This window comes from Seriola aureovittata, chromosome 16, assembly GCF_021018895.1.
Source record: "Seriola aureovittata isolate HTS-2021-v1 ecotype China chromosome 16, ASM2101889v1, whole genome shotgun sequence".
Lineage (NCBI taxonomy): Eukaryota > Metazoa > Chordata > Actinopteri > Carangiformes > Carangidae > Seriola > Seriola aureovittata.
In genome coordinates this window covers 4289017-4349316 of record NC_079379.1, presented here as the reverse complement: position 1 = coordinate 4349316, position 60300 = coordinate 4289017, and the positions used below count along the sequence as shown (strand labels likewise).

Genomic DNA, 60300 nt, shown 5'->3' with positions numbered 1-60300 from the left:
ATACTATCCTATTTTTGTTTCCTTTATAATTTCCATTTTTATCATAGCTTTTGTAACTTTTTTTTTTGTCATTTATTTTTTGTCTTTTTTTTGTGATGTGTTAGACTTTGTATATATCAATGCACCAAATAAAAATGATTAGTTACCCCTGAGATAGGAAGCTATATTGCAAAACTCCATTCACCCATATTCTACTGGGAAAATAAAACCACAATTATCTGCATGAGGCTACTTGAGATAAGTTCTTTTTCAATTCATTTGAAGCAACCCAAAAGAATATAAAAGAGAGAGCCATAAAAGGTTGGGTTTGTAGAATCAGTTATTATTTCCTATTCCCACCACTCCCCATTGTATAATCATATATTATGGTAATTTTCTTCACAAGATTAATACCCAGACTAATAAAGGTGTGTGAACTCTCTTCTGTGAATAAATAGGACTTTAATATGAGTTTAGGTGGAGTTGCCTTCCCCTTGCTCCCTGCTGCCTGATGAATGGGAGGAGAGAGGGAGGATGGAGGATGCAGAAGCGCCAAGTGATAATGCGGTGTCATCAGTTACCTTGACAACCGCAGCCTCTACATCTAACGTGTTAATTATGAATTTTTGCCAGTAAATTAGCAGAGGCTTGTTCCCTGTTCTTGGCCCAGCCTCTATAGCTCAGGCCGTTTGCCTTCATTACTCACTGCTGACTTCAACAACAAGACAGAAAATATAATATGCAAATCTCTACAGTGCTCTGCCTCAAGCCCTGGCTTATATTCCTCAGCAATGAATAGGTAGTCCTGATGCAGAACCTCTGCAGAAGCAACATTATCTACAATATAATTTAGTGTAATTTATTGGACAAGATGTTAAACATAAATAAAACCAGCAAGTACTATTTTAAACATTTGCTCATTTTTGGCCCAAATGATGGAAAATGACATGATCTGATATATATTTTTACAACAGTCGTTGAAAAAAAATGTTCGCGATTCAGCTGCAGCGGACATGTTGGTTTTGTAACATGCACACTGGCATGTCAGTGGAAAATAACAGATCAAATAAGTGACCTCACAGGTCAGCAGGCAGTAAATAAAGTGGAGTGTTTCATGGTGACGCCATGTGTCAGTGTTTCAGCCTCTGGGTTTTGCAGGTTTGTTGTGAATGGGATACACTAACAAGCATTCATCCTTTACCTCTCATGTGCACCAAGTAAGGTATTTTAAAGCAAGTCATAAATATTTTAGTCTTTATTTTTCTTTATTTATGTTTATCCTTTGATATTTTCATGGATATGTGTTGGTCTTGAGGAGCCGAGTTAGTGCTAAATTAAAACACAATAAAACAAGCCTAACAGCCTTTAATATAAATTAAATTAGTTATATCTGCATTTATAACTATATTTTCATTTGAATATCATCATATGGTTTTCTTTTTCATTACATTTTGGCTGATATCAGTCAGCATTGACTCTGCCATCAAATATGTTGTCCTCTAATGTGAGAAAGATTCCTCACTGGCTTACATGAAAATGGATTCACTTTAAGCATTTTATTTATTCATGTTTATGCAAATGAATACTTTATTTAAAGGCATAATGCGTCCCAGAGTTTCTCTTACATTTGAATAAGTACAACCAGGGAAGAAGCCTGGAGTTTCACAAATATAACAGTAGGATCATGTTTCCATGATCCTACTGCAAAAAAGCATGTGAAGTGACCAATGAGTAAATTTGAAATTTCTTTAAGAAATAACTAAACTAACACTTATTTTTTAATGTACATGTTACAAAAAAAAAAAAATGTGTGCATGAAAGCAAACAATTTATTCACGGTTACCTTGACATCCCCCAAAATACTAGGACATGACCTCAGTGTCCTCAGTGGTTATTGAGTGAATGTTAACCTACCCAAACAGTGTCATCATGGTGGTCGGTTTCTCTGTTTTACAGGGTCTTTGCTATGAATACTTCTTATTTCTTTGGCATGAAAATGTAGATTTTACACGTGCTTTTAAAAATATGTTTATACTATACGTTTAAATGCTAAAGACCCATAGTGATGGACAATCTACACTACGTGAGCGTATAAAAATGCTCATATGAACTCAGGTTGCACAGGTTAAATCTCCACTGCATCCTCCACTAGATAAAGTCATGCTCCTCAGATCTGCTGTTTTGTATTCAATCTCTCCAGTCAGACTCTTGCCAGCTGCCTTCGAGTTACTGTCCTTTTTCACGCAGATGAATATTTTATTCCATGTCTGTAGGTTTCGAGTGGAAAGAGTGGTGCTGACCTGAGTTCAGCAGAAACACTGTGGCAGGAACCGCAGATGGAGATGGAGCTACATGTTGGTCTCCGCAGAAATAGCCAGAGGAGTTGGCACACATCTCACTCAACCATTTGCCAGCTGTTCCCTTCACCAAACACCAAACACACTCCTTTAATATGTATTTCACAATAACGGACACATATCACTGCTCACAGAGGGAAACACGAGAGAGATTATGAGCACAGCAGATGAATAATATGAGTAATGTCACATATGTATTATAACAGTATTACAGTGATTTATCGGTTTAGCCTGTCTGCAGGGAAATTTCATAGCAAGAGCTTAAAGTGTCAATAGATCAATACCTTCACTAAACTTGCAATCAATACACTGCTGGAGATCAATTCTGTGCAGCACACTGAATTAAAAACATGTTTTGTTTTTGTTGTGTGTGTGTGTGTGTGTGCGTGTGTAACCCTACTATTAAATGCACATTAGGAGATTTTGATTTCAAACAATTGTTTATAATCAGTGCTGACAGACCTGGTTTCAGTTGTCATCGTCAATAATTTAGAGCATTCCTAAATAATTAACAAGGAGGTGTCCACCGGTCACATTCACTAAAGGGAATCTGTTTTCAACAGCTGATTGTATTGAAGCAAAGCTGTCACCAGGCAATCACACCAGTGTGACTTATGATCCCTAAACACTGAGAGTGAGTGTGTGTGTGTGTGTGTGTGTGTGTGTGTGTGTGTGTGTGTGTGTGTGTGTGTGTGTGTCAGTTTACTCCCACAGAGTCTACATGTTAAAAAGGGTGCTAAGATTACACATAACACAAATCCTTAGAGGAGTGTTTTTCAAAATAAAATCAGTAATTCAACAAATCAAGTCATGAAAACAGGCTGCAACATGTTTTCTGCTGTGAAACACAAACCAAAAGAAAATTATTATTTAGGTTATTTAATGGAAAAAGACTTTTGCTAACAAACTGACAACATTAAGCAACATATTTCCTAATTGATATTTTATGTTGTTGCATCATTCATACATTTATTATCGTTTTTTTAGGTCTTATCTGCGGGTGATCGCCCTCAGTAACTGCTGAGTATTATTGTTGAGATGTATGTTCAGTTCAGGTTTGTTTATTTGACATTATGAGAAGGTTTACACACACATGCTTGTCTGTCTTTTTTTTCCTATGCACCAATTAAGGAGCAGTTTTGTCATGCTTATTATCATTACAGTCCAGTTTCCAAACAATCAGGTTTAATTACAATCCATCAGTTGATGTTGGAACTTGATACCACAGTCTTTCCTTAACCTTACAATGACTTTAAAGTTAGTGTGTATATTGTAAAAAGAAAGATGTTTGAAGATGCTTGAATTGAATTTCTGTCTTCAGGGGGAAACAATGGGCTCAGGGCTGAGAGGCACAGACAGGGGCGGGGAAATCAGAGAGTATTGAGAGACGGATTTATACATGATTGTTCTTGACCTTTTCATGAGATTCACTGACGATAACAAAAATAGCTGGTTCACTCTTCTGAATGCCATAGAAACAAGTAGTCAAAAAAATATTTTAAATCTCTTACACTTTAGAGTAAAAAAAGGAAAACATCATCATAAATATGTGAAAAACCGCAGAGATGATCTTTCTTTATGAACTCTATGAAAATAATGTATAATTAAAAACATATCTTTTCTTAACACCTATGGTTTTCACTGAGCTGTTGGAGCTCTGATCTCCAGGTATTCCCACCAGAAACTGCTCCATTTTCAAGCAGGTATAAGTGTGAAGTACAGGTATCTGTTTATCTTGTCACAGAGCATCTTATAGAAAACAGCAGAGTGAGCTTGATCCCCATCAGCGCAGAAGAGAGGCTGATGTTTCCGTGAGCAAAGTAACAACAGAAAAGGAGATAAAGCTCAACGGAGAGAGAATTTTTTGAGAGCAAAATTAGAGCATGTGGAGGAGGAAGATATGGCCAAGCAGATATGATTCAGAGGGGGCAGCGTGATGTGAGGTGCTTCTTGAAGAAATGAACCTTTAATGATCCCCTCGGGGATTCAGGCCGACCGACAGCAGAGGATGAGGAGGGACTCCACTGTTCTGATTAGACGAGAAGAGTCAAACTCTCATGCGGCCGACAGCGCGGCGTTAGTGGACACCTGATTTGTTTTCTCTGGCCTCTCTCAACCCCCACCGCCTCCCCCACCTCCCCCACTCCCTCCTCTGGACAGGAAATCAGTAAAATTCCCCAGAGGGTTTCTGCACTCAGTGTGGCTGCTGTTGGTGAGAATGGAAGAAAGAGCCCTGTCATCTCTATGGTAAGTTTAAAGACACAAAGATGTGATGTAGACTGGTTTATCAGGCCTGCATTTGATAATGGGGTTGATATCCATCAACACAAAACACAAAAACCTTAGATGTCATTAGATTTTTAGGCATTTTATCTTTCAAGTTTGTTTGTTTTAATCATGGCTGTGTGGAGACCTTTAGAGGGGCACGTGCTCAAAGTTAAAAGGGACACATGGAACAATATTTTAAAACACCATACACTAATATAACTTAGAGCATAACCTGTTGAATTATAGAGTCACACAGAGCCGAGTCCTAAAACATGGAGATGAGTTAGCATTTTAGCATCCGAGGTTCCCTCATCCCGAAGTCTAGGGGTTTTAGGTTAGATGACTGAAATAAGGTCTCAAGACATTTTTCCATGTTTTATCCTGCGACATAGAATATGTCAGTAATTACCCCTGTCCTGATTTCTTTAATCATTTACTGTTTGTTAAAAAAAAAAAAAAAGCTCATTGCTAAATCTAAGTGTCTAAATGAGACCACAGAGGTTGTCGGTGACATTCAACGTCATCACGTTGAACATGAAAACCGATCTACTCACCGGTCAACCTTTACTGCCTCGTTGTGTTTATATTCGCGCTCTTATAAACTATCACTAACTTTGTAGGAGGAAAGGCTTTTGAAGAGGAGGTAAGAGATAAACCAACAACGGAAAAATCACATCAGCATTTTGTTGAGGAAACCAGGGTGACGCTAACTTGAAAGTAACATTATGCGTTCTCTAAAACAGGAATAAAGCTCGCCCACGACAAAAGGAAGTAGGCTCACCAAGACAAACAGGAACAAGGTGCCAGTCGAAACCTACGTTTTTCTCAAGCAGCACACAACTAGCTGTCGTTAGCTGGTGGCTAACGGCTAACTTGTACTGTGAAAAGAGAAAAAAAACACAAAAGGTACATGTGTGCTTGCTTCATCTTGTAAAACACACAAGAAAGAAAAAGTGCACGTGATACCCATGCAACCCTGGAAATATAGAGGGAACAAAAATGAATTCAAAAACACAAAACAATCAAAACAAAACAGCATTGTCAGCCAAGGACTGTCAGATGAGTCATAACTTCAAAACGACGTTCCACAATGTTCTTTACTTTCAGTTTGTCAGAGCAGGTGTCTTTGTATTAAAGAAACAAGTTTGGTGTGTCGCTGATGTTGAACACTTTCAAAGTTTGAGAGGCCACTGCCGGCTCGGTTTGTACAAGTAATTACATCTTACAGACATTTCCTGCTCCTACACCTCGAACTGTTCACCCTGAAATGACCTAAGAAAAAAATATGAGTCATGTTTGGTGTAATTCCAGCATCAGGAGACTGTTGATCATGGGAGAGCTTGTTGCTCCCTTTCTCAGGACGAGTCTGCAGAGTCTGCGTCAGCACCGCCTCCAACCCTCATCCCTATAGTAACATGAACACTCGTACTCAATGGAAAAGTCTATTGGAAATGGCTTGCACACAAAACTTATAGTTTAGTACAGTAACATGTAACATGACCCTTGTCTGACTGGAAATTCAAGCCAGTTTAACAGATTTTTTTTTGTTTGTTAATCAAACAATAAAAAAGTTTTTGGAAAATTTGATTCTAGATCAGATTAAGAGGTTAAATATATCTTATATGACATGAAATTACCAGGATGCTGAATGTTTATTTTTAAGTTTATTAAACACGAACAAAATCATTTGTCATAACCCATAAAATGATATATTCGAATTTTCAAGTCAAATTAACATAAAACCTTTCATCATTCGTCTGAATCGCATTTTACTCAAAGATGTATTGGAAATGACTTGCACAGCGCAGTCACATGAAAGCTGAGAACACCTGACAAAATAAATGTGTCATATTAAATGTGAATATGGAGTATTCTTTCAGTCCTGAAGGTTTGAGTGGATTTTACAGTAAAAGTTAGTGTCACGGATGGATCGGGGTTTACGGTGTGTGAATGGATGAGCATCAAGAAGACAGAATGTAGGTCAATGCCGAGATGCCATCTGCTTGAACGCCAGCACAGTTGCAAGGTGTGCAAGCTCAAGAGCCTGAGAGGAGTGTTCTCGGAAATAAGGAGTGAAAAAGATTTTGTAGGGGGACATTTTCAGGATTTGTGCATCATTTCTAGGAACGACGGATACTGTATCTGTGTGTGTCAGAATTGAGGTTCAGCTCATCTTCAAGCACTAATAAGCACTAAGTGAATATTTATACAGATATCGGAACAAATTCCTTCATATCTTGTTATTGAAATAAAGGAAGTTGTAGATTCTGTTTCAGAAGCAGCAGAATGACGACAAACCTGAGGTCTTTGTTTGCGTTCCTCGTGTCCTCCTTTTTTCTCATCATGTTCAGCCTTTACATCACTTCCTCCAGGGCAGGGGGGGTGGGGGGGTGGGGGGGTGCTTTTGACGCTGCAGCCGGCGCAGCGCTGCTCTCAGTGGTGGACCTGCCAGACCTCAGTACAGTCAACAGACAGGGATGAGTCAAAGTGTCCTCTGGCCAGCACAGAGTGCGTCACTCGTACACATGAGCAAACACATGGAGGCGCACACACACACACATGCAGAGCACATATGCAAAGGTACCATGGCTGTCCTGTGAAAGCCCTCAATCCCCAAAACATCAGTGTGTTGGAGACCGAAAAGAAGCTTTGTGTTCGGTCTGTTTTTATCCTGCGGCTCGACGCGTTTCATAGAACAACAGTGAATCTGCAAAGGTCCTGAATATTTTCTCTCACCTGCTGTAGACGTATATAAACTAAATTAGAGACTGTGCATGCAGGAGTTATCTATTATTATTTACAGTCTCCCTCAAACTGCTGCATTAAAAATGACCCAATTTGGGTTACTTTGGTAACAAGGGAACCCAGCATGTTTGGTTATGTTCTCTACCCAAAAATGGGTAAAAGTGACTATGTTGTTAAATTTAAGCTGCCAGAAAGTCGTTTGAAAAAAACAACAACCCAAATTGTGGGCTATCACCATCACTGGGATTTAAATTACTTTAATGTCAGTCAACTTCTGCTGTTACTCTTAAAAATTAAATTAAAATTGTTATAAAACGATGAAGCAACTCACAAGTCCCGCAACCTTCTTCCTGCGTTTACTTTCCTGCTCCAGCCGGACAATCTGACCAATGAGAGGAGTGAGAGTTGTCACATGGTTTGTATTGATGCATTTTGGTCCACTTGAATTTTACTGTGTGTGAAAGCAAACTGAATCTGCAAGTTTACAAACTCACTCACTGGGAAGGCAACCCTGGAGCTTTCAAACTAAAACAGATCCAGCAGCATCTCCAGCGTAGTGTGGAAAAATGTAGTTAAAGGGATGTGATTTAAAACTAAAACGTATTCATGTGGATGTAGTCTGAGCCTCAGTGTTTGAATGTGGGCTAACGTTAGTTGGACGGGGTGGAGGAGGCACGTGACTGAACACGAGGCGGGAATTTTTTTAGCGGGAAAATTAATGAGCGCACACATCAGAGAAATTTAAATTGGAAGATTTACAATAAATGCAAATATGAAAAACGCTACGAGAGTGAATACAGAGTTTAAATCTCATTTATATCTTTATCTTTGTCTTTATCATGAACACGTTTGAATCCAGACAATTTGGAGCTTGAAGAAAATCAGGGACTAAACATCAGGATGCTTCGGTCTCTGCTGCTTTCAGCTAGACTTTTATTTTGTTAATCAGCCTCTTGACGGAAATATATGTAACATTAGTTTTACAACGTCAGTAACCATGACATATACTGTAGTTACACACACCACACACAAACATGCACCAACTGTATGCCACACTTTCTCACACACACTCAAGTCTATTCACACGTTTACACACACACACACACACACACTTGAGAGTTCACGACTTGTGCCAACACCCCCCCCCCCCCGACAAAGGAAAAAAAAAAAAAACATCTGCAGGCGTTGACCTGGGTTAAGTCATGTTATGATGTGGCGTACATGCAGCCAGTCATCCAAGAAGAAGAAAGTGAGTGTCTGCAGCCGTCACACTGACAAACAGCCAAACAGCAAAACACGGCCATATGGCGGCACATCTCCATATGTCACTCCGCAGTTTACACGAGGTAAAACCGTGTGAGGAGTAAACAAGCGTCGCCCGGGCTCACGAACATGAAAGCAGGGAGAGTGAAAATAAGTGGGGCGGTGGTAGCCCAGAGGTGAGGGAGGGGATGAGGGAAATGTGTGTGTGTGTGTGTGTGGTGGCGGTGGTGGGGGGGGCTGATCCTGCGGAGGAGCCCTTTAGCAACATGCTTAACCCCTGGTAGCTGTGAAGGAGCTGCTCAGTGGCCAACAGTGGAAGGTGTGAATGTGTGAAAACATCCACGTCCACTTAATGAAGGAGGAAGGAGTCGGCCATTTTGTTCTCTGCCACCTAAGGCTTTTTTTTATTTATTTGTGTTTTATACTTTTATTAGTGAGTCAACAGCAGAAAGATGACAGCAAATAAATTGGGAGACCACATGTCCACCTGGAAATAAAGTTCATGTATCCAAGTTGTAATTTTTCTGCCATATATCCCACTTGGCGCTAAAATGTCTGGAAGTATTGATTATCTTTATTGTTAAAGATAATCGAACGCTGATAGTGACAGTTAACAAGTGTGTAGCTCCGCAGTAAAACAACTATAACTCAGTTAGTGTTATATTCAAGCAGCAGAGCGCACGGTTAAGTTGCGGCTCGTTTCGAAGGTTATGTAACCTCTGTTCCTACGGTGACAAGTTTTAGATCAATCAACTATGATCACATGATCAAACGGTACTGACTTGATGAACAGTTTCATCATGTTGAAAATATGACGCAGCATCGGACAAACACCCAGCTGGGTGATATTAGACGAAACCATGAATGTAGTTGTAAGTAGTGTGATGTTAAAGTTATAATCTGTAACTTTTCCACATTAAAATGTCTAAATATGACCAGACCTATGTTCTACATATTTTTGAGTTGTGTTCTTACATTATCCCAAATGTTTCCATCATCTGAAACCACAGAAATCTATGATTTTAATCGTGGTAACAGTCGGTGACATCATATCCTCTATGATTATGTGTCAGTGTGTTTGTCTGACAGAAGCTCAACACTGACTTTTATCTAGTTTTGAGTCACATACACGTTTTACACCTTTGTGGTTTTCAACTAAAAAAACATTAGACAGCTCAGCTCCCAGCAGTCGGTGAAACTGCTAACTGGGTGTTTCTACTTGTTTTAATCACCTGGTCTGGTTGTCATGGAGAGGAGGACACCTCTGTGGAGAATTCAGCTGCTGGTAAAAACCTGCTGAACGTCTGGTTCATAAGTTACCAGAGAACAATGTTACAGATTAATGATTGCTTTTCAAAAAAAAAACTTTGCTCTAATTTCAGAATCCAAAGAGATATTAAACTACGTAAACAACAAAAACTGGAAAAATTCAGGTTTTCTAAAACTAGTGCTCATCCATCAAATAAAGTTAAGCATTTACCTAAAGGTACAGAGTTGTCTAAAATGAACATACACGACCTCAGACATGTACAACACTGATGAAATGTGCTTTATGACTGCCCACCTCTGCTGACAGGTGACCTCACAAAAACAAGCCAACGAGCAACAAAGACGGAGACCGTATGAACAAAAGGAGCTTAACATCTGAACACAGCTCCTGCTAATGGGTTTCCCCTGAGAACCTGACGAGCCGCACGAACCCCGACCCCCCCCCCCCCCCCCCACTAAAGCTTCATAAAAGCTTTATTGTTCCATACAGTAGCACATAATGCGGTCACACTCATGAAAGGTGGCGAATGACGCTGCTGCCTTGTGATGTTGAGCAGTGAAGTGCCAGGTGCAGCAGTAATGGGCTGCTGCTGCTGCTGCTGCAGAGCGTCTCAGTCTGTTTCTGTCTGTTTCAGCTGGTCCAGGCCCAAAGGTGCAGCTGCAGCAGCTGCAGCAGCAGGACCGTTCTGACTGAAGGTTTATCTCCACTGTTTACTGACTGGTCCAGATCAGTCTGAGACTGATTTGTCTTATTATTATATGTATTAATGATGCCACTGCTGGAATCAATATAACATCATATTTAATTTTGTGCCTTCGAAAATTCACTTCCTGTTTAGAAATCTGTATCAATCGTTCTGTATTTGATTCTAGTGTTTGGCACTCTGAAATTAGGACACTTTACTCTTTGCTCTTGCTTATATCGGAAACACCTCATTAAATGTATTTAACTATTTGTTTATTTGAGAGGTACAATACACGTCATTTACATCCGTAGTCCTGAGGCAGGTAAAAGGTTTTTAATAGATGCTGATAACGTTGATAATGCTGTGTTAAAGGAGTATTTGGTGTTTTTATCCATGATGTGTTGGGTCATATCAGGTGAGAATTTCACACTTACTTATCTTGAGTTGATTCCAAGTTTCTGCAGTCACTTCTGACGGGTCACTGAAGAGAGGTGGAACCAACATGGCTGCCTGAAAGGTCAGAGATTTTCAGTTTGTTTTGGAAATGACGGTGAGTAAAGTCACATTTACACTGTTCACATATTTAATACTGACACATATACTTTGCTGACTGAACGGCCAGAGAGTGAATGAACTGCCTCTGCTAGTGATGCTGTCTCCTCTTTAACCCTGTGCACGTGACTTCACGGCCGCGTTTAGCACAACTGTAACACTTCAAACAGGCACCATTAAAAAAAACCCAACTAATTATGTATTAGCAGTTCTCGTTTGCAGATGAACAGACCAGCATTACTGGATCAGTTGGATGCTGAAGGAAACTTAAACTCATGATGACAGGTTTTGGAGTTATAAGAAGCGCCTTTCATCTGTGATTTCTAAGGATTTATGGTTTATTCACAACTGATATCTGGGATAAAAATAAAAGTTAGACTCCCAGTGAATCTAAAAACATGAGCATCATGTCTGTGTTTACAAATTTAACTGAGTTATGACTCAACAGAAGTAAAGTACTTTTGCTGCCTCCATAAGCTGTGTCACTGCTGATAAAGAGGCCATATTGCAATAACTAACTCTGTGCTGTGAGGAATTCACTCTGAATTTATGATGAAAATATGGTAAATGCTGAATTTAGAAAGTCACCTTTCTCTCACTTGTACATTAAATTTGAGCAGATTTAATTTGTAAACTAGTCAAAGTTCAGTTAATTTATTTACTGATTCGTTCAAGAAATAAATCATAATAACTAATAATCGTACAGTTTATTCTAAACAGCAGTTGTTTTAACTGTCCGGTAAATCTGATGTTTTCCAGGTAACGTTTATCCCACATATATTATTACTATTAGCAACCTATGATCTTAAATGTTGAATCTCTGCACACTGACCTCATTAATGTGGACGTCTTTCACGTCATACAAACCACAACACAAGCCCAGTTTTCTGAAAAGTAATTCTTTAATATTTTACAATCCTTTATTCATGGTTATTTCATTATTTACTTTTTCAGCGCCACTTTGCAAGTGTCATTATTCCATGCTGTCTGACGACAACAACGACGAACAGAAGAAAAGAAAAAAACAAAAAAAACAAAACAAAGGAGAGGTTTGAAGAATGAGAGTCTATACAACACTTTTGTCAAGGGGCAGAGAGAGATTCACATTTCAGCTCTCAGATTGACCTCTCATCCCTTCCACTTGTCAAAAAAAAAAAAAAAAAAAGGTAAACAAAAGGTTAAAAGCAGGACTGTCAGTCAAGTGAATAGGTGTAGAGTTGTCTGTGTCTGTTTGGCTATAAAAACACACCACACTCCTGTAGAGAGGATCTTTATAAAGAACAGGGGTCCTCGTTCTCCTCTGGGTTTTTAAAATGCTTTTCCCATCTCTGGAAAAAAAACAAACAAAAAACAAGATACAAACTACCACAGTTAATTCAAAAAATACAAAATATAAAGATGGTCTCTCTTCCAGGTGCTGCTCCAAACATTGGAGGATAATATTTGTTGTTTTTTTATTTTATTTAAAAAAGCCTTTTGTGAAATGAGAAGAGCTGCTGGCGAGTAAAGAGAGAGAGAGAGAGAGAGAGAGAGAGAGAGAGAGAGAGAGGTGGGGGTAACGCCCAAATTAGAGCTAAAGATTTAAAAAAAAAAAAGAATTTGGTGGGGATTATTTATTTGTGCTGTGGCGACAGGAGCTGCTGGCGGATACATTTCCTCATAAAATGATCTATCAAATACTTCCTGAGAAACAAAGGAAATATCTACCTGGCGTGAAGAGAGGAGGAGGGGGGAGGAGGGAGGGGGGAGCTGGCCGGCTGAGAGAAAGAGAAAGAGAGAGAGAGCGAGAGAGAGCGAGAGAGAGAAAAATAGAGAGTGGAGGAGGAGGGTGAGAAAACTGAATCAAAATCCAAATGTAAACAAAAAAACCAAACAACAAAAGACAAAATAAGCTGCGGTGTGTTGGCAGCAGGACGCACGGTGAGGAAAATAAAAAGAAAAGAAGGTATAGACCCACGACTTGTTGGTGGAGGGAACCGCGGTGTGCGTTTACTGTGGGACCCGGTCGGCTCAGTCGAACCCTGCAGAGGGTAAACACAGAGCAGGGAGCTGGAGGACAGAGGAGGACATGTGGGCAGCAGTGCTGGTGTTGCTCTGTTTGTGCTCTTCAGCACAGAGAGGAGGAGGAGGAGGAGGAGGAAGAGGAAGAAGGGAGGGAGCAGGGAGACTAACAAACTGTCCGTCCAGCTGCTGGCAGCATCCAACACCCACGACGCTCACACTGATCACTGCCGGAGCTTTAGTGGTTAAAGGATCAGTTCACACCGAAAAACCCTCGTGTTTTTTCTTTAACCTCTGGAGGAATCAAGTCGAGCAGATTTAGTTTCACTTGTCCAGATGTTGAGATGTTCATGAAGCAGCAACTAAAGCTTCTTCTTCTGCAGCACAAAGACAAGTTTGTCTGGAGATCACCAATTAAGATGATTGTGGAAATTAGGTTTTAAAAAGTGGGATCATCTTATATTTTCATTCTTATATATTCATTTAATTATGGGTTGTTTTAAGCCTTAATGTTGCTAGGCTAGCAAGTGTTTTTAAGTCAGTTTTTAGCGATTGTTTCAGAGTCTCTTGGCCTGTTTCGTTAGCACAGTTTAACCTGCAGGAGGATATAAATGTGTCTCCACTGCAGAAATTAACCAGGGAGAAAATCTGTCAAACAGCCAGGAATTACAGCTGTGACAGATGAGGAGCTACTGTCAGAAAAAAACATATTTCTGACGCCGTAAAAAGCCAAATGATCATTGTAGGTGGGTTGATCTGATGGTTTCAGGTATCTGTCCATGAAGTTTCAGGTAATCAGCTGTTTAACTCTTACACCTGAATTCAATTTAAAAAAGAAGAATTTAGTTTGTGCCTCTTAAAAATAACTTAAAAAAGAAATCTCTATCAACATCTCCCACAGATCCAAAACGCTTTTCACAGGGACTATTTTTGAGATTGGCTGTGAAACAGGGAGGCCTGTGGGTTCCTTCCAGAGTAACGGGGGCACTGCTTCTGTTGATAGATGTTGCTGTTTAAGTTTTCAATGCTGTGAATGCCACAAATAAAATTACATTCACCCCCATTGAGTTGGAACGGAGGCAGAAATCACAGAAATACCTCGAGACGTGGCTCAAGAGAAAAAAAACTATCTGCACGACTGGATCCTGTCAGAGAAACATGAGAGCGTTATTTGATGCGATCTGAACGAACTGACCCTTTAACGACATGAGCTGCTGGAGTTTTAACTTAAGTTCTGAAATAGATTCTAGTCTTCCAAGTATGATCCTGTTTCAAAACCAAACTGTGACATAACACTGCCCACCAGGTAAAAGACAGTTACTACCAACACCTCGCTGGCTGCGCTGTCACACTCCTCCACTGTGGCGCGATGGGAGGAGGCAGGGCGGGATATTTTTAGAGCACAGCGGCCGGCAGATTCACAAAAAAATCAACCAGCCACTTTAACACTTCACAAGAATACAACCGACAACAGCATCGGGGCCTCTGAGAGACAGTTAAGTGTGAACGAGAGGCCTGTGGTAGTGCCGCCGCCCACAACCAACATTTACTTACATGTGGCTGGTGGTTGTGTGTCTGTGTTCCACCCTGGGGAACAGACAGTAAAGGTTGGAGCTCGGTCTAACGGCAGTCAGGCTAGGTGAAGGCAGACAGGCAGGTCGACTTGTTGAAAGGTCGGCTTCTTTAAGGCTCATCAGTGTTGGAGAGATGAAGCTCAACAAGCCCTTGTTGTGGCAGCGGCAGGGCAGGAGGACGACGTTACTGAGCTTCACGTTGTGACCTCGTCTCGCACCGAACCACATTCAGTTTTTGGCCAATTATAGATGAAACTCTTTATAAACACTTCTCTTATCCATTCATGACTTAAGATGTGCTTATGACGGCTTCTGCATTTATTGAGGCCGACTTCCTGAGCCTACGTTTTGGTAAACATGGCACAGGACATGTTCAGATAAAGAAGGATATTCTGATTCTAATATTTAATGTGCAGAAGTGTAAATTCAATTTGTGCTGGTTAAACCTATGCGTTCTTACAAGCTCAGGTTGTGGGTCACTAAGTTCCTGTGGCTGACTGATCTCAAGTCAGTTCACGCCCTCTCTCACCACCTCCTCCTCCATTTTCACTCCTCACCTGATTCACAAAAGTGTAAAGTCTCATTATTCGCCTGATTACCGCCATGTTGCTGCATCGTTACACGTCCAGCGTTCGTGACATGGTGCAGCACTGATTTAGGGTTGTGGTTCCGGACCATCTACGTTAGCTCCCTCTTCAGGTTTAGTTTAGAAAGGGGACAGAGCCCGTACTGTGTGTTTAACCAATGATCTTTGGTTCTTCAGGGGCTAAAAGAAGCAACAGCTTTTAAAGCTAACATAACAGGAGAACACAGAGAGGGAAAAGCACATGATAGTCTGGGTATTAGGTGTGATTTTTTTTGTTTTTGTGTCTTATCTGCCAAAACAAACCAAAGTCTTCTTGTTGTTTTAAAGAAAAGTTCCAGTTCAAGAAAAGATGGAAATAAAAAGGCCTGATGATGGAGGAGGAGCAGGAGGAGGAGGAGGAGGAGGAAGAGGAGGAGGAGGGAGGACAGGGTGGGAGGAGTTAATCACTGAGGATGATGAGGCGGGTTTGGAGGGTCAGAGGGAGGGAGGGGTTTCAAAGGTGTCTTTGAGAACCCGCTCGCCCCCCCGTCCGGCCCAAACGTCTCCTTTCCCCTTTGACGAGCTGAGGTCAATCCAGGAATGTCAGCAGGTGGACCCGCCCTTCTTCGTTAATTCATTCGTTTGTTTGTTTTTTTTCTCCGTCCACCCGTTCCTCTCTCTCACTTTCTCAGCCATCTGTCCGTCCGTCCGTCCGTCCACGTCTCGCTCTGCAGGTCACTGGAGGTCTCGGTCTTCTAGGTACCGGTACTCAAACGTGAAACCCTCCTTCTTCCGCTGGCCCCATTTCTCATAGTCAAAGTAAATGTACGTTCCCTAAAACACATAAAACAAAATATGAAAGATGAAGATCAGTGAAATGTCAAACAGCTGCCTGAGAAAGATTATGACGGGTTTCTAGAATAAAGCAGTTTAATTTAATTGGAACGACTTGCAATAAACACTGGAACAGGCCTTCAATGATTTTACAAACTTTTTCCACAGGAAGTGAAAGATGTGAGGCTGACCTGCTCAAACTCATCAGTGATGGTCTTGGGTTCTTCGTGCCTCTGAAACCACATCATGTATTTTGTGTGGAACCTCCACGACTGCTTCTTCAGGGCTTTGGCTGCCAGATACTGGGCCTTAGTGCCCTGAGGAGAGGAGACAAGGAGCCAAGGAGAGGAGGAGACAAGGAGAGGACTTTAATTAGCTTTACAATTTACAAATTTTCAGTTTTAGTTGTGGTGCAGGTTTAAAAGAAACAAGTCCTTAATTTCGTTTGTAATGTAACATTAAAAATATACATTCAACTAGTTATTTTGTGACCAACAGCTGCATTTGACATTTTTGCAGTTTCTTCTTTCCAACTCATTTTACGTATCTATAGGTTTCCTATGCATCCTTTCAGTTTGGTCCAAATGAATGGGTGTTAGTTGTAAAATAAAGACAGCTGCCTGTTTAAAGGTCCTATATTTTAGACTTTTCCTGTGTTTTATTTGAAGTGTTGATCCATAAGAAGATATATTTGTGGTTTTAGGAATCAAAAACCACCGGAGTGTAGTTTTACATCTCCTCTCTCAGGCTTCTCTCTGGAGCTCTAGTAACAACAGGTCGGGGAGCCAATCAGAAGAGAGGACGCTCTGAGTCTCTCTTCTGATTGGCTGACTGTTTTCAGAGTGACTGAATAAAAATATAGAAGATTTCAGGTAAACACTCAGAGAAACAAAATCCTGCAAGGATGGATGCTCGGTCCAGGTGGGCGGGGCTTGGGGCATGTGACATCACAAAGTTACAGAAGCCCTGACGGCTCGTTTTAAGGCTCACTTTCTGAATATAGGCTGTGGACTGAGGCTTTGATACTTTCACAGTATTAATATAGAACCTAGACCTGCTTTTTAATCAAAAAAGACATGGGCATCTAATGGACATTTAAGCATTAATGATTAGACCATCAAATTTAATCACATCAATACAATCCTGAAGCTGCTCTCTCTTATAATAAAATCTGACAATAACATACAAACCTCCAGGTAGTAAAAGATGAAGAAGAGCGTTTCTGTAGAAAGCCTCTGGTAAAACTCTACAGTGTCAGAGTGGGGCGGTGGCACCTGGTGGTGGAAAGGCAGGGTGGGACATGGGTTCCTCATCAGGTACTGCCTGTAGTAAGGAGATAGAGGGAGTCTGTTAATGAGAAGTAACTGGAGGGAGGAAGAAAAATGAAAAACTATGATACAAGTGGAAAAAAATCTAGAAAAAAATGCTGTTTTATAGTGTTACCTTGAAATCACAGTTGACAATATTTAAAAATCCACAATCGACACTTACGATCAAGAGTCAAGCGATTAAGGATCATTTGATGATCACAAATATTCTCAATTAAGAACCTTATCATACTAAAAAACATGACCTGAAGTGACCTGATGTACCAGAGTGACAAATTTCAGTTAAAACCAATTGGGAACAATCGATTAACCCTGTAATCAGACCAACAAACACATGGATCCACACAAAGTAGGAAAATCCAGCAGAGGGTCACACTCTCTGCGTAGATGCACTTTTCCATCCAAACCATGTATTTTTAGATCAGTGACAAACCCACATCGTCCTCTCTGTTTCCACAAGGCCGAGTGATAATGGTGTTGAACAAAGACAACACACACAACACACTCGCACGGCCACGTACCAGTGACTCAACATGCAGGTTTCTAAGGTGATTAATTAAAATACAACAAGGTGCAGATCACTGAGGACCTTGTTTTTAACACAGAAAAATAAGAAATCTATGCATTTATTTCTGTGTGTGTGTGTGTGTGTGTGTGTGTTGCCCTCCTCCTCTGGCAGTAAAACACAACAGGTACTGTGGGACAAGAGGGTTTGAGTGTTTGTATTTAAATGTCAATTGTACCTGTGTGGGCTGACAGCACTGTAGGTACAGTACCAGTATAATCTGCCCTCTAATTGTGTGTTTGTGTGTGTGACTGCACACTGAGCTGTTATACTAAATATATATATGTTAAATACAGTGACACATTTTCATTGTGCCTCCTGCGAACATGTGACATTCAACCTTGTATGAAACGAATGAGAGCTGCAGCAGCTGATTCTCTTTGATTTATTTGGACAAAGAAAAGCTGCAAAATATTTAGTGAATATCAGAAATTCAACGTTCAAATGTAAAGGTTTTCAGAACGAGGATGTTCACTCTGATCAATAATCAAGGCTCTTTTGTCCAGTTTGATTTTTCCTGGTCTTTACAGATCAACAGTTTGAATTGATCTTCAATTATTTTCTTTCTGTTATTATTGGCAACAAAATAAAACCTATCACTGTAGTTTACATCAACAAGATCCTGACACAGGTATGAACAAGCTCTCCGTAAGAAAAAGGGAAGAAACAAACAGGTAAAAAAATGAAATATTATTTCCAGAAAAAAACAAAGTTTAAAACAATGAACTGTTAAATTAGAGACAGTGCTGACGCTAATTGTTGTGTTTTTATACACTGATTTTGACATTTTTGTATTTTGGAAATAATGATATTTTTTATCTGAATCTCACACATCTTCTTAAATTTAATATCAACTATAACCAGCTGAATTATGGGAATTTAGGGAATTGACAACCTAAAATAATAAATGTGACTCATCCTGTCCAGAAGTGGTAGAAAATAAGTTCCTATACACCAGTTTTGAGGTATTTGTACTTATTAATGCCACTTTATACCTCAACTCCACAGTACAAAGAGAAATATAGTTCTTTTTACTGCAATACAGATTTAAATTTTTACATGTTGAGAATGTTTAGGTGTATGAAAATACTAAATACATATTAAACACAGTGATGCTATTTTCATAATGTCTCCTGCTTAAATGCCACATTATCCCTGGTGTTAATGAACTTTGTGCTCCCGCTGATGGTGGTAAAGAAAAAATCATTCTTGATCAAGTTGTTTTAAATTTTTAGCAAACAATTAAAGTTTTACTATCAAAGGCATAAGTCTGTCCAATGATGCCCGTTTACGCTCATTAGTGATCAAGATTTTTTTTTCTGTTCGACCTTTATCCATTTTACACTTGGCTTTTTAAAATTTCCCACCACAGTTTAATTCTGTTGTGTTCTGCTGCAAGAATAAACTATATCAATGCAGTTTACATGAAATTTACATAATAAGTACCACTCAGAAAATAATGAGCCTCTCACACTGTGATAAGACTCCTGTACTTTTCCTAAAGTAAAGTACTGAATGCAGTACTCATGTAAAAAAGTACTTAAACATCATGGTATTACTGCTTCTACTTAAATAAAGGATCTGAACACGTTTTATCCTGTGTAAAATTTCACTGCACCTGATCCTCTCGGAGTCGGACGGGTGGGGCATGTGCGTCCACGCCGCCTCCTCCATGGCCTGTTGGTAGAGCTGGTCTTTGGACAGGGGAACGGGCCCCAGCGGGCAGACCCCCAATGACGGGGGGATGCTGACCTCTGACAGCGAGGGCTGAGGTGCTGATGGGGGGCCCGAGGGGGCCGTAGTGCTGCTGGGGAAGATGTCTGAGGAGAAATAGAAGGAAGAGAATTAACGTCAGAGTGTGGAGGGAAAGGGAAGAAAAAGAAGGAGAGATAAGAAAAGGTGAAGGTGAAGGAGAGGGGAAGTGCAGAGAGGGGAGGGATTGAGGATATGAAGTCCGAGAGACAAAGAGAGAGAAGTTGAGTCAGGGATGATAATATCATCAGCAGTTTTTGTTCAGAGGAGGCTGAGAGTGGGAGGTGAGATGACATTTTGTTCCATTAAACTACAGCCTTCCTATTTCTGCTCTGTGGCAACCCTCTATCTCCTTTTATTAAGCCTTATGTGTGTGTGTGTGTGTGTGTGCGTGTTACCTGGGGTGAGGTGCAGGGAAGGCACGTCTCCCTCCATCCCTGAGCCTAGTGCTGCTCGCTCGGCCATGGACTTCAGGCTGCTCAGAGGCTCCTGCGGCTGATGAGGACAGACAAAGAAACTCATGGGAGAACAGATTCTCCTGGACGTGACCATACCTGCCGGTACGCAGGAACTCGGGGTCCGACACCAGTGATAATGTTGTCATGGAAATCACTTCTGCTTCACTTTTTGGGCTGTTTTCTTTTGTTTGCTCCCACTCTGACTCTTTTTTTACTGCAATACAAATTTACCTACAGGTGCAAATAAATTAACCTGACCTAATTCAACCACAAGGACTGCAACATCTGTGATTGGTCAACGTGGGCTCCTCCTGTTTTCTCCAGCTGTACTCGGAGAGACTGAGTTGCAGCAAGTTGGAAAAAATGGCTCAGACATCTCCTGGGGACGGTTTCACAGAGACAGACTTTGGCTGTGGCTTAGATATAACAAATAGTCAGACTTCAGATAGACGTCTAAATTAATTCGTTGCACAAAGCCGTTTAGTTCTTGACTATCATAAGCCGGACTGCGGTACAATGAATTCTGGGTAAATTAATACTTTTTTCAAAATAAAAAAATGGCCGACAAAGGAACCTCATCCAACCACTAAGGTCTGTTTACCCCAGTAGAAAATGTTTGTCTTTTGGAAGAATTCAATTGTTACAGGGACGTTTTACGTGAGAACATCAGCGAAGAGCGAAACAATGAAATGAAAAATTTGATTTGGAAAAAAATTACTGCGGCCTTTAAAAACTCATTCCTGTCGCATTAGCAAACCACCAATCATGAGACATGTTTTCCTATTGTTGGGTGATACTGGTTAGCGCAGGTGTCACTGATCACCATGTTACCATGGTAACATTGGTCTTAGACCTGAGTTAGCCTGGGAATAAAGAGTCTAATGTTTTTGGCTTAAAATTAGTCAGTCTTTATAAGACCTTTAAGATCGTTCATTTAACTATACTATGAGCAAAATGAGGACGGGGCTAACACTACAGACCAGTCTAAAATATCTTTGTGAAACTGGCCTCAGATCTAACAAAGACGATTCCCCTGCGAACCTTCTGCTCACCTGATTCCTGCTCTCTCTCTATCACACTGAATGACACAGGACAAATAAAATACTCAGCGATGAAACAAGGTGAACTTTCCCACCATTGCCAGTATAAAGTGAATTAAACACTGTAAACACAATTACTGTGGGGAAATAACTAGAGCACGATACAGATCGATCATGACTGAAAAGCACATTTAGAGTTGCAGTGGTGAAATCCTACTCTGAACTATGACTCAAGACCTGCGCTGTAGATATGTACGGTGGGACTCCCGTTAACAGCTTACATCAAGCATAAATCAGCTTCATTGCCCACCATGGTCCGACGTGTTGGACCTCAGTAATGCTCTTGTGGCTGAGTGGGCGCAAATCCCTGCAGCCTAGTGCTGGTGGAAAGACTGATATCAGGAGAGTGGAGGCTGATGCAGCAGCAGATTAATGCACAGTTTTGGAATAACATTTCAATATTCACATATCAGGGTGTCCAAATACATTTGACCATGTAGCCTATCTGAATGTATAACATGCCAACTGCAAAATGAACTCTGAGAACATCAGATCCCATGGCTTAAATGTTTTGAAATACAAGACTAAACCCATGAGAGTGGTGGTAGTTAGGTTTTGAGCATAAATATAAGAGGCTCTATTAAAGGTTTTGACATTTCTCCAGTGTGGCACTGAAGATATATTTCTGGTTTCTGGTTTTAAGGTCCAAAAACTCAAAATATAATATATATATATATATATATATATATATATATATATATATATATATATAGTGTATAGTTTCATATAGATATATAGTTTAAGTAGTTTATAGTTTATAATCAAGCAATCCAGTTGATTAGACATGATTGATAAAGGCACACACTTGTGTATATATAGGTCCAACAATTCACAGTTACCATGGTTACTGTGTGTAGAATTAACTGCTAAAAAAGGCATGTGATGAATTTAAATTAAATACATAAACACAATAAAGTGTGCACAGTCACAGTAAATACCTTCAGACAGCTGTTCTTCCTCAACTAAAACATTCATGGATAATTCAGAAGATATTTGTAACTCAGTTGTGGATTTTGTCAGCAGTTTCAGATTGTTATTCACACATTAAGTTATTCTGAAGTGTAATTATTTGTGTTGTAAACAGTTAAATATTGACTTTTCTTCACTACTCTCTTCAGTTTGTTAAAAATGGTTTGCAATGTTTGAAATACTTGCAAAGAGTAGCAATGAGACCATAATCACCCCCCCTGGATTTAACTGTTGGCAGAATTAATTAATTCATACTAGAAGCAAAAGCAGTTTTTACTGTGTGTGCATGTAAATTAATCATCTGTGGAGATTTGGGAGTTGTTTTCTTTATAAACAGGCGACTGCAAAAACCACATCCTGTCAACAAAAATACCAAATCTTAAAAAGATTCAAAACCCATTACCAGGCTGAGTGAGTGTGTGTGTGTGTGTGTGTGTCTCTGTGTGTCTTCGTATTCTTACCTTAATGCTTTCGGAGGACTGTGAATAGGACAGTGGCCCGTTCAGCAGGCTGCCGCTGCTCTGCGTTTTGGCCTCGCTGTAGGAGGCCGGCGACGGAGAGCTGGACGACAAACTCATAGAGCCCAGTAAACTGGGACCAGGGTCCTTACTGGGGAGGGGGAGAGATGAGGAACATGAGGGAGAGGGTCAATGGGTCAGAGAGGGAGCAGCAAAGAATATGACAAATACGCTCCCATACTTGTAGACGACTGGGATAACATGCTCCATCATACTCACGGCTGATTGGCTGTGGAGGTCAAAGACGAGGGTTGGCTGCTTTGTGATTGGCTGGCACTGTTGAGGGCGGACTCTGTTGTGCTGTCTGCTACCACAGCACTGTAACCTGTAACAGGAAGGAGACAAAGCCAAAATAAATGTCAAAGGAAATGCAATCCAGAGTGTAACTGCTGACACTGTCACTATTAAACAGTCAGGACCAGCGAGGCCGTTTGGAGGCTTCAGAAATCCACATGTATAAAATGATACAGACCTACATGATGAAAATAAGGCCGACCAGATAAAATGAAGCATTTTCTTGTGATATTAGGACGGTTCTAGCAGAATTTGAGGCTGCAGTTACAATTTAAATGTAACTAAAAACATGTTAAGACATTTTAGAGCCCTTAACAATATTCTTGTTAAAGAAAACTTTTATTTTGTAAAAAAAAAACAAAAAAACATTCTCAATGAACTGAAGATAACTGGTTTAACTTTACACATATAAAGTGGTGCTACAGTGAAGAGATGCCTGTACTGACAGCACCAGTACTTAAAGAGCATCCTCGGGTTTTACTGCTCAGGTAATCACTTGATGATAAAACTTTTAACACTTGTGATGACTGCCTCTTTCTCTTAAAGGTCTAGAGATAAGGAAAAGCTCTATGTGTGTATGTGGATCACCTCTGCAGAGAGATACTCACTAGTGCTACCGTTCTGCTTCTGCCGGCTTGGCGGTCTGACAGAGAGCGACAAGTTTCCTCCCACCACTCCGCTCCCTGCAGAGCCCGAGCTGCCTCCGTTGCTCCCGATGACTCCCACTCCGCTTCCTGGGGCTAGGCTTCCTACCGGGCTCGGTGACATCAGAGAGGACCCCTGCACTCCTGACTGACTTGAACCCAAACCCAGAATCCCCGAGCCGATGCCGGTCACCCCCACCGCCGCACCCAGCAGACCTGCCGTTGTAGATGTCGGCCCGCCGACTGTGATGCTTCCACTGCCAATGGAGCCCACTGCGCTGTTGGTCGACGTGGTGCTGATGCCTCCCAAGGAGCCCGGTAAGCCAGAGCCGACCGTGCCCGAGGCAGCTGCCTGAGCGTAGGGTGCCGGAGTGGAGCTGGACAGAAGGCCTGCCATGGTGCTCAGGGATGCCGGCATCCCTGACAAACCGAGGCCCCCGGACATCGGGCTGGTGGTGATGGAGCCGGACATGCCGCCTTTGCCCAGAGAGAGGCCCAGCCCGAGGCCGAAGCTGTTGGAGGTCGGCGTGGGTCCCGATGGAGTCAGGGGCTGGAGGTTTGAAGTCATAAGCCCCTGTGTGCTGGCGTTGGGGGGAGAAGAGGCCGAGGAGGCGGGGTGGCTGTTGGTGGAGGTGCTGGGGTTGGTGATGGGAGCTGAGGAGGAGGAGCTCACTGAGTTTTTGGCCTGTTGTTGTTGTGCTGACGGGTGCGGCTGCTGCTGGGTGGCGTTGCTGTAGCTGCCAGCGGAAGTGTTGGAGAGGAGAACACCAGAGTTGCCATGATGACTGTTGCCCCCAGAGCCACTGCTTCCTCCCCCAGCGATGGTCGCCATAGAGACCAGTGAGGATGAGGTCAGTCCTGAGACGGAGGAAGAAGAGGAGGAGGAGGAGGAGGAGGAGGAGGAAGAGGAGGAGGAGGAGGAGGAGGAAGAGGATAACGAGGAGGAGGGGTTTCCGTTCTTCACAGGTGACTGGAAAGGAAATGAGAGGAGATTAACTACAGGTGCTTACTGGAGGTTCTGGTCACATTGTTGCGCGATAAATGAAAACCAGTTTGATGTAAACTGCTGTTAGTTAAATGTTATGTTCAGCTGTCAGAAACATGCAGCTCTGATTGCAGACAGACACCAACTCTCAGAGGCTTTAGACTCACCTGACTAACTTCACTGTCTGTTGAACGTCCTCTCTTCTTGTCGTCCTCCGAGTTCTCCTGAGAATAAACAACAACGACATGTAGGAGATGGTGATTATACTTCCTTTCGCATCCTGACATCTTTAATTTCCTCAGTTTGAGACGGAACGGGAGGAGAGACATGGTGTCTTTGGCAACCAGAAGAATTTTAAAGAAGTATTTTATTCCAAGTGTAATTAGCATTTTAAACTTTACAGTATTTTATATTATTTTTTTAATGATTATATATATATATATATTATATATGTTTTAAGTATTTTATTTGTATTTTTCTTTTTACTCATGTGCTGCAGAATCCTTTATATGTGCATGTTTTGTTTTTGGATCATTTTTTTCTTGTCATCACATCTGTAAATTGTTTTATCTATTATTCTCTATCTATTATTAAATATTCTTGTGCTGCTAAAGTTGTATTCTGGTCCATTAAACGTTGCTTGTTAAAAGCAGCATATTTGGGAAGTGAAACTCAACTGCTGCCATCACCAGAAAGCTGTCAGTGTGCTGACCAGCTCTTAGTTTCAGGCCACGTCCGCACTACTGCATTAAAACAGTGTTTTAAGACGGAAACGATCTCCGTCCAGACGACCGCTTTAGCTCCGTATCAGAAACAATCTCTGTCCGTACTAACACACCCGAAAACGCACACATACCTGACCATTCACGTAAACAGGAAGCAGATCATCTACTCTGCAGTTCATTAGTTGCACAAAATACTACAAACAAGGAACAGCAGAGACAGTTGTAGCATTAAAATGCATAACAGAACAGTTATCGAGCTAAAACTGGTCCAGCGGCGTTCTCGTTTTCGGTGTTCGAATACTCCGGAGTTGGTGGACACCAGGAGAAAATGTAGAAAAAGAGATGTGTTTTAAAACTAAAACGTAGTTGTGTGGATGTAGCCTCTGTTTCCAGAAACCTCTCCTGGATAATTAAAAGTTAAAACTACACCGACTGAACTTGCGATCCCAGGAGTCATTGCGTCACACTGTGTACCCCATCCTTTACATTCCCTTTCATGCCAACATATTGCTTCCTGTCAGCAGCCTTTAACAGCACCACGCCTTCTATTCAGGCACATCAGAGACATAATAACTGCTCTCAGTGCAAAATGTATGTGGGCAGAGAGGAAGAGCAGATGATATAATGGTAATTCAGCAGAACAATGAGAGCAGATGGCAGCGCGCTATAATAGCAGATACAAAGGCAATTATATTAGGTTTATATTTTAGATATACAGGCCTGACCTGACTCAAAGTGAATGAAACAAAAGGCTTAATATTCAGAAAGTACCAATATTACAAATTCAAAAGTCAATGAGGAGATAATAACCTGGCAGACTGTTTGTTTTTGGTGAAAGCAGAGGGTTAAATACAGTTTCAAGTTTGCTTTTTAATTTTAAGACCTTTTCACTCATGAGATCACTCGGTGAAGAGTGAAAAGAACAAGAGAAAAGAAAAATTATGACGTGGAAAAGATTTAAAAATGAGTATGAGGAACAGACTTGTGAGAAATGCTGACCTCTCGTACCTCCAAATACCTCCAAATTGGAGCTGTATGTTTTTTTATACTCTCTAAATCTTTGCAAAACTTCCAAATGTTTCATAGATTAAATGACCGCAGGGGAAAAAAACATGTTTCTAACACATGCTGAATGTCTAAAGTGCAAGATGTCAAATTGCAGGCCGACGGCAAGATAAAACTCCGGAGAGGAAAAGTGTTTAGCTGAAGTTTTCATACCGTAGTGCAAGTGGCAGGTGAGGGGGGGATGGGTGAGGAGGAGGTGGTGGAGGTGGGTGTGCTGCTGGAGTGCTGGAAGATCTCGTCCTCCAAGTGCGAGTGTCCCGGTGGGGAGGTGGCGACCAGCGACTGAGCTGGAGGGAGCAGGGACACAGAGGGAGGAGAGTTCAGTCATGGTCATAGAAAAACTGTTTTTACAAGCTTCACTGTGTTTTGGTGGGTTTATCTAGCTCAGTGTTGTAGTTCAGACCGTGTTAGCTGAGACCCAGTCTACACGGAGGTCCACAGAGTTCATCAAGTCAATTTCTGCATAAAATAATCAATATATCTTGTGTTTTTCTTTCTATGTGTAAATGTGAATTCAGATGTAAAGGTCACAGAGGTCTCTGTGGAGCTGCAGGTTCACTGGTGTGAAAAGCAAAAATCTAACTATATAACAGTCTCCTGATCAGCAGTGACACTTTGTCTCATGCAGCGTTAAAACAATTATTGTAAAAGATCATCTCCTTTCTGAAGCTTTTTAACTTTTATCTTTTATTTTTCTATTTGGAATTCACGTCTGCGAGAGGACTACAGTGTCAGGTTTGCAGTGATGACTGAATAGTGTGGACGACATCATCTGTACTACTTTAATGTTTTCTCCCCATTTGAACAACATAACGAGAATCTACCTGCACATGTATTACTTTATGATAAATTTCTTGTGTTTTAACCTCTCAATTTTTCCATTTCATATTTCTTATATGTATTTTGCAAAACAAACAACCAGACAATGTGAACTACGACTGTGTTAAACCCAGCTCCTTCTCTACTTACGAATGTCCTCCAGATCTAGGTCATCGTACAGAAACTCATTCTCCTCGAAGTCTGGATCCTGCGACGAGTCTAGATAGTACTCCACATCATCCTTCATGAAGACAGATTAAATAAAGGAAAATATAATAATGATAGATGCTTTCATTTTGGAAAAAGAAACATTATAAATGATATTTTCAGGAATGAAAATAATTATTACTATGTTACAGTGAAGTTTAATGGTTGGGAATCTTACAAATAAAAATATAAAATGTGTGCAGTTGCAACAAAACAAACTTAATCAGAATTATGAGTTGTGGGGTTTTGTGGCATCAAAATACTTAGAAATGATCAAAAACATAATAAGCTCCTGTCCGTTCAGAAAAATGGTGAAACCACGACAAAACCAAACCTTTTAACTTCTCTACAGATGTGAACACACGAACACACCTTGATCTTCCTGATGGCTTCCACCTGCACTGAGTCGTTGTCCAGCATCCTCAGTATCGTCTCCAGCATCCGGATGTGGTATCGATGCTTCTCAATGAACTTCTTCAGCTCCTCGATCCGGTCCTGCTTCTATACAAAGAGAGTGTGGGTGAGGCGGCGGGGGGAGGAAAATAGGGGGCAGATGAATATGTGAGGATGTTCAATGAAATCGTATTTTCTTTGCACAAACTTTCTCAATTTGGTTAAAGAAGATTAAAAAGCTGCCAACAGAATCTCATAAATCTGGACACTGGCCCTTTTTTTTTTTAATTTTTTTTTTTTTATCGTGGAATAAAGATTCCTTCATTTCAATGCAAAACACAAACTGAAATGAATTATTCATTGATACAGCAAAGGAACAAAATGGCATTTAAAGTGAAAAACGAGCGAAGGCATGTTAAAATTTTAACACATACAGACGTGAGAAAACATATAGGAGGTGTAAGAGCACGGATCGGGAGGTGCTGCTGCTACATATGCACTTCAGGGCTTAATGCATCACATGTAGCACAGGCACAGCACCACTTCTGATTTCAATATTTAATTCTCTAACTCCTTCACACTTAATTCAAACATGTTGTGAAGGACCTGAGCACTTCATATGCTATGGATTTTAGTTTTTTTCTTTTTGCTTGTTTCTGTATTCCAGGTTGATACGTGTTCATCAGGAACAAATGGAACCTCCTGGATGTTTCCTGTGCATGAAAGCTTAAGAACGGCAGCGCACTTGAATCTCTGTGGATGACTGACTGAAGTGATGTGATTATTAAAACACACGGGCAGAGAGAAACACTTTAGACGTATGTTGGTCGGCCGCTTTAGTGGAGGCGGCGCGGTGGAACATATTAACGTGTTTCATCTCAATACATATTAATGCCGCAGCAGCACATGTCAGCAACATGAGGGAGTCTCTGTGCAAACCGGCTCCACAGACTTCGTTTAAACTTAATGTTAGACTCAAACCTATTATGTTTTAAGGTATAAAACATAAGAAATTGATCACAGAAAGGCGGCATGTTAAGTCTCAGCTCACATCAGTTTTAGATGCTGACTGAATGAGTTTTTATTATTGATTAATCTGCCAATTATTTTCTAGATTATCTGATATTGTTAAAATGTCAGAAAATAGTGACAAATACCGGGTTAATTTGCTGCAGACCAAGCAGATGTATTCAGTTTAGTCAATTAACTAAATCAATTATTAAAATATGTGAATATGTTTCTGGCCAACAACTAATGAATCATTGCAACATGCAACGTTTCAGTTTAATGTCAAGGTTCATTCTTGACCTTGAAAACAGCAGTAAAAACATATCTTAACTCGAGTATCACTTACTACTCTTTTCTACAGCTTTCAACTGCATCTCATCGTCTTCCTCAGTACAGGAAATTTGCTCTGTTGTCATAAACAACACAAATCCTTGTGAAGACTGTGAGAAGTGGCCTGAAAGCTCTAACCCGAAATGTGTTTTTGTCTCTGCTGAGCACAGATAAACTGTAATGTATGTAAAATACTTAATGCAAAGTAACACTGACATGTGTGCTCCTTGTCATCACTGTATTTACCAAATCAGAGAACACAACAATCCAAGAAGAAGCTCTTAAAGAAACCCCAGAGAATAAAAGTTGACCACATAATATTACGGCTTTGTCTGAAAACTCCTTCACTCTTATTCACTCTTTCATTATTCCCTATATAACAGAAACTCAACTGTTTACTCTGTAGTGAATTATAAAATCAGATTTTGGACATTCATTAATTATGGTCATTTTTCAGCGTCACTGACATCTGCAGCTGCACAACTCCATTTTTATACATCTATAACATGAGGAACATTGCAGTGTCAGCAGAACGTGGTGTCAGTGCCGGGGAACCTTTAAGGACATAATGTAGTGCATAAATTTTACAATCAGACTCCACTGACAAATAAAATGATGGAGGGAAAACATGGAACATCTTACAGTTAACAGGGAGTGATTTCAGACACATTTTGCTTTTTGTATCGTAATTTCTGCTCTTTTTGTTTTATCTCTGTGTGGGTTGTTGCTGTTGCACCGGCCAACAGCTACACTAGAGGTGTGGTTAATGTTTTGTATGTGAGCAGCACAGTCAGTCAGAAACCCTAGACGCAAAGATCTTCATGGTTATCCTCCCTACGGCACCAATATTCATCAACAGGCAACAAATCCACACTCACTCCACCAAAAGGAAACACAGTCCCTGGATCTACTGACATCTCAGTAAATTACTGGCCAGTGGAGCAGGTGACCAAACACAAATGTTTTCGGGCCTCGACAGTTGGTCACTTTGGAGCCTGTATGAAACCTCAGACCAGAAACTCATATCTGCACTTCTGAGCTGCATTTCATCGCAGATCTCCGCTTAGAAACTCTGTCCTACGCTCTTGGCTGACTAAGCTAACCGCACCAGCTACAGACAAAAATAAAAACCCCTCTGGGTCTCATTTATAAAAGGTCCTTTGCGCAGATTTCATGCTCAGAACAAAACACGAACCAATTACAGAAAGAAGTCTTGATGCCAAATGAAGTCGGCTGCAAATACTTCCCGTGACACAACAGAAAAGTGCAAATATGCAGATCTTCAGGACCAGCTCGTTCTCATGTTCTGTGAAGTGACTGCCCCATGAAGTCAAAGAGCTTTTTCTATAAATGAGGCCCCCAGAGAGGAGTTTAGAGGAAAGCGAAGTGGTCAGCAAGGTTATCCTGATCAGGGCAGAGACAGAAGATGAATGGAGGACACACTGTGTGACCTCTCCACCAGAGGAGAGATGAAAGAGGAGGGAGGAGGACTGAGGGCCGACTGACCGACTGATCTGTGTCGGCTACAAACAGAGAGAAAATAACCAGGAGGAGGAAACTACGCAGGAGAGCAGAGGAGAAAATAACGAGTGAATCAGAGCTGAGAACAGACTGACCTCCTTGTCTCCTTTCTTTTTTCTCGTCTGGACCGACAGAGACTCCACTTCGCTCTCAAACTGGTCCACCTGCATGTTTAACATGTCTATCGTATTCTGAGGGAGGAGAGGAATAAGAAGAGTTAATGTCTCAGCCGATGTGACGAGGCTCTGAAAGATGGTTCAGGTGGTCATTACTGTTACAAGATGATCTCAGCAAAATCAAAATAAGAAGCTTTTAAGCAAATACCTCAATATTAGAGCTGTAACTAACATCAAGAGAGGGTCAGGGTTAGGACTTGTCTATTGATTATTGGATGAATCGATTAATCAATTAATCAATAAAATGACATAAAACAGGGAAAATGCATAATCCAGAGCCAAAAGTGACATTTTGAGATAGCTTTTGTTGTCCTATGTACCAAAGATATTCAACTTATAATCATATTAAACATATGCTTGATAAATGACTTACAAGGTTAATCAAACATAAATATACTGCCGATGAATTTTCAGCCAGTGAACTTTTTAATATCTTATTGTTTCAGTGTGTTGTCAGGATGAATTTTGAAGGTGACTCCAAGCAGCTGTGATGTATGAATGTGAGCGGCTGCTGATTAATGAGGTTTTCAGCCTTTTGTTTTTGTGACAGTTGAGACACACGTTTTGTCTTAAATTTGGTTTCAGTTCTGCTTTTGTCAAATTTTCAGTTCCTGGTTTTGTTAAAGAAGAAAAACCATAAAAATGTTGCCAGAGGAAAACTCCCCTCTAAGGGACTTGACCTCTAAACAGTGAAGTCGTCCTCTCACTGAAATCAGTGTCTGATTCAGATAAAGCCCTAATGTGTTTCTTCATAGTTCATCAGTTTTCCAAGTTGAATTCTGAGACAAGATTACATGAAAGTTTATAGTTTACAATCTCGCTCTTCTTTATTTCAGTTTATCATATTTTACTCTTAGTGGACTGTTTTACTTAACGTCACTTGTTCTCACCATTGTTGTGTACGGTGAACTAACTTCTAACCAACAGTAACTAACTTGTGTCTGTATCCAGTCTGTAACAATCATCTCTCTGTGTAAAGCACTTTCAACATTTCTTCTTTGTAAACATTCTCTCTAAATAAACTGAGTTTAGTTCATATGGAAAAATATGACTGTGCAACATCATTTCATGATGAAACTCACCGTCAGCCACATCCCGACCTCCTCCTTCTCCTTCTGGGCCGGGTCCACCTTCTGAGCCAGACCCAGCCCTTCTTTCGAGTAGGCTTTTGTCTTGGTTTCTCTTTCCACGATCTTGAACCGCTCCATTTGCTGCACAGACGGACATAAACAAAAAGACAATCACATCACAATTAAACCAAGCGATAGGTTGTTATTTTTATTTTCTATGAGAAAAAGAAAAAGTCTGCTTATTTTTCTGGCAGTTGTCGCAGATCTGGATTTCAGGATTTCACAATGTCACAATCTCCCTCTCTGCTCCTGAGATTTAGCGGCATATAACGGCCATATGATGTCACCATTTACATATAAAATGTCATCACTTAATTATTTTATTCTACAAAGACATTTGTGTCAAATTTGAAGACTTCCTGAGATATCACGTTCACAAGAATTAGGATAAAACCATAAACTGTCTGGTACTGAAGGTTGTTCAAACCACAGCAGTGATTTTAACACCCAGCCTGTATTCAGACATGTCCAAGGCCTTAAAGTCCCAGAGGACGCAGCTCTAAACCGTACTACAGATTTTAGAGGACTGATTCCCCTGGTGGTTTCTGTCGGGACAAGATCTTTCTAAAACTCCGTCTGCTTCCTGCAGGACTCTTCCGACCGAACGTGTAATTTCAGGTCAACCAACAAAACCACAGGAAACCTCGGAGAGCAGCTTCGGGTAAAGAAGCAGCTCGTGGAGATCAGAGGGAGCCCTGCTGAGTCGCTCTCGTCCCTCATTGTACAGGCAGGTGGCTCGCATTCAGTCCATTTCAATAACCCTCATCAAAGGCTCATGCGGCTCAGCTGCCTGACAGGAAGTGGCTTAAGAACAGGTGTTAGATATCGGACCAGCTCCCATGATTCCCAGCTCTCTATGAAGAACGCTGTGATGAGTGCAGTTCTTTATTTAAAGGCTTAATCTGAGGAATTATTCTGGAAACAACTTCTGTACTTTCTGCATAAAACCAACTGCTTGTTCCTGAAATCTGAGTTTCTGTAGATGTTCGTCTTATTGGCTGCCACTGCTCATGGCACCTGCACAGTTCGTCTTCTTCCGTTTATTCTTTACAAAACTAGAAATGTCTCCCAGAGAGGATGACTGTTTAAAACCATAAATGTAAAAGCTTTAAGGAACTGAATAAGGGTTTAATTAATAGGAATGTTAAAGTGATGACATGACAGTATTACAGATTTCTAAGGCAATCGACTAAAAAAAGAACAAACCTAAAAAAGGAAGGAAGGAAGGAGAGGAAAGCTCTGGATCAAAACCTTCTGCTTCAGGTACCTGTGCTGTCATTATGCTTGATGCACCACAATATTTTACAGTTCAATACTGTCCCATTTTAAAGACATAACATGCAAGATTCATGTACATTCTGGATGAAAATGAAGCTTCCACAACTTTTTATTTGAGCTCTGAGAAGAGCGAGCGCTGCCGCACTTGTAGAAATATGGTGAAAGTACAACTGTCCAGTGCAGACGGAGGACGCAGAGGGAACATGGAGGGGAGGATTATTCTACAAGCTCTTTGACATGTTTCCAGAACTGCGTTAATGTGTTTTTTTTAGCTATGAAAACCTGCCATTGCTAAATAATCTAATCTAATGTGACCTCAGCCACTTTTGTCCATTACGACTGAAACTAAAAACTTCTTTACAGGGGTTTGTTTAATATTCAATGATTAAACTGACCGTTTGTCTCTCTCACACCAACTGATACCAGAAAATCATGAGAGAATTATAATATTTTTTGTAAACTGTAATCTTATCTTTTAAAAGCTGTTGTTTTCTCCTTCTTTGTCTCATGCCTTGTGGTGTTTTTAAAGTTATGTGGTGAATTTCTCACACTGACAATTAAGCTAATAAAATATCTGTTGACATACACTATTATGTATGTATTTAGTAATTGTATATGTATGTTTTTTTCTTCTCTGTAAAAGGAGTTGAAAATTACACAGGTGAAACTGCAGTTACTTGGTTAAAAAGTGTAATAACCTTTATACTACAAACATAATGTTTTTGCTGTTTCCAAAGTCAAGAGTGAACTTCAAAAGTTTTCCAGGACCATGAAAACAAATGAAAACACCAGTATATTGAGTATTATCAGTGGGTGAAAATCCATTAATTACTGCAAGTCAAATATTGTCCAATACATGTTGGTAAACTTACCGTAAGTATCTGATGTGTCAATGACTGAGCTGTGTAATTACCCAAACATCATAAACAAAAAACCTTTTCTCTCTCCCAAATGATTCCAGGATCATTCTCAGAGGCTTCAGTCACTTATCAAACCTGGAGTTTGTCAAATTTATTTTTGAGACATTTCCAGACTTTTTCCAGAGTTCAAAACAAACACAATCCTCCAGAGTTAACACGGGTCCTGGAGGGAGTGCTATAATGAACATGATGTGTCGTACCTCTCTCCCCCTTCATTTCATACTCACCGTTTCTATGAGTTTGCGGTTCTCCACTAGCTGCCTTTTGTCTTTGATCTCGTTGGATGCCACCCACGTCTTGATCTGGTCTCGAAGACGCTGAGGGACCAGAAGAGGAAGAGGGAGAGAAACGGAGCGGTGGAGGGAGAGAGAGGTTGGGAGAGGCAGTGAGAGAGAGAGAGAGAGAGAGAGAGAGAGAGAGAGATACATGAGTGAACTCTGTGATACGTGCAGAGACTCGTTTTCAACAGTCATGGATGGTGAACTTCATACAGCAAACAGATTTGGCTTGGAGTCTGGTCCTCATGGTAACATCAAGATGAAGCACACACACTGCTTCTGGCTGACAGTGACGATATTTAATACTCCACACACACACACACCTCTGTGGGCAGGTTAAATGATTTCACATCAGCAAACAAACTCCGTCTTTTCATCCATTTTCAAGGCCCAGAATGTGATGACATGACACCTCGGGTCAAGTGGGTAAGTTTCTGTCTCACCTGCTGATGTGGCTACAAATATGACTCCGTTCACGCCTTCAATTAAAAAGTATCTGTAACTGGATATCTTGTCTGAATTCACACATTAAAGCTGCAACGATCAGTCGATTAATCACTTCACTATTTTGATAATTGATGCATCATTTCAGCCATTTTCTGAGTGAAAATGTGAAGCATCTGCCTCACACGTGTGACGCTCTGGTGCTTTTCTTTGTTGTACATCACAGGGAACTCATCAAAAACTGATCAGCAGGACAGATATTTGCAGAGATTGTGGTTTATACGACAATTACAGTTTATTTTCTCTTTAACTTGAAGAACCGTGCTTCTTTGAATAATTTCGACCTGGTCTGATTTAAGTCTTATCTTAAACACATAAATGCTGATGTGTCGACAAGCTTAGTAACGTATTTAGTTCTGCGGAACCCCTGACGGGATTTACATAGAGCAACAACTGTTCAGTGAGAAAACCTTTCTCCCAGGACGTGCGAGACTTTGATTCTCAGATTTCTATCGTCTCTCTTTTTACCTGTAGCTTTTTAATCTCTTTCTTGAGGTCTGCTTCATATTTCTCCTTCTGGTTGGCATTGGCTGCATTGTGAAGCTGCAGAGTGGATGAAAAAGAGGAGAGATCAAACAGGTGACAAGTTCTGGTCCAAAACACTATCAATCTGAAGTGGGAGAAAAAGCTATTATTGGCTATTATTATTAAGAAAATTATTAATGTCTGGGTTAAAAATATATCACACTGTATGGAATTAGGAAAAAATAACAAACACACGAGAGGTTAACAAGTGTTTATAAAGAAGTTTGCTCTAGCAGCAAAGGTCACATGATTAAATTGTGGGAGAAAAAGAAGTTAATAAGTCACAAAATAGACTAGAAATGTTAAAAGTAACAAATAGAACATGAACATTTCTGAGCGATTCAAGCCTCCAGAGAGTCGGTGGATTTCATCCTCTCAAACTCTGATGACAGGTGTAACTGCAGCAACATAATAAATACAGGACGTAATGAAGGAAACAGGGTGACTGGGATCTTTGGTAACTGAACCACTAATGACTTTCTGCCTCTTTATTAAGAGATCTACACTGTGGGCCTCCGGGCTGCTGTGAGCTCAGGTTTTAATAACAGCTGTATTCACTCAGTTTATTATAAGTATCATGAGGACTGAACATCCTGCTGTGGTAATGGCAGCGTTTATTTAACTATTATGACTGCAGACGCATTAGTCCCAGCTAAAGACACTGGAAAAATGAACCTTAGGGCAGGAAAATGATTCATTTATAGCAACAAAGTAAATTGTACAAACTGAACAAAGTGGTAGGATTAAAACAAAAACATTCACACAGTCCTGTTAACGGTCTGTTACTTGACAAATGTCCCATTCACAGTCCAAATTACGAGCATGTTGTCAGTGTTTACTCCCTGACTGACAGCAAATTATATGGCAATAATTTAATGATCGATGAATCGTTTTACTTAATTTCTTAAGAAAAAAATTGTTAAAAATAATTCTTGACAACTGTTGTCAGACCAGAAAAAGGGTGGGCGGTGAGCATTATTGACTATATTATTATTGTGTATACTGTCATCTGATCAAAACAATCATGTATGAAACAATAGTGAAAATAATCATTCGCAGAGCTGCAACGATCAGTCAATTAACAGATTAATCAATTAGTTGTTGGAAAGATCGGTTAAGTTGGTTTTCTGGTAAAGATGTCAAAATTTTGATGGTTCAAGGTTCTGAAATGTGAAAATCTGGTGCTTTTCTTTAATTTAACAGTATATTGAGCACTTTTGTGGTTTGGACTAATGGTCACACAAAACAAACTAATTTAATGACATCACACTGTGCTCGCTTTTAAACTGTTTTCTGATGACAAAATAATTGAGAAAATAATCAGCAGATTAATCGGTACTGAGGATAATCGTTATTTGCACAACATTACCTTTTGCCAGATGTCTTCAAACTGTTCTACTCCCTCCGCTACTTTTTTCAGACATCGATCTATTTCACCTGCAAGACGAGAAAAGCAGCAGAATAACAAAAGGCTTCAGTGAAATGAGTGAATATGAACACGTCATAACATCCAGGGTGAGTTTACAGAAGCAGATTAACTGATAATCTGGAGTAAAAAACAGGAAACATCTTTTTAAATTGTTCCATGGTTCAGATTTGAGAGTAAAAACAATCTTGGTAAAACAGTGAAGCTGCATTTTAGATCAGACACACAGGAAAACAATCACACCATAGAGCAGCGGGGCTTTAGCAAATTGTGGCTGACATCTCATGAAATATGCAAATCATCAAAAGGTGCATTAAACTTGTAAGTGAGAGGTCACACACACACACACACACACAAAATCTTATATCTGCCGCTCCATGATTGGTGGATGGCAGAGCAGTCGTAAACAGATGAGGGACTGACAGGAAGAGACAAGCTTTGCTATCACCACCACGTCCCAGATTGATGTTTTCCTCGCATCATGTGGCACAGATTAGTCGTTTGCTATTAAATGTAAACAGGAAAAAGGTTGTTTTTATGCTATTTTATCACGTCTGACCTGGATCACTCTGAGACTCAACAGAATTGATGGTTTTAGTGAAGAGTGAATCGAGAAAAAAAAATGGAAATCATCATTTCTGAATTCTGATATACTCTTATGTTAGAGCATCAAGAATTAGTCAAGGGACAGAAAACTAATCATATTTGGATAACTGTTTAATTGTTAAAGTGAGATTTCCTGTTTTATATCATATTAAACTGAAAATCTTTAGTTTGACTGAATCTCGGACAAAACAAGACAACTGAAGACGTCGTCCTGCGCACTGAGCAACTCAGACAGATATTCTTCACTATATTCTGACATTAAATAAACTAAATGATTAATTAAAAAAATAATTGTCAGATTAATAAATAAATAACAACAGTAATTGTTAGTTGTAGCTCTAACTCCTACATCTGATCGAATCTGATTCTTTACTATGTGACTGCAGTCTGAGCAGTAAAAGCGGAAACTGTTTGTTTTTTATGAACAGAGACAATCTGTCATAAACGTGACAAATATGAAGGATCGTAACAACAACATCTGCATACAAACATCACACATCTGCAATCTGCAGATCACAAAAGAAAAAATCCCAACTTCCTGTATTATACATTTCTCTGAGCTTGTAATCCTGATATTTTCGAGAGTGAAAGTAGCATAATGTGAATTTGTTACGTCGTCTCAGTCACAGTTTGTACACAATCGTCAGTTTGTTTCTGTGTATGAAAAGGTAGAAAGTTCAAAACAACAGCTGCTGAGAAGAGACAGACGCACCCAACCGATACATCTTATCACCAATATAAGACCCAGATGCACTCATCTGAATTCATGTTTAATTTATTTGTTTGGATTTTATTTGTAGTTTTCACTTTAAATAATTAATTACCAGTTAGACTGACTTTTAAATATTACAATATTGACTATCGCTGCCTGTAAATATATAAATATTATTATTCCTCTTTCACTCTTGATAGCAACACAGAAATTCAGAACTGGTCAGACTAATTAGGACAGTTTTAAACCTAATTTAAAACTGGACACGTCGGTGTTAAAGGGGCTATTTGTAACATGGTTTCTTGCCTGGAGCGGGTGGTGGTGATTGTCGCTTGACGAGAGCTTTGGCCATTGTTGCATTTACAACACAAAAAGTTATAATGTGCCCTCTGAGCGGTGCTATGGCCTCATGGCAGATTGGAGGCTACAGTGAGTCACTATCGGAAAGGGATGAGACGGGCCGTGGCTCTTTTTTTTTTTTGCAGCTAAATGACAAAATGACATTTTGAGATTCTGCAGAGCAGCAGACTGAAGACTATTCACAAGACTGAAAAACCCTTCCAGCGCTTTAAAAACAATGACAACCTCTTCCAACTTCAGCTCCTGCCTCAAACATCATCTCTACATCGTTCTGATTGATATTTAATCCACTGTGCGGTTACTGACAAAGAAACGAGGAGTGATGGGGAAAGATGCAACAACCAGCAGCGACGACAACGACCCAAGTTGTCTGACCTTAAACAGCCTCGATGTTAAGATACTGCTGCAACTGTGTTATTTTTAGATGAAAGTCCACCTCCTCTGTAATAATACATTACAATTTGACAGAGCTGAGCTGGTGCCTCCTGCGCTCCATCTTTTCTTCTGAATGAGGAGATTTAAGGGGAGATACGTGTGTGTATTGTTTTTAATATGACAGCCGCTCAGTGGGGGAAGTCACAGGAGCGCCATTTGAGGAAATGAGTGACGCTGACAGGAGAATCATCGAGGATGAATCCTGTCAAAAAAGTGTGTTTTCAGCCTGCGGTGACAAACGTCAGTTGAAAATAACATCAAAGTAAAGAACAGTGAGGAAAATGTTCTGCGGGACAGAGCGGAGCCTCGAGGTTTTCTGTCTTTACACAAAGCTCTGGGTCGGGTTACGAGGCTTGTTGTGGTGAGTGTTCAGATGCTGGGTGTCATCAGAGTACTGTGAACCGTTGGACATATCAGTCAATGTCAGCGTCACACTGTTTAAAGTTTTAAAATAAAAAGCAGTGAGAGAGAGAGGGGGGGGGGGGGAGGCAGAAGAGTCAGATCCTGACTCTTCTCAATAAAAACAAAGTGTGTCTGTCTGTGAAAGTGTGCCAGCATCATGAACTACTTTAGTACAGATGTCTGCCGACACACATGGACACAATGGCACGCTAAGCACAAAGAGGAAGTGTTAAAGCAAAACAGCAAAAGAAAACAAACACACACCTTCAACCAGAGGTGTGGTGTTGTGAAATTACTCATTTATTACTAATATAAATATGTATATATATATATATATATATATATATATATTATCAACAGATGAACTGCTCATTGACATAATCATTTGACAGGAGTGTCTCTTCTTCACTGTTCCACCTGTCCGCATCACAACATTACAATCCACCAAGCAGTCCTGCTCACTGGTTTGCATCGGCCTAAATGTCCTGATTCACAGAGATATTAGGAGCTTCTCTGACAAGAGTGTAACAAAATCTACCTTCATGACATAAAACTTATCAGAAACTTAATGTTTGAATCTTTAATATTCAGTTCAATGAACATTAATCACCTTGGTTGAAACACAAGACTATAACTACATGTTTGCTTGTCTGTGAGCAAGTTACATCCACCAGAGACCACAAGTATTTTTGACATTATATTCTTGCACTAATATATAGTATATCATAGTACATTCCTATTATTGTGAATGTGTAATGTGGTTTTATCTTTTTCATTCTAATGTGTTTAGAGATGCCACAATCGAATTTTTTTGCTGCCGATAATGATACTGATCATCTGTGTGTGAGATTGGCTGATCCACAGCCGATACCGATCACCTTTGTCATGCACTGCAGATGGCATATGTTATATCAGTCACACACACTGTAAAAGTTCCACACAGCTGACACGTTGAGTTGTTTTGGTGTCCTGTCGCGCGTCCAGCACAGTGAACAAGGTGGGAGGCGGGACTACACGACACAGCAGAGTGCTGCTCTCAGCCGCAGACACCAGAGTATTAAACACAGGTGATCGGTGACAAGGAGCATGAATGTCGATCTATCAATCACATATTTTTAATGGAAATCAGCCACTGATGAACGGTGTCGGATCAATCGAAGCATCCCTACCAGAGGTATCATGAGCTGCTCTGACACAGTATCAAGAGTGTAACAACAATCTACCTTCATAAAATAAAACTTGAAATGTTTGAATGTTTAATCTTCACTTCCATGTCTCTTGTTGAAACACAGGACTGTAACTACATTTGCATGTTTGCTTGCCTGTGAGCTACAGTTGGATGTTAAATGGACTGCACTTACATAGAGCTTTTCTAGTCTTATCGACCACTCAAAGCGCTTTACAATGGAAGCCACATTCACCCATTCACACACACAGTCATACAGCGCTTACTTCTACACACAGAGTGCTTCTATCATTCACACACACATTCACACACTAATGGCAACTATCAGGGACAATTTGGGGTTAAGTATCTTGCCCAAGGACAATTTAACCGAACCACCAACCTTCTGATTAGTGGACGACCCGCTCTACCCCCAGAGCCACAGCCGCCCGCACTTACGTTCATGTCTGACATTATATTCTTGCACTAATGTACAATGTACCATAGTATATTCTCACTACTTTAAAGTACATTATTCAGCACATAGTGTTGTGTAGTTATGGTTCTTTATTTATTCATTCTATTGTTGTTCAATCTTGATCTGTACTTGATCTTTGATCTGTACATTAACTTAAATTGTGCTTGACAGTTGTTGCATTAAGTCAACTAAGCCTATAGTGTGTACGTCCTTTAAAGGTTCCCTGATTTAAACTGGAGATTTTTCTCCTTTAATTCTGTTGAGCCAGTTGATGAACCCTTGAAAATGCAAGTTTCTTTTAAGCTAATCATGGTGCATTTTGTTGCGGGATAGGTTATAAAATGCAGTGCCTTTAGAGCAGAGATGCAGCCTGATATGGACGCAGAAAGAGACACTGAAAATCAGCGACTAACAAATTCATCTGAGGACAATCTGCACCGTTGCTCCTTTCAGTCTTTTCATCATGTGTTTTCATTTACGCCGAACACCGGAGGAGGTAGAACGTGGCACAAAAACTCTTGTGCAAGTGCATCATGTTGTACCTGAAGCTACAGGAAGCAAAATCAGATTTAATTCAGACTCCCTCTGGAGCCAAAAACCTCTAACCTGGCAGGATGACAGCTTACACAACTCAGTAAACAAGCTACTTGTGAGCGCATGTGACTTTTGTTTACAAGCCACAGCTCTCTTTTAACCCAAGCAGCGTGAAACTAAATGTGGAAATGCACCAAAGGATATTTGTCCACGTCAGGTTGCGAAGCAAAAGACACAATAACCAGGCAGCAGAAGGTGTGATCACACTTACGCTGCAAACATTTTTTAACTTATTTAGAGTGACACATAGGTGGAGCTGCTACGATGGGACTTTCCAATCACAGCAATATAAAATCACATCAACTGTGAAAAGCTCCTCTGTGATCTTGGCATTTCCTCTATTATAATTTGTGGTAAACCTCACCCACCTGGCACCTGATCCGACCACAACAAATCCTCGTGCACATATGCATCAGCTCAGCTGTTTGAAGACGCACACAAACACACACACACTCAGTCAGAAAGCTCACCTTGAAGTTTCCTTTTATCGGCCATGACTGATGACTAGGATGTTGTCTTCATGCCTTCTTTCACTGCAGAAAAAAAGAGACAAACAAATGTTTATTTGTGTATTTATCGTGTATTTAGACAGGGACAGTGCACATTCATTAACACTGCTGTATATTTTACAAAATGAGACAAAGAATTTAACACAAAAAAACATGCAAAGATAAAAAGAAACTGTCAAATCACAGTAAAAAAAAAGTGAAAAAATAAGATGAAGGCACTGATGGAAAGGTGGTGAAGAGGAAGGATGTGGGACATACAGAGAGAAATGTGGAGGCCATTTTCCTCTTTATTAGCAGGTAGCTGCCCTGTTGTAGTGTCTTTGAGCAACGCATGAACCCCTGTCAACTCCAGAGCTCAGCAGTTAAGTTTGACCTTTATCCTCCCCAATGCCTCTACAGGAATCTGAAGCTGTAACTAAATTAAACATCCTGACGATTCTTCTTTCATGTATCTGTGTTGTTACATTTATTTCAGGTGTAATTTCAGGCAACTGATTTGGTGGACTTACTTCGCTTAAACCTGCCTGCTCAGCTTCTACGTCAGCTAATAATTTTTTGTTTTTCAACAACTTTCAGAGAACAAGTCTGAACCTGCTGCATGTGACGCCATTTCATGCGTGTAGCCATGCTGGGTTCTGATGAGATGAATTTAAACTGCACCCTATCAGCTGATGTAAATCATGGATGTTGTGAATTTATTGAAGGGCTGATTCCAAGTTGGTAAAATAACAGGATTGCCTGAGCTTCATGGCCAACAAATCTTTTATTGAATCTTTCATTCCTCTGCTTTAATATTGATCTACTGCCCATCATGTTAAAATGAGATCTTTTTTCATTTTTGATAACTTGAGTGCTCGAGCCTCAGCCTGCTGCTGGTGTTACACTGTATTTTGTGACCCATCAGATTCTGTGACCTGTAGCAGTACCACAATGAATGTTGAGTGCAATGTGCATGCAGAAAATCTGCTGACTGCTGAAGCAGAATTAATATTATTTCAACTGTTTTGTTTTTACTTTAATGTCTATGGCTACTGCATCTGGAGCACAGCCTCCAAGTGATGAGAAAATGATGTTTTCCCTCGAAGCAAAAGGAAACATGAGTCAGGACAGGGTTAATGAGCGTCACAGAGCACTGACAAAATATGATGTGAAAGCCTTACAGACGTTAAACAAAGTAATATCTCTGTGGTTTAGATACGTTACTGAGTAAAATAAAAACATTTAAAAAGGGCTTTTTGTAATGTGGCCTTTTCCCAGGAGCTCAACAAGAGCTTCGGCCATTGTTGCGTTTACAAGACAAGAGGTTATAATACATCCTCTGAGCGGCGCTGCATCTTCAGGGCAGATTGGAGGCTAAAGTGAGTTGCTATCAGAAAATGATGAGACGGGCCGGGACGTGATAGAGACGAGAGTTATTGGCGATGCTTTCCACCTCTGGAGACAGCTGTTGGTGGGTAAAACAAAAGTAAAGTTTGATGCTGAATTCACAATGTTATTTTTTTAGACTTGTGAGTAAGCAACAGCTGTTAATGCTAATGTTAGCTATTTAGCATTAGCAAAACTTAGAAATTACAAAAGCTCTTAAAAAGTTGTCTTCTTTCCCCACTAAACTAACTACCTAAAAGTAGGGATAAGGGATTCGAAAAGGGTCAGATATGATTCACATCATTTTATACTCATCAAATCATTAAGTGACCTATGGTTGGGGGCATCGTCATCTTGTTTCTCCACACATTTTTCAGGTTTTTCCTTTAAATTTTCACCTCATGTCTAGTCAAGCTTAACATAAATAAAACTAGTTTAGTCATAATAATTTCAACTGAACATGCAACTATAAATTACAAGTTTTACATAAAAAATGATCTAAAACTTTTCATTTGATTCACCAGAACAGCCGCTAAAACATAAAATGTGACAATATTGTACGTGGTTTACAGAACAGCTTACTTAATTGTTGAACTACATATCATATTTAATACTAACTCGAGAACATCTACTGCAAAGCTGAGCAGATAAAAACTGATATTATCTCAAGAGTTATCTTTTGTATGTGATTCATGACCTTAACATGTGTCTTATTGTAGGGCCTACAACAGAGAACGGCAGGTCTCAAATGAGGTGTTTAATGTTTCCTTTCTCCACTGTAAAAATGTAAATATAGACCTTTACTAAAGAAGTAAAGAAGTTCTGCTCGACTTTTCCTTCTCTAGTGCATCTGATCCACCGAGCAACACTTAAAATTGGAATTTCACAGGCATAAGTTCGGCTTGGATCCTCTCGACCCAAAAAGCAACTAAGTTGCATTCAAAGTCACACAGAGTATGTTTGTTGATGGGAAGAGGAGCACACGCTGAGAAGACATTTTAAACATGCAGTCTGAGGTGAGGGACAATATGCCATCTCAGCTTTAAGGCACAAACTGGCAGCAGGTCAACAGTGGAGCCAGTTATCACATTGGGACACAGGCCATTAAACAAAGGCATTTCTGACCATGCTGCAGCTGCAGAAATCTAGAGTCCATAACGCTGTCCTGACACATACCCTGAGGAAAACTACTGGTTACAGAAGAACAAATAAAACGCCTCAGTTCAGCTAAAGGTGTTATCATTGTTATCTTTGGTTCCCAACTGGTGGCCTTGGGTCCATCAGTGGTCCTTGCCGGATGACTATTTTGGCTGTAGCTTTATCTATTATCCATTTTTTGGTTAACTTAACACTTCTATAATTATATACACCAACAGAAATCCTCTGATGCATTTTATATATGTTTATCAAGGAGCAGCTGACTGTCTAATCTGAATATGATCAGGAGCGCTCAAAAGGAAATACCAGTAATTTTAAAATTGCTTCTTTACTACTGACTACACCTAGTTTTGACTCACACGGAGTAATTCTTAACATTATGCTTTAAGATTTTCTTAATTTCCTGTGTTTTTGAAAGTGCAACTTGCTAGTTTATTATCTGTCATTGTTTCCTGCCTTGGGTAACAGCACTGAGATAACAATATGTGGATGCAACAGTAAGTTTAAGTGGCTTTATACATGGACCTGATATCAAAACACTCAACTGAAGGACACATAACCGTGAAATAAAAACACCAACTGCGTCTCATGAAGGTTTCACATTACTGTCTGTGTCTTTTGTGTAAGAATACATTTCAGACCTTATGTGCAGATATCAGCAGGGATATTGTGAGGGGGAACCTGCACCACTGAATCTGACTTCATGAATACTGATGTTATTTAAATATCTGTGTCAATCAGAGGAAAAGCCACAACATGATACTATATATTTCTACTTACTAATCCCATTTTTTCATATTAGGATATCATGTCTTGTATTTCATTTTACTCAAATCTGTCTGTGATTACTTGAGAGGAAACACTTGAATTTACTTTACTTAAATACACCCTGCTAAAATGCAGTCTTATACAAAGGTGTTTTTTTGTGTTGCATTAAGATATGTTTTTGAAATTGTATCCACCCCACACATGTCAGTGAGTGTAGACTAAATATTAGGAAGGGTACAACACAAGGGTAGGGTTTACTGCAGGGCTGTTGTATCAGACTGTATTAGTTTTAGCTACAGCACCACAAACTGTGAAACTGAAATCAAAAACAGTTTAAACAAACAAAAAACAACTTTATAACTTTCATAAAGTTGGGATATATTGCCAGGTTTTAGCTAGTTACTATTGATATTGGTCTTTCTGTGGCTTTTGTTGACAAGAAAAATACAGAATATTGCCAAACCTATTCTTTAATTTTGATCATATGGAGGTGTCCTGCTGGCCTCGGGTGCGAGATGTTGCCCATGTGATTGCAACGTCCCTGGTTTATGTTGTGTTATCTCTCCTTTCTCGCTTTACTTTAACTTCTTTCCTGTTGCTGTCAAACAAAGCTAAAAATGTCAAAAATACATAAAGATATGAAAAAAATTGTGTTCATATCACCCTGATTTTTGTGATACTGGTATCAATAATGTGCTAGATAACATTGCAATAAACCATAAAGAAATGTAGCAATTAATTATTCTACTCCAAAGTAAAACCTAAACTACTTTTTGATTGTGTCAACAAACATATGTTTATATTTATATTTTATGTTTATGAGTTGATTATTTGTTTTGCTAGTTTGACTGTGCTATTTCACACATAAACTGAGAAATAAACTTGAAACTAAGACATCAAACTCTGGCTCACAGTTTATATACATGTTATATTTTGGTAACTACACTATATATTGATTAACACGACTTTAATATAAACAAAAACTTGTCTATATTGGCTTGATCATATCTTTTCCAAACAGGTGCTCAGATCTGTATCAACTGAGGACACTTTCACAGCCTGTTCCTTCGGTATTTTACAGTCAAATCGAAAAACTACACATAAACAACCGAGCAGTGTTTTTGTACTGAGGGTCACACATTCGTTATCCGGGGATGTTTATAAACAACGCGGGTATCATTGGTGCCAACTGCAGCCCGCGGGCAAAAACCTCCGAGCGGATACACTTCAAAAACAAACTCCATACTCCGCTTACACACCGCGGCTCTGCACAAGAAGTTGTGTTTCCCCGTTTTAGGAGCAAAAACACGGACTCCAGCAGCGTGGAGAGCTGCAGTTTCCCACCGGCTGCGCTGTTTGATGTGGGAGACACAATTTGGAAAGAAGAGAGAGGCGGAGAGAAAGGGGGGGACGGCACAGAAATCCATCACCTTTGGCTCTGCAGCCCACTTACCTGGATGTTTCCGAGTTACGATTCCTTTCCTCAGTCGCCCCACTCTGGTAAATCTTCAGCGATTCAGTATAAAGGCTTATTTTCTAAAAATTTTCACAATTCTTCTCGCTAAACAATCACTCCGCACATCCAAGATGGCTACCAGGAACACCTCCTCCTCCTCCGATGCCCTGTTGGACACGAGTCCCGCCCACCTCGCTTGTGATTGGCCCGCTGCGGCCGCTCCCGCACTTCTATTCGATGAAGCCTGCTGTCCGTCAAGAGAGTCTGGTTTTACTACTTCCCGTACAACTCGCACTAGGATTGGACAGATGGCAAAGGTGAAAGCCCCCCCAGACCCCCCTTCTGCTGCCGCGTTGTGCTCTGGGAAGTTGAGTTTATCCCTGCATGATTTTACGTCAAAATGATGTGTTTATCTGACAAGGTTATCGCTTTTCTGTTTTTACTTACAAGGCAGAATGTCCTGCTAATAATTAAAATTCTCAATTAATTACTTGACTGTTTGTTTTCACATCAAGTCAAATCAAGCTTTATTGTCATTTCAACCATACATTATCACACGTCTGGCAGAATGAAAAGACAATAAAATGATAAATACACTTACTACACAAATTACAGGAAAACAATAAATACACTACAATAAATATGACACATTATGACATAATAGAAATACAAGGACCGAGTGTACTGTGAAAAACGAAGTGCCTTGTTCCAGAAGAGGTAGCACAGAATTTAACAGTAAATAAAAGTGACCTGTGCCAGATGATGTAATACAGATGTGCAATACAGTGAGTGAGTGGTTTGGAGTGATCCAGGTCTATATAGGTCTATGTGTTTGTGTTTGTGTGCATGTTGTATTTGCGGTCAGCAGTTTTATTGCACATGGGATGAAGCTGCTGCTGCTCTTTTTCACGGTTACATTAATTTCATAAATCATAGATAGGTCTGTAACTCCGCTTGGCTTTAGAGTAAAACAATCCACTGTTATATTTAAATTAATTGTTTGGAGGTTTCATTTATCACAATTTTTTTCCAACAACAAAAACGTTACACTGTAAAATAAACATGTATTTAGGTTACTTCATTTCTACATATTCTGTATTAAATGTATGTATTTTTACTTTTTACCTACCTTCAACCGGACTTCCCTGAACTAGTAATGAATGGATGAATGAACAAGTCGTCCAGTGACCTGTGACTGTGACCTCCAGTCCTGATGCCTGTAAAAACACACTGTCAGCAACACTGTGATGTTTCCAACGTCCTCTCATCCTCCTAGGAAAGACCGATGTCATTCCCATGTGGAGCCATAATGAGGTGACTGAAGAAAATATAAGTTTCATAATTGGCTGTTTGGTTTTGAACCTGCAGTCACTGACCCTCATTATGATTCATGAAAATCACCTATCTATGTTGGATGTCACTGTGATTGATGAAAACAGCCAGTTATATTCAGATCAGATTTTAAAGGCTTCACTGTGCAGATGCTCCACTGACCCCCCATAGGTCGTAGGATCACGTGCTGACCCAGTATCAGTGTATTTCTTAATGCATACAAAATACAGATGGCACCTGTTTGAATACATTTACATGAAATTAGCATATCAATAGATTCCAAATGCAATGCAAGTCTTATTTCAACAGTATTATTCTCACCATATGGCCAAAAGTATGAGGACACCTGAAGATTACACTCATATGTGACTGTTGAACATTTCATTACAAAGCCATCGGCATTAATCTGTTGCCACAACAGCCTCCACTCTTCTGATTGAATCCTGGCAGGGATTTGCTCCCATTCAGCCACATGAGCATTAGTGAGGTCCAGCACTGATGTTAGGTGATAAGTCCTGGCTCACAGTCAGTGCTGTTAGATGGGGTGAAGGTCAGAGGTCTCTGCAGACCATGAGTTCTTCCCACAACAAACTGGGAAAACCATTTCTTTATGGACCTGGCTTTGTTTGCCGGGGCGTGGTCAGGTTCAGACAATGAAGGGACAAACACAAACTGCTGCCACAAAGTTGGAAGAACACGACTGTCTAAAATATGAGATGAAGCAAATACTATTGAGATTTCTTCACAGGAACAAACTGACCTAGACCAAAAGGGAAAAAACAACCCAGATCAATTGTATTTGGACAGGGATGTCCACATAGGCTTGGCCCTAGACTGTATCCACTTGAAAATGTGTTTATGTACTTAATAATGAGTCTCTGTGTTTACATAAATATGTGTTTACATGTATAAATATATTTCTTGAAAAGCTTTCCTGCAGTTTCAAGCCAGACACAGAGACTCATTCTGCATTAAAATGTCTGTTCAATAAGTACTACAAATACTTCATCTGTCCAGGGGTTCAATATGTGGAACTACGTACCCACAGAAGTACAAAAAAAAAACAAAACAACAAAAACAGCTTTTCTAAGTGATCAGTCATGAAAGCTCAATTTGTTTCATGGTAATTTTACTATGTTACTGTGTTTTACATATTTGGATAAAGGCCCATCTAAATAAATAATAAAAACAAAAAATAAAAGTTGAAAATCTCTTTAAAATAAATGAATACATAAAAATATAGCACATCCCAAGATTCATAGTGTTTTGGTTCCAAATTCTAATTTCAGAAACCATCAATCAGAGCTCTCTGATCCTCTATCGCTGCAGTTTGTCTTAACTGACATGTTGCATTCCTCCTTTCTTCCACTGGAGGGCGCTGCAATCCGTAAACTACTATTAATGATATCATTGAACACAGCCGTATCTGTATAATAAATGAGACATTTTCAGTCTCATTGCTTTTTTATGATCTCAGGTCATAAACAATTACTTCAACATGTAAATTGTTTGAATGAATCAACTGTTTAAATCCCTGTATGTTGAGGAATACAGTCATACTATTAACTTCTTTCAAGAGTTTTCTCAATGGGAGCATAAGCTTGTTGCTTGAAATGTGAAATCAGATCAGAGAAGTCAGTGTCGTTATTTCTCATGTTCTCATTTGAATGCTGGACTCAAAAGGCCATATTCATTCTTTCATTTTCACTCTTCACTCTTTGGTCATTTCATGAATCAAGTCCTGGCTGCACAAAACCACCAAAACAATCGTACATTTAAAGTCATTTACTTTGTCTCATTATATGACATTTTAAACTTTTTGATATCATACAATTGAAAACACTACAGCATCATTCTGTCCAACTTAAATTAAATAAATAACTTAGGCACAAGATGTATGAAAAAACAATTATCCCTTTCAATGATGCATATTAATGTTTCACAAAATAGTCACTTATAAACTACAAAATACTGTGTCAAAATACATAATCATACATAAATAATAAATATTCCTCTCTCATCTAATAGAAAAACAAAAAGAAAAAGAAAAGAGGGCCAGTCATGTCAGGGATCTGTAAATACTCATATAGAACAGAACAAAAATATTATTTCACATCTTAAACAGTTTTTGTCCAAAATAAACAAATTTACTCATTTAGCACTTCGACACCTGCTCTGTAAAATGTCAGCAGGCGTGAAAATCAGTCATCTTCTGTTAATATTATGTGACGTCCAGTAACTTTAGACTACAAGAAAAAAAACCAACAAAAAAGAAAAAACCTCCTTACCAATCTAAACAGCTGAACAAAAAATAAAAATGAAAAAGAAAGATATTTATATAAGTCAAGCAGCTTGTTGGCAATGATTCTGTACACCGTATCAATCCTGCAATTTAGCATCTAATCTCCTCACTTAAAGCAAAAGATTATTAAATAAACATTCTGCATGTTTAGTGTAGAAACCTCTCGTCCCGGTCAGTTTCTGAACCTGTAGGAGATGGGAAGCAGTTTGTGAGTCTTCTTCATGGCCTGGACCTTTGCATGCGTCTGCTCGTCCATGGTCTTGTAGCACCGCCGGGCGTAATCCAACAGCTTCTCCTTTGATGCCTCGAACTCTCCGACTTCTATCACCTACACGAACATCAGCACACTTCATCAATGTGGGAAGTTCAATCAGTTTAGCTATAACCCTGGGACTGAGAGCATCCACCTTAAAAGATATTTCTGAACAGTTCCATGTCTCTGCTGCCACTTGGTGGTCAACAAAAGCCACATAACAACACATGACAACAAATAACCACATTGTGATAATTTGTTTTTGTGCAGCACCCTGTAAATTACAGAACAGTCTGTGGAGACAGATTTGGCACCAGATTTTGTGAGAACAAAACAACACTGACCATAGCTCCATATTTAACAGTTTCTTTGTTTTATTTGAAGTATTGACCCATAAGAAGATATATTTGTGGTTTTAAGAACCAAAAACCATCTCAGTGTAGTTTTATATCTCCTCTCTCAGGCTTCTCTCTGGAGCTCGAGTAACAACAGGTTGCTAAGCCAATCAGAGGAGAGGAGGCTCCAAGCCTCTCTGTTTTCTGAGTGATCCTGATTTCAGGTAAACACTCAGAGAAACCAAATCGTGCAAGGTTGGATGGTGGGTCCAGGTGGGCCATGGGGGGAAAGCTGAGGGCAGTGACTGCTTTGTTGTGACATCACAAAGTTACAGAAGTCCTGACGGCTGGTTTTAAGGCTCAGTTTCTGAATACAGGCTGTGTGCATTTCTCTGTGGACTGAGGCTTTGATACTTTCACAGTATTAATATAGAACCTAGACCTGCTTTATAATCAAACATGAACATTTTCATTTTCTCAACTGAACTGTTAAACAGAGTTGAACTGTGTCTACCTGAACTGAATAGTATTGAATTTTGTTCATTGCTTTTGTCAAAAGCAATGTACAAATTAGGCACAAACCAAGTCACAGGTAAGGTTGAAGATGCATGGAGCAAAGCATACATTAGCATTAATTTTGTATTGCTGGATAAACTAAATGCCTACAACATGGGAAAAGTTTTGAAATTGTCGCCATCTGTTTTCAACTGTGTTAACACACCACTACCAGATCTGCTCCCCAACATAAAAGAAAGAGTGCATCTCAGTGTGTATTGTTATACATTACACATGCATGTGTCAAAAAAAGTAATACATGTTTGGGAAAATGAGAACAGGATATAAAGGAGGCTTTATAAGAAGAGTTCAGACCTTCTCTGGAGCCACCAGCAGCAGCTCTGCGATGGGGGAGGTGGAGGCCATGGTGTTCCGGTCGACTCCGTGGATCTGGAAGGCTCGGGACATGCTCCGCACCCTCTGGTAGGTGGACAGGATCTTCTTATAACGAATCAAAACGCCGTCTGGGTCTTTAACTGGGGGGAGATGAGGAAGGGGGGAGATGAGGAAGAGCGGAGGGGGAATTTTCAGGTCCGAGAGTCACGGGGGAATTTAATTGAGCTTTGGTGAAATTTCAACAAAGGAAGATGGACACTGTCGGCATGGATTACTACATCACCACATAATACAGTATCTATACAGCACTCACCTCTCTGTCTCTCCCTCCCATGGGTGATCCTAAAGATCCTCCTCATCTTCATCCTCGGCTCTCCGCTGGCTCGTCCTCGCCCCTTCTTCTTTGACCCCTTCTCTACAGACGAGTCATCTTCTTCCTCCTCCTCCTCCTCTTCCTCCACGTACTCGTCCTCAGTGTAGTAATTGTCTTCTTCCAGGTGAAACTCCTGCTTGACTACAGCCGTGGAAAAGTCACGCAGAGTTAAATATTTCTGTGACAAAATGATGTGGGAAAAAGACAGTTAAAGTAATTCCTCACCAGGGATGGCGGTGCTGCGGCGAGACCGAGGTCCCGGTCCCTGCAGGCGTTTGAGGGTCATTCCAGATCTGGTGGTCATGGGGGAGGGGGGCGAGGGAGAGCTAGAAGGCTGGACCTTCATGCTCCGCTGGGTGTCTCCACACCACTCTGATAATAATCAGAATACAATTAAAAAGTGATTATTTGCCTGTGAATAAAAAGAAAAAGCTGAAAAAAAGAAAATAGTGCGAGATCCAGATTGATATTTCTATATCATCACGCATCGTGTTGCTTTTGAGGATGCCAAAGGGTTTTATACGTTTTCCCTTCATATTCCATTCTCCTGATGAATCACATGACTCGACACCTCACCCTCTGGAGTCCTCAGGCTGACGATGAAGCGGTCCAGCTGACAGCGCAGGAAGTTGCGTTCCTCCTCCAGCTCCTCGATGCGCTTCTGCAGCCAGGCGTTCTTCTCCAGGGCCACGTACAGGTGAGCCCGCAGGTTAGAGACCAGGATGAAAGGGCTGTACGGAGAGTGAGGAAGCTCCGGCGCCATGGGCTCTGCAGGAGGAGGAGGAGGAGGAGGAGGAAGTATTCAGAGACATGAAAGAGAGAATAGAAAGTGAGATGAAAAGTAGAAAATGTAAAAAAAAACAAAAAAAACAACTAAATTACAGAAGAAGAAATCATCCCATTTTGTTACTGATACATAATAAATACGGTCACGTGTAGTAGATGTGGCGTACCGTCCATCATCTGCTGGCCCTGGTTCAGGTGATAGGCAGGTGGTCTCTCGATACTCTCCTCCAGGGGAAAAGAGACCTCATAGGCGTCCAGATACAAACCTCCTCCTCCTGCAGATGAAGACGACGACTGGGGCATGTAGTCCTCTGACAAACAAAACAACAGAGAATTAGACTCTGCAAAGCAACTACGTCTGATACAATTAAATATTATTTTCACCATCGTTGTTTGATGATTCTTTTTTTTAGTTAGCTAATGTAAAATAAAGTCTATGACTCAGTGTTTTATAGCAGATGTGGGTCAATTCGCCTGCACAATCATCAAAAAAAACGTATTAATAATCGACTTATTAAATTAGAGCTGCAACCATTAGTCGACAGAGGGAAAATGAATCAGCAACTTTCACTCATTTTAATGCAAAAATGTCAAATTATTTCTGCTTCCAGGTTTTCATTCTCATGAGGATTTGCTGCTTGTCTCCATCATATAAATGAAAGATGTTTTTAGTTTTGGTCCAAACAAGTACTGACAGGATGTCGCTTTGGGTTCACAAAGGAACATTAATCAATAATCAAAGCAATGATAAGCTGCAGCGCTGAATTAAAGTGATCATGGAACAAGTTGTGTTCCACCTCTGCACCCTGTGAAATGTCCAAAAAACAGTGGGAGATATGACGTCTTCAGGTCTTTTGTTTTGTCCTTCTCACAGTCTAGAAGCCAGAGACATTAAATCCCCAGTGAGATAAAAACAGAGTAAAGTAGAAAAACTTCACATTTGAGAAAGTTGTATTAAAAAAACTGATATGTTTTCATTGCAAATCAATATTTTAGAAAATGAATCAACATCATAGGAGCTGTAGATGAAATAATTACTGTTGACTCAGTGATTGTTTCAGCTCTAATAACAGATAATAATAAAGTTAATAAAGCAATGATTCATTGGGATCAACCATAAATACTTATGGTACTTAAAATAAATACTTAAAATACATGGAAATAAAACAACAAAACAGAACATCAGTAAAATAGTCATAACATAGAAAACAAGCGTTTAAAACTAAATGACATTTTAGAGCATAAAAACAAAGCCTACAACTGATTGGCCCATCAATAAAGAAGACTGAAGATGAAGGAGTCTAAAAATAATTTGAACCTTATTTCGGATCCTGACCTCCACAACCTCACACTCCGATGTCATAATCAATTACAGATATTGTCAATAGAAAAACACACATATAGACAAACATCGCATTTGCTGATTACTGCACGTGAAATGTTGGGCTATTTGAATGCACTGAGTCATTCAGTAGGTTTAGATGCACAAGGTGTATGCGACACGTAAACGTAGCTGTTACCTGGCGGGTTAGTATCGTCTCTGCTGGTTGGAGGATTCATGACTCGGATGTTTGAGATGGACTCGCTATTATTTGTATTATTCGGTCGCTCTGTGTTCAGTTATACTTCTGTAATACGGCCTGAAACGACCCACAGCTGCTGCTCCACAGCCGAGGAAAGACACTCTCCGCTGCAATTACCTGATTATAAGTGGCGTCAACAGGTGCACCGCGCTCTGGTTTGTTTGGTTCACACATGCGCAGAAAGGAGGTGTCCCCTCACCTTTGACCAAACATCGCTTCAAGCTGACTTGATTTTTTTTCTTTTCAACTTTATTCACAAATACACAGTATTAACAGATTTAATCTGTTAAGTGTCAATACAGGTAGAATGAAAAAAGAAAGACGCACATTTAACTTTAACCTCAAAATAATATATTAATTATATATTATATAATAATATGAGGCTTTTTGTTTTTAGCTTTGCAGCAACTTTGTCAGGGAGTCCAAAAATAGTTTAAAATCTTTCATAAAGTTTCTTTCCATTATCCATTACTATTAGATGACCTCTGAGACACTCAGCTGTAATTTATTGTTGCAGAAAATGATATCAGAGCATTCAAAAACATGATATCTGTGATTTTAAGGGATAACCAAGCATCAGCCCAGAGTTGCCAAACAAACAGGCCACAAGAAAAGAAAACAAACTAGTCAAAGCTTTTGTTCATGAAATCAACAACAGATATGTGTGATCGTTATAAAATCAGCCTTGAACTGAAAGCTTTTCTGAGTACAGTTTTATCTATCCTAAAAAATAAGATCACCAAAAACACTTTGTTGAATTTTCCTCCAAAGACTTTATACATGTAAAAACGATTTACATTTCTTCACAACCGAAGTGTTCAACATTAAGGACAATCAGTCTTTTAAAAAAATTACAAAAATAGACAGCAACAATAGAGAAAAAACTATTAAATAAAGTAAAAAAATCAATGAATGAATGAATAAATAAAATTTTGTATTTTCAACAATGTAATTGTAATATTCAATCGTGCATGTGCTCTTTTTCTTTTTATGATATTTCAAAGAGTTTATAATAAACAACAGAAAGCACAACGACACACTCTCTTTGTTTTTATGGAATTTCAGAGACTTTTGTCTAAATATGTAAAATCATGGTGGAAAGAAAAGAAGAAGAAGAAGAAGAAGAAGAAGCTCTGACCGGAAGTTTGTCACGTGAGGGCGGGGCGCAGGTAGGTAAGAACACTGAGGAAGGTAAAACGCGGAAGCACAGAGAAGGTCCGCGGTGAAAACTTCAGGAAAACGTAAAACTGGAGGTTTATATGCTGCCGAACGAACAACAATAACAAGTGAGTGAAAGCGGAAGAGTTAACGGGGTGAAATGAAATGTTTGGTTTAAGTGAAGTACAGGTGAAGAAGATAGCTTCACCTGCTCCGGGTCTGGTTCACTAACGCTGGCTCAGCAGTGATTTCGTCTTCTTCATGGACAGAAATGAGAAATAACTTCTGTTTCTTTGAAAAACTGCACCGTGAAATCAAACTTACTTAAATTTATATTATAATGTAATTTTTTTTTTTGAAGATAAACAGATAAACACACAAACACACAGTTGATATAAAGAAGTAAACGTTAATCAGAAAACCATAAACAAGGCTGTAAGTTAAAAGAAACTATGTGTGGAAGTGGAAACATGAACAAATACCTGAAGATCTTAAAAACATCCAAAACATATAATGACAGAAGCCTGTTTATGTCTGGGCTAATGCATCAGCTGTTTCAATATAAATATAAATAATTTTGTGCAGTTATTCAAGTTACTTTTGTCTTTATTTTTCATTAAACCATCCCTCATTAGTTTGAATTGGTTTAATGCTAATCAATGCTAATCTCTCCTATCTTAATCTCTCCATTGTCACAACTGTACAAACAAACTGAATTAACAAGTAAACATGCATCTTTAATTTTCTCAAAATACCATAATCACTTTGCAAAGCTTTCACTAACAGTATTTTTATTATGTGTTTATTTAAAATGTTACTGTATGTTACTCTACTGCTGTCTTTTGCTTTTTATTTGTTGTTGTTTGTTAGCGCATTAGCTAACACGTTGAGAGACACTCCACTGCAGGAGCTGACTAAATCATACGCATCTTTCAGAGGGGGAAATTATATTGTTTTAGATACAATAAATAGTTTGTCAACCAACAGTGATAGCCATTAATGCAAATGATATGAAAATGTAAAACTGTAGATTAAAACAAACTTGTAACTCCAGGCTTTCTGCTCAGTTCCACTATTCTATTGAAAGTGACCTGTAGAACTTACATTCTCATAGTTCAAGGCAATTCATTTTTCACCCTTTCCTTGTTTTCTTCAATTCTCCTTCCTTTTCTTATTCTCATTTCTAAGTCTTTCATTCCTCTGTTTTATACCCCAAAAATACTCTTCCTCCACAAATCTTTCCTTCCTTTCTCACTCCTCACCATATACTATTTCAAATTTTTCTCCTGTTTCTATTCTTATTTTATTTCTTTTGAGCTGCTGTGTCAAATTTGAATTTCGTCTATGGGGGATCAATAAAGGTACATCTTATTTATCTTATCTTAAATTATCTTATCTTGTCTTGTCTTATCTTAAATTATCTTAAATTATCTTTATCTTATCTCCTAATGTCATGCTTGACATTGTGAACCTGTTCTTGAAGAGAAAGATAAGAGGTCAGATCAGCTTTATAATGCATTCACTTTGTGTTTTTTCCTGCTCATATTTTGGTACAAGCGGTTGTTTTTTCTTGATCTAGGAATGTATCACTTATTGGACGTGTCAAATATGTCAGACATTAAAAAGCTATCAGTAAAGGCTAACTGTTAAATATTCATAACGGTGAACCCAAGCGCATATTTTGTACTATTTTACATTTTCATGCCAGAAATAACTGGAAACTGTGTTCCTCTCAGAATTTGCACCAACATCAGAGTAAACATACATATAATAGAGACTTAACGTCACGGTAAGTCAGGTTATGCAGTCATATAAAGTAACTAACATCATACTGACAGCATCAAATGAGCATATTTCTATGTTTCAATAAGCCAATATCAATCTGATATTGCAGCAAATCAGTATTTTAATGGGACTTTTAGTGATGCCGAGCAGCTGTAGTTTTCATGTGTTTCTGTTTTACCTGCAGTTCCTCTCACGATGGGCCTGTGTAACGGCCTGTCCCACTGTAAACTGGCTCTGGCCTTTGCCGTGTTGATGGATTTACTGGGTGGAGCCGCTCTGCTGGTGGGAGTCTTCGCCCGTCTGGAAATCAAAGGACAGGACTATGGAGACTTACTGGTCTATACTGGTATGTTTGTGTTGGTTTTAACTTGGAATCAGAACTAAAAGTGGGTTTCACTCCCTACTGCTTTATAAAACTGCATCTGTGTTAAATTCGCCAAAAATTTAAAAGTAATGGATGCAGTGATTTGTTGATGAAGTGATCAATCAACAGAAAGCTGGTGAATACTTTCAGTCATTTTTAAGCACAAATATCAAACATTACTATTAAATATTAATACAGCTTCTCAACTCTGATGACTTTCGGATTTTCTTTGTCTGATGTGATAATAAACTGAATATCTTTCAGTTTTGGACTGCTGGTCAGACAAAACAAGCATTTTGAAGACGTTGCCTTGGGCTTTAGGAAATTGTGAGAGGCATTTTTGTGACATTTTCTAAGATTAAAAAAATGAAGTGAGAATAATCTGCGGATTAATTGATAATGAAAAAGACAGAAGCAACACAAATGAGAAAACAAATACATATAAAAGAAAAGCATATACAAGTTAATAAAATAATGAAAATAACACATTACATAAATCTTTATAGGTATGGTATTTATTCTGAACATTAGCTTTCTAATTCTAATGGAACTACAACTTCATGAGACAAGTACAGAGTGGTAAGTTTCACTAAATGTGCTGAAGCAGCTGTAAAACATAATGCTATTTTTTATGTTTTCATGCCAACAAATTTTCTGTATGTATGTGAATTTAGAAGACGTAATGAATAGAGCTGACAGGGTTCATCCAAATTTGATCTGAAACTATTTTGTAAATCAATTAATTGTTTAAAATCATAAAAATGCCAAACAGCTTCTTGCATGTGCAGATTTAATGCTTTTCTTTGTCGTACATGACAGTAAACTAAATGTTTTGGATCATTGGATGTACAAAACATGACATTTGCAGATGTTACCTCGGCCTCTGAGAAACAATGACAGGCATTTTTCATTATTTCAGACAAAACAGCTAACTGATTAATCAAAAAAACATGATCTGTATACTAATTGGTAAAGAAAATAATGTGACGTAATGATGTGACCTCTGTTCAGGAGCCCTGTTCGTGCTGATGTCTCTGGCCGGATGGGTGTTGTGGTACAGCGGCAACATCGAGGGCCTGACAGCCAAGAAGGAGCTGGGACACATCGGCAGCGCCGTCGACCGACTCGCTCGCAACCTCAGCCGCAAGATCCGCAGCTACAAGAGCTACCACTGAGAGAGGAAGTCGTGGATACATTTCACTTTAAAAGTCTGGTTGTAGGTACCTGTGTTTGTCAGTATTAATATGAGAAACAGACAATGAATCAAACTGTGCTACTAAAAACTTTAGTGTTACAAGCATGTCAGAAACATTTCAACTGTAGAAGTGTTGTTGTGTTACAAAATCATAATGTTACTGTTTCATTGGTTTCATGAGTTATATTTTTTATTCTTGTAGCATTTGAATGTGACTCATTGAAAACAGCAGTGGACTCTTTATGGATTTCAATAAAAGCCATTTTATACATCAGACATGTCTGCTTTATCAACAATATAAGATCATCTCTCTCTTCACAAGTGTAAGCTTTAATACATTTTAATTAAAAATTAAGAAAAAGAATGAGAGAGCAACACAAGTAGATTATATAGTGTATCAGTAGATGTAGCATGTTTATGTTACATGATATACTGTATATTGATTCATATATTACTATATGCTCTAATCCTTTAGTGTTTTAATGTATTATATGTTTCATATTTACTTCTTTAACATGTATTTCACACCTGTGATATAGGTGCATTATATATCATATTCATATTAAATACCTATATTAACACATATTTATTATATCCTGTACATTACTCAAGAATATCAGGAGACTATACCATTGCTTTAAATAATAATTAATATCTCTTTGCTCTGTAGCATTAAAAATTAAAATGAGCATTTCTTAAAATATTAATGCACTGTTACTTTTTTTTTACTCAATTTAAAAATTAGGAAAAAAATAATAATTGTGCCATGTGCAGAGGTCAGTAACTAATGTTTGTAAATGCCTCAATTACTGTTTAATTTTTTTAATTATTTTTTTCTGTTTTTAATTTCATGAAGTAAACGGGTAACAGTGCATTAACATTTGTAGAGAGGCTCATTTTAATGTCTGTTTTATACAGGGTTGT

At 39.5% G+C, this 60300-nt stretch overlaps 3 protein-coding genes across 4 annotated transcripts; 1 reads left to right on the top strand and 2 right to left on the bottom strand.

Moving 5' to 3' along the window:
* Positions 1 to 12706: 12706 nt before the first annotated feature.
* cnot3b (CCR4-NOT transcription complex, subunit 3b) lies at positions 12707 to 47156 on the bottom strand. 2 transcript variants are annotated; one of them, XM_056399536.1, is made up of 19 exons: positions 47017 to 47156; positions 42234 to 42296; positions 36955 to 37022; positions 35529 to 35603; positions 34506 to 34595; positions 32033 to 32161; positions 30870 to 30965; positions 27895 to 28023; positions 27466 to 27556; positions 26650 to 26783; positions 24874 to 24930; positions 23686 to 24691; positions 23003 to 23108; positions 22727 to 22874; positions 20137 to 20233; positions 19605 to 19806; positions 17284 to 17416; positions 16285 to 16410; positions 12707 to 16093 (listed from the first exon to the last, which is right to left on the bottom strand). In XM_056399536.1, the coding sequence occupies exons 2-19, from the start codon at positions 42256 to 42258 to the stop codon at positions 15995 to 15997; spliced, it is 2811 nt and encodes a 936-aa protein (XP_056255511.1). In that variant the 5' UTR covers positions 42259 to 42296; positions 47017 to 47156; the 3' UTR covers positions 12707 to 15994. The 2 variants fall into 2 exon arrangements, with proteins under 2 accessions (XP_056255511.1, XP_056255512.1); XM_056399537.1 differs by having other exon boundaries at positions 27895 to 28020.
* Positions 47157 to 50121: 2965 nt separating this feature from the next.
* Positions 50122 to 55060, bottom strand: ccdc106b (coiled-coil domain containing 106b). The gene is made up of 7 exons (XM_056399542.1): positions 54812 to 55060; positions 53459 to 53602; positions 53082 to 53273; positions 52731 to 52877; positions 52446 to 52646; positions 52112 to 52272; positions 50122 to 50981 (listed from the first exon to the last, which is right to left on the bottom strand). The coding sequence occupies exons 1-7, from the start codon at positions 54849 to 54851 to the stop codon at positions 50826 to 50828; spliced, it is 1041 nt and encodes a 346-aa protein (XP_056255517.1). The 5' UTR covers positions 54852 to 55060; the 3' UTR covers positions 50122 to 50825.
* Positions 55061 to 56016: 956 nt separating this feature from the next.
* Positions 56017 to 59650, top strand: tmem238a (transmembrane protein 238a). Its single transcript, XM_056398684.1, has 3 exons — positions 56017 to 56160; positions 58002 to 58163; positions 59193 to 59650. The coding sequence occupies exons 2-3, from the start codon at positions 58013 to 58015 to the stop codon at positions 59354 to 59356; spliced, it is 315 nt and encodes a 104-aa protein (XP_056254659.1). The 5' UTR covers positions 56017 to 56160; positions 58002 to 58012; the 3' UTR covers positions 59357 to 59650.
* The last annotated feature ends 650 nt before the right edge of the window (positions 59651 to 60300 follow it).

Bases quoted from the DNA above. Each gene is read 5' to 3' on its own strand.
- ccdc106b (XM_056399542.1), bottom strand. From the start codon at position 54,851: ATGAATCCTCCAACCAGCAGAGACGATACTAACCCGCCAG. The intron at 53,274-53,458 runs GTACGCCACATC...CTCCTCCTGCAG, and splicing joins GGGCCAGCAGATGATGGACG to AGCCCATGGCGCCGGAGCTT. The intron at 52,273-52,445 runs GTGAGTGCTGTA...ATCTCCCCCCAG, and splicing joins TGGGAGGGAGAGACAGAGAG to TTAAAGACCCAGACGGCGTT.
- tmem238a (XM_056398684.1), top strand. From the start codon at position 58,013: ATGGGCCTGTGTAACGGCCTGTCCCACTGTAAACTGGCTCTGGCCTTT. The intron at 58,164-59,192 runs GTATGTTTGTGT...ACCTCTGTTCAG, and splicing joins AGACTTACTGGTCTATACTG to GAGCCCTGTTCGTGCTGATG.
- cnot3b (XM_056399536.1), bottom strand. From the start codon at position 42,258: ATGGCCGATAAAAGGAAACTTCAAG. The intron at 26,784-27,465 runs GTAAGTAGAGAA...TGCTCCCTCCAG, and splicing joins CCTAGATCTGGAGGACATTC to CTCAGTCGCTGGTCGCCACC. The intron at 24,931-26,649 runs GTATGAAAACTT...GTTTATTCTCAG, and splicing joins CACCTGCCACTTGCACTACG to GAGAACTCGGAGGACGACAA.